We start from the raw sequence: 71,921 nt of genomic DNA on the forward strand, positions 1-71,921 counted from the left end.
AATGTGACTGGAACACTTTAGTAAGGGAAACAATGTAGGACTAGGAAGCACAGACTAGGCAATGGCGTTCTTCTGATTTCAGGACTTGAAGGGCGCCCAATATTCTATGTGCAAGATCTGCATTCTCTCTGCCAGACAATGATTTAGTAAGTAAACAACTTTGCTAGAAAGTAGAACATCAAAAATTGCATATCGGAATTCGGCCCTAACTAAGGAGGCCTTTTTATTTCTGTTTGTTGCTTGGTAGTATAACACTTTTGCTCGGCCAATCCTACCAATGGCTACGGTATCCATTTCTTGTTTTTAAATTTTCTATCAGGTGTGAGAGAAGAAGAATTCGCCTGTATTCCCCTACTCTCTAGTATTTTTAATCTTAACCAAAGGTACAGTAAGTTACTATAATGGATTCCTACTTATAAAAAATTAATTTAATATTAATTTAATATTAATTTATAATTAATTTAATATTATATTTAATCTTAGTAAAAAAATTTACATTTCAACATTGTCTATCTAAGATATTTATAGAAATTTTTAAATTTTTTTTATACTGTCAATTCTATCTTATAGAAATTTTTAAATTTTCTTTATACTGTCAATTCTATCTTATAAATTTTTAAAAATTTTTTTATACTGTCAATTCTAAAATATGAGATTAAAAAAGTAAATTTTTAATTGATTAATTTTATATTTCTAATTGATTAATAAAAATTTTTAAATTTTTTTTATATTGTCAATTTTAAAATGTGAGATTAAAAAAATAAATTTTTAATTGATTAATTTTAGATTTCTAATTGATTAATATGAAAATTTTTTAATAATACGTAGCATAATTGAGTCTTCAACTTTATATTTATTTATGAAAATTAAAATAATAATTGAGTCTTCACCTTTTTATTTATTTATGAAAATTAAAATAAGATTTATTTATGAAAATTATTAATAAAATTTAAAATTATTTTTGATATGAAATAAAAGATAATAATATAATTTTATTTTAGATTTTACAAAAATTAGTCAGTAAAGTACCGATTCTTAATAAAACTAATAAGATAGAGTTATTTTCATTAATTTTTATTTTTAAAATTTAAAAATACCAACATAATAAACTTTAATATTATCATTTTATAGATTTTAAACTTTTGATTTTGATAAAAGAAATCCTTTAATATAATCAACAAGACTTTTTTATCTCAGTCAACACGGTTCTTTGAGTAATCTCAAAGTCAGTATACATTTCTTGATGTTAAAGTTTATAGTTGGCTATAAATATATATGTCTCGAAGGATCAATGGCTCTTCCACTGGAAGCTAACAAAAGTTAAGAACTCTCTCTCTCTCTCACCATGGAAGGCGAATGCAGCAACACTTTCACCAAAGTTGCTCGATTGGCCAGCGCGATCTCGATGCGCCCTCTCGTTGCGGTCAGCCTCACGTTGAACGCCGCGGTGTCGGCGTACGTGGCGCGCAGCGATCCGCCGGCGATGGCCTTCGCACTGTTCTGCTACGTCGACCTGCTGCTCCTCTTCCTTCTGCTCGGGAAGTTTGAGCGGCTGATGGGCCAGGGCGCCGGCGGATCGCTGGAAGAAAAAGCGAGGGTGAGGGCGGCGGTTTGGGCGCTGTCCGCCTCGCTCGTGCTTGTGTTCGGCTGGAGAGCGTCTTCAGAGATCGGGCTGTGGCCGGTTAAGTTAACCATCCGGGCGGCGGCGGCGGTGGTCGCTGGCGGTGGCTTCTGTGGCCTCGTTCTGTTCAAGGAGGAAGCCGGGCATGTTGAAGAAAAATGAGCGAACGAACGAACGAACGCAGTAATTTACGTATGATATTGTTACATGATGATGAAATTTAGAAGAAACGTGTCGATGTCATTGATGGTTCATACAAATAAATAAGAATATAAATTAAAAAAATTATGTATTTCTTGTGTATTAGTTTTGAAGATTCAAGATTATGTTCCTTTTAATATTTTTAATTCGCGTTTAGATATATTACGTGTGAATCTTGTTACATGAATAATTTGCAGTGCAAATTATCAATTTTCACTATAAGAAAAAAGTTTAACAATAAAAGTTTTTCACGTTGTCGTAGTTCTTTTAGAATTTTTATTAAAGATCATGTTATTAAAAAAGTACTCAATGATAATAGTTTAAAACAGTTATCTTTGAAGGCAAAAATAATAATTTTACCACGGTAAAAATCGTTATCTTTTTTATAGATAAAAAATATAAAAAAATAATATAAAATTTTCTAGTATTATAAATTATTTAAAATATAAAATTTGAAAATAAAATTTAATATATAATTTTTCAACATTCAAAAATAATATTTACAATATTTTGAAGAAATTTTATAAACAACTAACACAATGACAAAGCTCGATTTTATAAACAACTAACCTTTGGGACACAACATGCCCTGGACCCTCTTACCATGGTCAAGGCTCGACTCAACAATTAGGGGAGAGGTAGTGCATTAATCCAGCACGAGTGGAAGCCAAAATCATTTTTCACAATCTCTGGGGAAGTTGATACAGTAGCCATGGAAAAGAATGCCAAGGAGGTGCGCTTGTCCTTGGTCCTTAGGCCCTAACGAATGTGACTGTGTGGAACACTTTAGTAAGGGAACAATGTAGGACTAGGAAGCACAGACTAGGCAATGCAATGGCGTCCTTTTGATTTCAGGACTTGGGACGGCGTTCAATATTATATGTGCAAGTTCTGCATTCTCTTTGCCAGACGATGATTTACTAAGTGAACAGCTTTGCAAATCGGAGTCTTGCCCTAAGGAGGCCTTTTGTTTGTTGTTTGGTATTATAACTCTGATATTGCGTGCTCAACTCCTATTAAAAGCCTTTTCTTTTTGAGGTCAATAAGCCTGCAAAATATAATTCCACATCTTAACAGCCTCGCGATCCAAGTGTATTACCAGAAGGTCTCAGTAGCTTACAAGGAAGATGGTCTGTATTCATACGTATACATTTTCATTTTTTATTTAGATATATTTTCGTTAAAAATTAAAAGACTATCTTTTATTATTATCATCATTAAAATGGTGCCTTTTTAAATATTATTAAAATGACATTTCACCTCGTTTTGTCTGACTCGAGTATTATGCGCCTATCCCTTTCTCTTTAAATTTTCTTTGTTTTTTCCCTTGTGTAAGTTTAAATTTAGAAAAAATTGAAGAAAATAATTATTATATATTGTATTCGAAGGTTGCACAGCCGAAGTGATAAAAATATATATTTTAAACTATTTTATTTTAATTTATTTATATAATTAAATATTAATCTTTATATATGTTATTAGAAATTACGTATAATTCATTAATTTTAATTAGTAAATCAACAATCATACACATATTCAAAATATCAATTAGGATCTTGAATTATTTAAAATTAATTTAGATTTCAAGAAATGAGCTTAAATTATTAATAAATTTAATATAATTTTTCTCTCTTAAGATTATTCAAAAATAAAGACATAATTATCTTTTTATAATTTTTTTTCACAATTGACTTTAGTCAAAGGGATTAAATATTATTTTTAAAATATAAGAGACAAAATGTTACTTGCTAGAGAATAAAAGAGGGTTAAAAGTATTTTTCCCGAATTTTAATTAAAATTGATTTTTTTTCATAAGATGTTCTTAATTTTTCTGTAACAACTAGATTATTGTTTTTTTCCCCATAAGAAAGAACATTCTATGTGCTAAGCAGATTTGCTCAGGTTGTCAGCGGTGACTACCCACATCATGGGTTTCGATTAATTCTCGATCGAATGCTTGTTTCCACGAACAACACCAGAGCTTTAAAAAATAAAATCATTTTTTATTTTTAAATTAAAAGTACCATGCACCATAATAAACTTTAGTACCATTTTATAGATTTAAGGGAAAATTTACATGCAGTCTCCATTAGTAAATATAACTTTGCAGGTACTTCTCATTGAAAAATCTTTCTTTTCACTCCCTAGTCTAATATACTTATCTAATTGTCCCTGATATTTTAAGTATAAAAAATCTAAAAATAAGTATAAATCCTCTTAAATATAGTACATTAAACTATAATCTAGTATATTTTCTATCAAATTGAGTACGATTCTTTTTTACTTCAATTGGATGGAAAATATACTAGATTTTCTTTAAATGATACTCAATTGGATGTAAAATATACTATATTTTCTTTAAATGATACTCAATTGGATGAAAAATATACTAGATTTTTTTCAAATGGTATTGAATTTAGGAGGAATTATATTAAATAGGAAAAAAGTTGTACTCAATTTAATAGAAAATATACTCGATTCTAGTTTAAAATACTGAATTTAATAGGAATTATACTCATTTTTAGACTATTTATATCTAAAAAAATATGAAGGGTAATTTTAATAGAAAATATACTCGAATATACTAGATTTTCTTTGAATGATACTCAATTGGATAGAAAATATACTAGATTTTCTTTAAATGATACTTAATTGGATAGAAAATATATTAGATTTTTTTTTACATGGTGCTGAATTTAGGAGGAATTATATTAAAATAGGAAAAAAAATATTCTCAATTTAATAGAAAATATACTCGATTTTAATGTAAAGTGTTGAATTTAAGAGGAATTATACTCATTTTTGAACTTTTGTACCTAAAAAATTTGAGGGGCAATTAGGTCACAATAGTTGCATGAGGGAGTTGAAGTAAATAAAATTTTACATACGAGGAATAGAAATAAAGTTTTTTATGAGTGGAGATTATATACAAAATTCAAGTTGTGATTGAAGATTTTTTTCTATTTTACCGTAGATTTAAACTTTTGATTTTGATAAAAAGAAATCCTCCTATCAAAACTTTTTGCTAGAAAATTTTAATATAATCAATTAGTCTTCTAAGTCAAATTGGGCTCATCATACGAAACCTGAATAAAATATTAAATGAAAAATAGAAATACTCGTTTACTTCCAAGAAAAATAATAAATGTCAAAAGTCGATTTCTTGGTCTGAAAGTTTGGTTGCCTATATATACTCCTTAGGATCCCTGCTTCTTCCTCTGGAAGCTAATAAAAACTACCAACTGTTTCTCTTCATGGAAGGCGAATGCGGCAACACTTTCACCAAAGTTGCTCGATTGGCCAGCTCGATCTCGATGCGCCCTCTCGTCGCGGTCAGCCTGATCACGTTGAACGCCGCGGTGTCGGCGTACGTGGCGCGCCGCGACCCGCCGGCGATGGCCTTCGCGCTGTTCTGCTACGTCGACCTGCTGCTCCTCTTCCTTCTGCTCGGGAAGTTTGAGCGGCTGATGGGCCAGGGCGCCGGCGGATCGCCGGAGGAAAAGGCGAGGGTGAGGGCGGCGGTTTGGGCGCTGTCCGCCTCGCTCGTGCTTGTGTTCGGCTGGAGAGCGTCGTCGGAGATCGGGCTGTGGCCGGTTAAGTTGGCCATCCGGGCGGCGGCGGCGGTGGTCGCTGGCGGTGGCTTCTGTGGCCTCGTTCTGTTCAAGGAGGAAGCCGGGCATGTTGAAGAAAAATGAACGAACGAACGAACGAACGAACGAACGCAGTAATTTACGGTTGATATTGTTGTATGGTGATGAAATTTAGAAGAAATGTGTCGATGTCACATACAAATAGATAAGAAATAAATAAATAAAAATATGTATTTCTTGTGGATTAGTTTGGAAGATCAAGATTATGTTCTAATTCGAAGAATAAAGACTTGATTTCGACTTCAATGGTTTAGACATATTATGTGTGAATCTTGTTACACAAGTAATTTGCATTGCTAATTATCAACTTTGGTGATGATCTTTTAACTAGAGTTGTCCAATTGGTTGTCCCGTGATTATGATGTCAGCTAAAATATTTAGATTGTCATCTACATATTCATATCCACGGTTTAATCTTTAATTATGAATTTTTTTCTTCAAACAGTACCCGAACTAAAGGATATTGGTTTCAGATCTGTCCATAGTGCGCACTTTTCAATTTACCTTGATGGTCAATGGAAAAATTCTATCATCTCATGACTAGTCAATGATGCTAACTAATTAAATTTATCATTTTTTTTTATAGAAAAATTCTATCATCTCATGACTAGTCAATGATGCTAACTAATTAAATTTATCATTTTTTTTTATAGAGTTGTCTAATTGATTAAGTGGTTATCAGTTAGGCTGGTTCATCAAAAATTATCATCTGACAAAATAAGATGAACTAGTTAGTTATCACGTTATCTTGATAAATTGAAAAATTCTCAACCAGTCAAACTAGATGCAGATCAACCTATTAAAAAATAAAAATTCGAGAAATCCTTATAATTTAATGAATATAATGATTTCATAAATAAATATTTATAAAATTTATAATTCTTGATTTCACGGTTATACATATTAGCCTGCTAAAATAATAGGAATAAAAAAAATTTATAACTTTCATATCTCGCCCATCACTATTGGATAGCTCATATCCACCTGAGTTTAGACATTGCATTCCGCAGACAGTCACTCCGCCAGACATGGACGTCCAACCCCACCTGGCTATGTTGCTTCCCAATTAAGGATCTGCTTAATTATTATTGAATTATTATTGATGCCCCACTAGGTTATCTGGAACGGTTAGTGCGTAGAAGTTTACCATTTGAGAGCGTGGGTTTAAACCGCAGGATAGTCAGGGCGTAATTCCCTGGTCCTTGTGCACCTCTTCCTACTGCACACTAACTTCTCCAGCTACCATGATTTACCTGTCTTCACGAGCACTGGGGACGAACGATATCACCTTTTACCACTTCCCAATTAAAGATCGAACAATGTACTCTAAAAATCGACCATGCACACTTACGGTGCTAAATATATTTATATATAATTAATAATATATAAACTTCTAGCAAATTTTAATATAATCAATGTATTTTCATTGTCTTAATGTAAACGCTTCTTGACTCATTTCAAAGTCAATTTCTGAATCTCAAAGTTTGGTTGAATATATATATATATATATATATATATATATATATATATATATATATATATATATATATATATATATATATAAAAGTGCTGGGTCATGAGAAAATTATGTTTTTAGTTATGTATTTTATATTTTTTTCAATTTTAGTCTTGTTATAAGTCAATTTATATTTTTAGTCCCGTAACTTATAATATTTTTCAATTTCAGTCATTTTTCCTCTAAAATTGAAAATTTTCAACTGAAAATGATGAGTTGTAAATGAATTTGGAAATTTTGATTTTTTATGACCCATGTGTTTTTTATATTCCAACCACAAACTAGATATTTTCGGTTAAAAAATTTTAATTTTGGAGGAAAAAGGATTGAAATTGAAAAATATTACAAGTTACAGGACTAAGAACGTAAATTAATTCATAACAGGACTAAAATTGAAAAAAATATAAATTACAGGACTGAAAATGGAATTTTCTCGCCGGGTCACTGTATAGACACGAGAGTTAATCCAGGCACCCGAGTTGGCATAAGGTTTATTCATTTATTTATTTAAAGTATATTATATGTATTTAACTTTTAAGATTTTAAAGTTTATGGGTTGAATTATAATATATTTGAGTTAATAAAATTTCTCTTCTAATAATTTCCGATTTTAAAATTTAAAAATTAGATTATAATTTGTTTAAGTTAATAATTTTTTTAATGTTTATAATATTTAAGATTAATAATTTGGATGGTGACGTGTAGTTTTTTTTGAGAAAATATTAATTTTAAAAAATTATTAATCCAGACACCCTACATTCAAGCCGCGTCTAATAGTGTAGCACATACAATCTCATATTTTTTCGGAATAATGAGACTATTCCAATTATAATATTCGCGAGAATGGACTACAATAAATGTAAAAAGAGAATATTTTAGATTCAAGATTGAATTATTTGGACCAAAATTTTTATATGGATGAGATAAGGTATTAGAATAAAAAATAATTAAAATAAAAATAATTGTTATTCTCGACAAATATATTACAAGACAGAGCACTTCTCTCCACATCAGACGAGATCCTGTAGTTTATAAATTACAGATCAAATGATGATGATTTACTAATCATTATAATAAATCTTATGTATTTAAATGATGAAATATATTAAAATAGACCCATTCAAATGATCCATCCGCTCCACACAAGTTTCTTGCTCTTCAAGCTAACAAAAACTAAGCGAAAGGACCTGAGGTTTTTCTTGGTCTTCAAGCTAACAAAAACTGAGAATTCTTTCTTTCTCATCATGGAAGGCGAATGCAGTAACACTTTCACCAAATTTGTTCGATTGGTCAATTTGATGTCAACGCGCCCTCTAGTCTCGCTTTCGGCGGTCAGCCTCGCGTTGAACGCCGCGGTGTCGGCCTACATGGCGCGCCGCGATCCGCCGGCGATGGCCTTCGCGCTATTCTGCTACGTCGACCTGCTGCTCCTCTTCCTTTTGGTGGGGAAGTTTGAGCGGCTGATGGGCGAGGGTGCCGGCGGATCGCCGGAGGAAAAGGCGAGGGTGAGGGCGGCGGTTTGGGCGCTGTCCGCCTCGCTCGTGCTTGTGTTCGGCTGGAGATCGTCGTCGGAGATCGCGATGTGGTCGGTTAAGTTGGCCATCCGGGTGGCGGCGGCGGCGCTCGCTGGCGGTGGACTGTGTGGCCTCGTTCTGTTCCAGAAGGAAGCTGTGCTTGTGCATGGAGAAGAAAACTAAACGAAGAAACGCAGTAATTTACATATGATGATAATTAATTTTAGAAGAAACGTGTCTTTGTTATGATTGTCCCCTCCCCGGGTTCATCATAAAATAAATATCACAATGATATTTGCCCTTCTATCCTTTTCCTTATTCCTCATTCACGTTTTTTTTTTTATTTTAATTTTTTTAAGTTTTGTTTTTTTAACTAATTTTATTTTTTATCAGTTTTATTTTTTTAATAATTTTTTTATTATTTATTTTAATCTTTCTTTATTTTTTATCTTAGGTTGTAAGAGTTATTATTTGTAAAATATTAAATAGTATAAAAATATGGATCAAAATAAAAATTTTTATTTTTTATAATATTTTCCTCATGCTAAATATCAATTTTGATAATGATTCTGGCGGCTGGGCAGTTCCTTAAGTGGTCGATTGGTCCTATGGCAGTAAAGGATTCGAGATGAGCAAAGTTTGAGTCAGTCTAGATTTGAATTCGATTCAACTCAAATTATATTAGTTCAATTCGAGCTCGAGCTTACTTGAGCATGTAAAGTTGAGCTCGAACTTGATATTTAATTATGGGCTCTATCGCGAACTCGAGTTTGATTTTTTTTTTTTATTTATTTTTATTTTTTAATAAATTAATTAATTTATTATATATTATAAAAATATATTAAAATATATATATTATTATTGGCTTGTTTGACTCGACGAGCCACTAAGTGAGTAATTAGACTCAAGCTCAATTTAATTTTTAATCAAGCCGACTCGAGCTCGGTCAACTTCAACCTTGAGTTGAGTCTTGATCGAGTCACTCGTGAGCGACTCACAAGTAAATTTACTCATTTGCACCCCTAATTGATCCGTCAAAAACCACGGGTCAATCCATAATATATAATTCAATTTATATTTTTTTTTCCTTTCTCAATCCCCGGATGTCAATTTTAGCCGCAATTGGTATAAATTGATTTAGGGATGTCAATTGATCGGATTTGAATAGAATTTCATATCATCAATACTCATACTCATCTATTATATTTATTCTTATACTGATCTCTATATTCATCGGGTATTTAATTAACTTTCATCTTCCTATCTCATCCCTATATCCTTTGAAGAATCAAATATTCATATCTTATCCATCACCCCATTAGTATTTACAATTTTTTTAAAAAAAATAAATTATTTCAATAAACTTATAAATATTTAATAAATTCTTAAAAAATATAACATTTGAGTGAGGATAACAAGAAAAAACAGAAGTCCCGAAGATGAGTTACTATATCTCTTATTTAACACAAAGTACATTCAGACAACGATTTACAAGGCAGTTCATTGAAAATAGAATTGATCTTGTGCTATCTGATTCTTCATTTCCTTGCGACTGTAATTCTATTGGGAATAGGCTTAGGGTGCGTTTGGTTCGGGGTTATTCTTGATAATCTTGATTATCCATCCAAAGTTATCAACAAAAACCTTGTTTAGTTTAGGTATTCGATGATTCCCGAGTAATGTTCCATGTCCGACACGTCAGCAAAATGGTCATGCAGTCCGGAATCGGAAAACCTCAGAAAATTAAGGTTTTTCTTGATTCCGGGGTTAACGAATTTTTTAAACAAAAAATACCCTCCGATAAGAAAAAATATGAAAAAAAAAAGAAAAAATGTAAAAAATATATTAAAAAATAAAAAAATGTTTAAAAAAATTTAAAACTTAAAAATTAATTTTTTTAAAAAATAAATAATTTAAAAAAATGTTAAAATAAAAATTTTAAAAATAAAAAATTAAAAAATTAATTTTTTTTAAAAAAATATTTTTTAAAAAAATTTTAAAAATAAAAAAAATTTAAAAATAAAATAAATAAATTAAAATTAAAATAAAAAAATGTAAAAAAATAAAAAAATATAAATATAAATAATATAAAAACATTAAAAAAATAAAAAACACATAAAAAAGTAAAAAAATATACAAGAAAAAGAAAAATAAAAAACATTAAAAAATAATAATAATAATAATAATTATTATTATTATTATGTATAGTTGATTTTGTAACTGAGGGTAATACGGTAAAATATTAAATTAGGGTATTCATTAAAACCTTCAAACAAACAAGTTTTTGTTGCATTACCTAGGCTGAACCAAACAACATTGGTTATGTTTTATTCCCCATAACCTTGATTATGTGATTATCTGATAATCACATAACCAAGATTATATATAATGACTTGAATCAAACGCACCCTTAAAACTGTACCACTTGCATGCAGTTTGATAGTATGACTTACAATTTTTCTATATATTTCTAAGTAACGTTGATGGATTCAGCTCCTTGATCGGGGGAAGATTTCCATTTAAATCCGTTTTTAAGTGGATTGATAAATTCCAAGTCAACCCATTCAAATTATTTAGCAAGACAGGCAACGCATATGTACCCAAGCTCTACTTTTAAGTGTAACTAGTGTGCTGAATATATATACGTGGATAAATTAAATTTAAATTAACTTCAATTTAAATATTTTAGCTAAATTTATGTATAAAATATATAAACTCTTTGCTAGCAAATTTTAATATAATCCATTAGTCTTCTTTTTCTCAGTCAAAATAATTCATTGATAAATTTCGAAGTCAATTTCCTGATCTGGAAGTTTGGTTAATTGGTTATATATAAAGGAGGATTAGTGGTTCTCCTCTTCAAGGAACGAAAATTAAGGTGACATTTAATTTAGAGATTTGGGAATAAGAGAATGGATTCATTTTCAAATTTTATATTTGATTGATTGGAATGAAATCAAGATTTTGGAATGAAACCAAAAAATTTGGATATGGATGAAACTCACCTCCTCCTTGGATCTTGATAGAATGAGAATGAGAATTAAATTTTAGACGAAAATACGTTTAATATATTTGTTCAATTTTTCTTTCATTCCACTCTCTCTCCTTGTTCTCTCTCATAATACTTTCTCTCTCCTCATTCTATCATCACACTTTTTCTCTCAACATATTTTCTCTCTCCTCATTATCTCTCATTGCACATTCTCTATCATTTTCTCTTTGTATTCTCTCTCATCACTCACACTCTCTCATTATTTTCTCTCTTTATTTTTTCATTATACTTTCTCTCTCGTCATACTTTCTGTCTCCTCAATCTCTCTTATCATACTTTCTTTCCATATTTTCTCTCATCACACTTTCTCTCTCTTGATTCTCTTCCATTACACTCTCTCTCCTCATTTTCTCTCATCACACTTTTCTTCTCTTCATTTTTTCCATCACACTTTCTCTCTCATCATACTTGTAGGACCGCGGCGGCCGGCTGGCTAGAAGGGGAGTTGAATAGCCTGAAAAATAAAACACAACCCTTCTCGAACTCTTAAACTAACACTTGTAAAATAATGAAAGCAGAAAGTAAATCAGAAAAGACGAGGCACACCGGATTTGACTTGGTTACAATTGAGGAGGTTGTTAATCCAAGGAAGATGATCGTACTACTATCTCCTTCAGGCGGAGAAGCCTCTTACAACAATGAAGTGCACAAAAAGAAGCTAAACTATAGACGAAGTACAAGTGATGAAAGAATTGCTTGAGTTCTGATTGATAAAAGCTTCTAGACCAAGGCTATATTTATAGCCTTGGTCGGGGCGCCTTGAGGGTTCTGGGCGCCCTGGGGGGATAAACTTTATCCCTTAACGTTCAGATCAAATCAAAACTCGATCTTGTGAAAAATTCAACTTCGAGCGCCTGGAAGAGTTCCGGGTGCCCCGACTGGAAAAGTCAACCCGTTGATTTTTTCCAACCCGGGTCTTCTGCTCCGGCTTCGTTTGCCTCAGACCGAGTCTTCCGCTCGCTTGGGTGATTTCTGCCATCCGAAATAGGGCTCACTCGAACTCAACTTCCGGTCTTTTCGAGCAGGCTTCTGCTCCGGCTTCTCGTCCCTCGGAATCGCCGCGTGCTTCCTTCTCGTCCGCCAGCGTACTCATCCGCAGTCTTTGTCCCTCGGTTGCACCCCATGCCGACCTTCTCGCTAGCTGCGTCTCTTGCTCCTCGAGCAGTCTTCCGCTCCGGCTTCTCGTCCCTCGGAACCACCGAACGCTTTCTTCTCGTCCACCGGCGTACTCTTTCGCAGCGCCTCGTCCCTCGGATGCACCGCGTGCCATCCTTCTCGCTAGCTGCGTCTTCTGCTCGACTACCTATATTCCTAAGTTCCTGCACACTTAGACACCAGGTTAAAAATACACAGGACCTAACTTAACTCGTTGATCACACCAAAATAACCTTGGGGTTCCAACAATCTCTCCCTTTTTGATGTGAGCAACCCAAGTTAAGCTAAGGTAAAATAGACATAAAAATAAACTAACTAAATTCTGCAATTAAGTGCAAAAAGATAGAAAATTGTCTACCTCCCCCTAGACTTATACTTTTCCTTCTCCCCTTTTGATCACAAAAAAATAGGGTTCCGAAAAAAATCTAAGGGTTTAAAAAATTTTCTAATTTTCTTTAAAAAAAATTCTAAGTTTGAATAAACTCTAAGTTAAAGAATTTGCAAAAAAATATTCTTTGAAAAAAAAATTCTAACTTAAAAAAAACTTTTTAAAAAATTTTGACTTTAAGAAATTTTGCAACAAAAATTTCTAAGCATAAATTTCTAATTTCAAATGACCTTTTAACTTAGGCAATTTTAGTTTTTAAAAAAAAATTCTAAGTAAAATAATTTAAAAAAAAAATATTTAAAAGACTTTTTAAAGCATTATTAAATTTTAATTTTGATGCTTTATCAGAAAGTTAATTAAACATTTAATTTCAGTATTTTGACTTCCAGGTCCTGGCGAGGCACTAGGCCTTCTTGGTTATTGGAGCAACAACCACTTCCTTAGACAAAGCCTCATAAAGAAATTTACTATTTAATTTTCTCACTGAAAGCGCTAATTTCGATTAAAATTTAGGCTAAGCAAGATTTAGGAACTCAATATAGGTTCCAGCCTACTAGATTAACCAAAAATTTCTTAGGGACATATTTCCTTGAAATATTTCTAATTTGTCCCTGATGACATCTATAATACCAATTTAAATTATTAAACTTTCTAAAATTTGTATTAGATAAGCATGCACGATTTTTCAATTTATCTACTTGAATTTTCAGATTTTCATTTTCTGATTTCAATTTCTCATTTTCTAATTTAATTTTATCTAATTCTTCTAAAGGGCAAGATTTAACTAATATTATTTTTAAATTCTTAATTTCTCTTTCTAACTTACAACAGTCTTTAGTTAGCAACTTAACAAACTTAAAAAGTTTATCGGGAGGAAGAGATCGTATCTCACTTACCTTGTCGATCTCGTTGTCCGTGTCTCCCCCTGAACTGCTGCTTTCTTCCTACGTAGCTCCCCCTTCATCGATGCTCTCGATGCTCATCTTAGAAAAGCTTGAATCATAGGCGTCGTCTTGATGACTCGCCATTAATGCGAGTCCGGAGAATGTCTCGACTTCCGATTCAGACGACATATCGTCCCACGTTGCCTTTAGGACCTTGCGCTTTTGGACAAGCTTTTTACCTTTATCCTTGTCCTTGTTCCTCAGCTTGGGGCAGTTGTCCTTGACGTGCCCTTCTTCGTCGCAGTGCATGGTAGCAGCGGATGGTCTTTTTTTTTGTCCTGCGAATGGTTAGTAGTTCTAGATTTACAAAGCTTTTTAAACCGTCTTACCATCATTACCATTTCCTCGTCGTCGAGAGAAGATTCTGACTCAGGTTCGTCTCTCGATGCTTTGAGGGCGACGTTGTTCTTGGGCTCCTTCGTACATTCACATCTTGATTCGTGCACTTCAAATGTCGAGAAAAATTCTTCTAGTGTAATTTTTTCTAAATCTTTCGAAATGTAAAAGGCATCTACTAGTGATGCCCATTTTGAATTTCTCGGAAAAGAATTTAAAGTATACCTTAGCGAATCTCAGTTACTTACCTTTTCTCTGAGATTCGACAGTCCGGTGATGATCTCTTTGATTCTCGAGTGCAGATGCGCAATTGTCTTGTCTTCCCCAAGTCGCAGGCTGGTGAGCTGATTGCGAAGTAGATCCCGTCTAGCGAGCTTGGCTTCAGACATTCCTTTGTGCAGCTCAAGGAACTTCTCCCAAAGTTCCTTTGTCGAGTCGTAGTTCCCGATCCGGTTGACTTCTTGTGGCGGAAGAACACTTAGCAGATGGTATTCTGCTTTGTCATTTGCCACGTAGTCGACCTGTTCTTTTTTCGTCCATTGATTTTTTTCTTTGCCCTCTGGAGCTACATAGCCAAATTCCATTATCAAGATTAATTCAAAATCAGTTGTAAAGAATACCTGTATTCACTTTTTCCAGGTAGCGAAATCCCCTTCGAATTTCAGCGGGTAGATGCTTGGTCCGACCATTATCTTTGCTTCGATTGGCAGTTAGTTCTCCTGAAATGTCTTGGCTCTGATACCACTTGTAGGACCGCGACGGCCGGCTAGAAGGGGGGTTGAATAACCTGAAAAATAAAACACAACACTTCTTGAACTCTTAAACTAACACTTGTAAAATAATGAAAGCAGAAAGTAAATCAGAAAAGACGAGACACACCGAATTTGACTTGGTTACAACTAAGGAGGTTGTTAATCTAAGGAAGATGATCGTACTACTATCTCCTTCAGACGAATAAGCCTCTTACAGTAATGAAGTGCACAAAAAGAAGCTAAACTATAGACGACGCACAAGTGTTGAAAGAATTGCTTGAGTTCTGATTGATGAAAAACTTCTGGACCAAGGTTATATTTATAGCCTTGGTCGGGGTACCCTGAGAGTTCCGAGCGCTCTGGGGGATAAACTTTATCCCCCCAACGTTCAGATCAAGTCAAAACTCGATCCTGTGAAAAAGTCAACTCCGGGCGCCCCGGACAGCTCCGGGCGCCCCGGTTGGGAAAGTCAACCCCGTTGACTTTTTCTAGACCCAGTCTTCCGCTTGCTTGGGTGATTTCTGCCATCCAGAATAGGGCTCACCCGAACCCAACTTCCAGTCTTCTCGAGCAGGCTTCCGCTCCGGCTTCTCGTCCTTCGGAATCGCCGCGTGCTTCCTTCTCGTCCGCTAGCGTACTCATCCGCAGTCTTCATCCCTCGGTCACACCCCGTGCCGACCTTCTCTCTAGCTGCGTCTCTTGCTCCTCGAGCAGTCTTCCGCTTCGACTTCTCGTCCCTCGGAACCACCGCACGCTTCCTTCTCGTCTGCCGGCGTACTCTTCCGCAGCGCCTCGTCCCTCGGACGCACTGCGTGTCATACTTCTCGCTAGGTGCGTCTTCCGCTCGACTACCTGTATTCCTAAGTTCCTATACACTTAGACACCAGGTTAAAAATACACAGGACCTAACTTAACTCCTTGATCACACCAAAACAACTTTGGGGTTCCAACAATACTTTCTCTCCTCAATCTCTCATTTTCTTTCATTACACTTTCTCTCTATTCATTTTTTCTCATCACTCTTTCTCTCTCAACACACTTTCTCTCTCATCATACTTTTTCTCTTCTCAATCTCTCCTATCACGCTCTCTTTCCTCATTATATCTCATCATACTTTCTCTCTCTTCATTTTTTCTATCACACTTTCTCTCTCATCATTCTCTCTTATCATATATTTCTCTCACATTCACTTTCTCTTCCATCTAATTTTTTCTCTTATTATCCTCTAAGGGTAAAAAAGAAAATTTAGGTTCATTCTGATTGAAAATATTCAACTAACCAAACATTATTTTTAAGAATGATACCCAAGCTCATACCCATTCCTATTGCATAATACTATGATACTCATTCTCATTCTGATTCCTAGGAGAGAACCAAACGCCACCTAAGAATTCTTTCTCTTCGTGGAAGGCAAATTGATTGCAGTAACACTTTCACCAAATTTGCTCGATTGGCCAGCTTGATCTCAATGCGCCTTCTCATCTCACTCTCGGCGGTCAGCCTCGCCCTGAACACCGTAGTGTCGACATACATGGCGTTATGCCATCCGTCGATGATGGCCTTCGTGCTGTTCTGCTACGTCAACCTGCTAATCCTCTTCGTTCTGCTTAGGAAGTTTGAGAGTATGATGGGCGAGGAAAAGATGAGCGTGAGGGTTGCAGTTTGGAGAGCGTCGTCGGAGATCGCGCTGTGGTAATAAAGTATAGAATAAGTCTTATATTAGTTTTTATTCTTTTGTTTTATTTATTTAAGTTGCCACGTGTATTGTTATATACCTATGGTATATATATATGTTGAGTTATGTACAACAAAACCTTATCTGAATAGTACTCCAGATTCTTTACAACGCCGCCTCTTCTTCTTCGTCTCTTTTCTTCTTCGAACTTCTCACAGAAAGTTCATCATGGTATCAGAGCTACCACCGGTAAACACGGTCATTTCTACAACATCATCAACCACACAAACAAATCTGAGTATGATATCATCAAACTGCATCTATTGACTATACTGAAACTTTTAGTCCTGTTGTCAAACCTCAAACAATTCGGGTGGCTCTTACCATTGATTTATCTCACAATTGGCCCATTCACCAACTTGATATTTAGAATACTTTTCTTCATGGTGATCTTACTGAGATAGTTTATATGGAGCAAGCTCATGGGTTCATTGATTCTTCTTGCTCGATATGGTATGTAAACTACATAAATCATTGGATGGGTTAAAACAATCGCCTCGTGCATGGTTTACAAAACTTAGTCAGGCACTTCTGAATTGGGATTTTACTGTTCTAAGGCTGATTCCTCATTATTTTTCTACTCTTCAAGCGTGGTACTCTTATTGTGCTTGTCAATGTCAATGATATCCTACAAATTCCAAGCCGGTGGCGGCTATGGGTCGTTGAAACGACATGTAGAAACGAAGCACCCGCCGGAATATGGACTCGACCGTTCTCAAACACAATTATCAAGATTTTCTTCAACTAGCGGTAGTACCGATTCCGGTTTATTTTATATTCGGATAATAAATTAAGAGAATCATTAGCTAAATTTGTTTCGTAGAACATCTTTCTTTTAGTTTTGGATCTAAATGCACATTTGAAGATTTTTGTAAAGAATCTCTTAATCCATGTGCTAAACGTGTTCCTAGGACTACACTTACTCGTACAATTAAAAATTAGTAAAACAAGGAAAAAAGAATTTAATTGATGAATTTAGTAAATTAGATAATAAAGTTTCTTTATGTTCCGATATTTGGAGTGATCATTGGCAAACACATTCGTATATGGGTGTGACTTGCCATTGGATCGATAACTCTTGGAATCTCCAAAAAATATTATTAGCTTATAGAGTTTTTGATGAATCACATAATGCTCATAATATCGCACAATTATTATGTTTAATTTTAGAAGAATATGGTTTAACTCATAAAATATTTTCAATATCATTAGATAATGCTAGTTCTAATACCGCTTGTATAGATGATCTAAAATTTGTTTGTCAACCTATTATTGGAGGTTTATTTTTTCATATTCGTTGTGTATGCCATGTTTTAAATTTATGTGTTCAAGATGGTTTAAAAATTTTAGAAAGTTATATTAAACCAATTAGAATTGCAATTTCTTATTTATGGTCTCATCCATCTATAATGAAACAATGGGGTAGGTTTTGTAAAATTAATGGAATGAGACCTAAAAAATTTCCACGTGATGTACCAACACGTTGGAATTCAACATACCAATTATTACAAGATTCATTTCAATATAAAGAATTATTATGTTCATTTTTGCACAAAACACTAATGCTAATATATATTTATTTTCACAACAATGGAATATTTGTAGTAGTATTTGTGAAATTTTAAAAGTATTTAATGATGCAACCGAACAACTTTCCGGTGTTTATTATCCCTTGCTCAATTAGTTTTAGAAAATTTTTCTAATATAGTATTAGTTTTAAATGAACATATTAATAATGAATCTTTATCTCCTTGCATCTTAGCTATGAAAACTAAATGGGAAAAATATTTTTATTTAATTCCTGAAATTTATTTAATTGCATTTGCTTTAGATCCTAGATTTAAATTAGAAGTTTTACAAGAAATGTTAACTTTATATTATGATGCTTTAATTCCAATTAAAGATTCTTCTTCCCAGATCCATTAATATTATATATAATGTTAGAATTTATTTATATGATATTTATAATCAATATTATGCAAAATATGGAACACAAATTAATATTTCTGAAATTCAACAAACTACTAGTAGTAATTTAAAACTTACAAAAGCACAACTCTTATTAAAAGAACGGACAAAACGTCCACGGGGATCCTCAAGTTCCACACAGGAACTTGAGAATTATTCTTCGACTTCTTTTGATTTTAATGAAGCAGATAGCGAAAACTTCGATATCTTAAAGTGGTGGTCACAGAAGGCTCAAAGCTTTCCGTTCTCTCGTGATCGCAAAAGAAATTTTAGCTTGTCCGGTGTCAATTGTTGCTATGGAGCGTTCAGTGCCGGCTGCAACATATTAGATGAGCGACGATCAACTTTGTCTCGACTCATTGGAAGCCCAAGCATTCTTGGACGATTGGACGGGCGAAGAAAAGAATCCAAGGAATGCAACTTTCGGATAACGAAGTTGAAGATTTTGATATTGAAGGAACAAATGACAGGAGCAGGAAATGGAAGTGAATGAAAATGTAAAAGGATAAAAATGTAAAAGAACTACGTGGGCTTTGATTCCCCTAAAGGGATACGTAGGCAACTTAAATAAGTGCAAGCCCTTTTTTTAATAAATTTTAATTTCTAATTTTTAATGTTTAATGTTTAATTTTTAATTTTTAATTTTTATTAACATATTAATCTTGAACCGTGACGAACCGTGAACCGGCGGTTCTGAACCGTGAACCGTAACCGTCTTGGGCGGTTAAGGTTAAGGGTCGACCTGCCTGGAACCGTCGAACCGGCGGTTCCGAACCGTCGAACCGTCGGTTCCGAACCGTGGTCAGGTCTAATCTGAGTATGATATCATCAAACTGCATCTATTGACTATACTGAAACTTTTAGTCCTGTTGTCAAACCTCAAACAATTCGGGTGGTTCTTACCATTGCTGTATCTCACAATTGGCCCATTCGCCAACTTGATATTCAGAATGCTTTTCTTCATGGTGATCTTGCTGAGACAGTTTATATGGAGCAACCTCCTGGGTTTATTGATTCTTCTTGCCCCGATATGGTGTGTAAACTACATAAATCATTGTATGGGTTAAAACAGTCGCCTCGTGCATGGTTTACGAAACTTAGTCAGACACTTCTAATTGGGGTTTTTCTGGTTCTATGGCTGATACCTCATTATTTTTCTTCTTTTCAAGCCGTGGTATTCTTATTGTGCTTGTCTATGTCGATGATATCATTATTACTGGTAGCACACAGAGTCTTATTACTTCCTTGATTGATTTTCTTAATAAACAGTTTACTGTGAAGGATCTTGGACAATTGCATTATTTTTTGGGTATTGAAGTACATCACTCTGAAATGGGTTTGCATCTTAGTCAAACAAAATATATTACAGATCTTTTGAAGAAAACTGTCATGTTTGACTCCAAACCATCTGATACTCCTATGTCTTCTAGTGCTTCCTTGTCTCTATATGATGGTGTTCCCTTAGAAGATGGCTCAGAATATCGCAGTGTTGTTGGTGCTCTTCAATATTGCACACTAACACGTCCTAATCTATCTTTTGCGGTAAATAAAGTATGTCAGTTCATGCATCCCCCTACTGTCTCTCATTGCAAGCTGTTAAGCGTATCTTGAGGTATTTGCGTGGATCTTTGTATCATGGTTTATCTATTTCCCCAATTTCCTCTCCATCTTTGGTGTGTTATACTGATGTTGACTGGGCTTCTTGTCCGGATAATCGTCGTAGTACAAGTGGCTATTGCATATTTTTTGGAGGTAATCTTGTTTCGTGGGCTTCTTCGAAGCAAAAGGTTGTGTCACGTTCTAGTACTGAATCAGAATATCGTGTTGTTGTTAATGGAGCTTCTGAAATTGCCTGGTTGGAATCTTTGCTTTGTGAGCTTCTTGTTCCTTTGGATTCTATACCGTGTATTCTTTGTGATAATATGAGCACTATCTCCCTCTTTGCGAATATGATCTTGCATGCCAGAACCAAGCACGTTGAAATTGATTATCATTTTGTTAGGGAACGTGTTGTAGCTCAAACTCTACTTATTCAATACACTCGCTCGTCTGATCAGCTTGTAGATACATTGACCAAAAGTCTGCCGACTTTCAGATTTCTCACCTTACGTTCCAAGCTTAATATTCTTCATAGACCCTTAAGTTTGAGGGGGGATGATAAAGTATAGAATAAGTCTTATATTGATAAAAGTATAGAATAAGTCTTATATTATTTTTTTTTCTTTTTTTATTTATTTAAGTTGCCACGTGTATTGTTATGTACCTATGGTATATATATATATGTTGAGGTATGTACAACAAAACCTAATCTGAATAATACTCCAGATTTTTTACAACGCCGCCTCTTCTTCGTCATCTCTTTTCTTCTTCGAACTTCTCACAAAAAGTTCATCATGTGGCATGTTAAGCTGGCGATCCGAGAGGCAGCGGCGACGACGGCGCTATCTGGCGGTGGATTTTGCGGCTGTGCAGGAAGAAGAATGAAGTCAATGAACGAACGTTGTAATTACGTGTGATATTGTTTAATGATGATGAAATTTACAAAGAAATAAGAATATAAATAAAAAAATGTATTTCTCGTGTATTAATTTAGTGAAATGAGAAAGACTTGTTATTGTTGTGTAATATTTGAATTCATATAGTCTTGAATTTTTAGCTATTTAATTTAGTTTGTTTTACTATGCCTTATCCTTTGGATATATTATGTGTGAATCCAGGGCCATTTGAAGGTTCCATAAGGCCCTAGGTCAAAAAATTTAAGTCCTTAATAATTTTTTTTTAAAAAATAAAATTTTCTTTCATCTTTTTTCATTCGGACTTGGGACCGACAATGGCGGGTTTATTTTTTTAAAATATTAATTTAAAAATAAAATTTAGTTTTCTAGCTTTTTGAAATGCAAAATTATTAATTAAATTTTTATATTCAAGTTTTGATAATAAATTTTTTCAATTAATAAAATTGCTAGATTATTTAATCTTTCTTGAGATATTATTGAACGTAAATAAGATTTTATTAATTTTAATTTTGAAAAACTTTTTTCGACTGAAGCTACACTGACAAGTATAGTTAATAATATTCTATAAGCTATCCATGCATTAGGAAAAGAATTTAATTTTTTTATAAGGTTCAATACCTTAAGTGCGGTTTTTAATTTTTAATTTATTATTTCTTTTAAAACTTTTAATTCTAAAAATAAATCTAAACCATCAATATCAACTAACATGTCATGTGTTAAATTTTTTTCAAGATTCAAACATTTTATTTTTAAAAAATTATCGTCAAGCAATTTTAACTTTTCTATGTCATATAAAAAATTAAAATTATCTTCATATATTTTAAATTCTTCAAATCTACTTTAAAGTGAAGAAATAACATGATCAATAATATAATTAAAGTAATTAATTTTAAAAGATTCTTCAGGTGAAAGCTTCACCTCATTAATTTATTTTCATCAAATCATTTATTTCTTCTAATTACACGTTTTTCATGAAATTTTGATTCTATATTCATTTCATTTGCAATCTCTTTAGCAGAAATCACAACAGATATGAATCCATTTTCTCTATAATTATTAAAAAAAGAAACAAGACCTTTTAACTGATCTAATCGATAGCAATGTTCATATCTTTATATTGTAAAGATTTACTAACAGTATTAACTGCAAATAATATATCATACCAAATAACCATAACCTAATAAAAATTTAAAATTTTCAAACTCATATGTTGTTAAAGAATTTATTTCACTTTTTGTTTTAGGATCATCACTAGTTTCTGCAAGTTTATATAAAGCTTCTCTTATCTGTAGAGCTTGATATTTTATTGTTTTAATACTTTCAAGATGACTTTCCCAATGTGTTTTGATAATGATTTAAGAGTTAAATTAGAAACATGATCTTGTAAAATTTTCCATCTTTTTGTAGAAGAAGAAAATAATGAGTAAATACGTTGTATCACACCAAAAAATGTTATAGCACTAGGACAAGAATTAGCCATATCACATAGTACTAAATTAAGACTATGACAACCACATGATGTATAAAAAGTTCTAGAATTTATATCTAACAATCTCTTTTGTACGCATTATTGTTTACCTTTCATATTAGCCCCATTATCATATCCTTGTCCTCTTATGTCATTTACATTTAGTTCAATTTTCTTTATTATATTAATAAGCGTATCAAAAAGATCTTTTCCTGATGTATCATCTACTTTTAAAAATTCTATAAAATATTTTTCTATTTTGATTGGACTTATTGAAATATCTATACATCTTAATATAAGAGACATTTGTTTTTGATGACTTACATCAGGAGTACAATCAAGTATAACTAAAAAGTATTTTGCTTCTTTTATTTTTTTAATTTTAATATTGTTTACTTCTTTTCCTAATATATTTATTAACTCATTTTGTATATTATGACTAAGATAATTGATCCGGTGATAAGGGCCCACCCCTCAGAGGGTCATGGCCTTCGTGGAAGTCAAGGTCTAGGCGGTCAACGTCCATGTGTCGCTGGCCGATCAGACAACTCACTCGCCCGACCAGGACAAAGAAGTACCGATCATATATCACCACAGCTCAGCCAGACACCGGACTTCCGACGCTCAAAACAAGACATACGCCGAGCGGCTAGCTCGCTCGGACTTACATTGAACCTTGGAACTGGCGAAAAGGGATCACAGTGCAACAACGAAACTCGGGCAGTGGAATGTTGGCTGAGCGACCATTCCGCTCGGCCAAAGGGCTAGACCACTCGAACGACTAAGGGCTGGCTGAGCGACTGCCCCACTCGGCCCACTAACAAACAAAAGGAGGATCAGTCGATATCCTCATAGGAATTCGTGAAGGCGCTGGAATTTCGTTCTGTTTAAATTTCCCTGTACAAAAATTGTACAAGTAAAGAACTTTTCCTAGCAATCCGCATGTTCGATCAGACATGTGTTTGATCAATCAAGCAAGTTCTTGACGGATCAAACACACCTTGATCAAAGTACAAGATTGCTGGCCTCTTGTGTTGGTATTCAAAATCGATACAAAGAAAACAAAACTAATTACGCAACAAAATTAAGAACTAGTTGTACCTTTCCTTTGTAGTTAAAGACCTCTTGATCTTCTGCCACATTCTTCTCCTCTTCTTGGACGTCATGTGGGCGACGATATACCAAGACAACACCACCCTCCTTCTCTTCTCGGTTTCCAAACCGCCGGTTACAAAAGGAGCTCTTAGGATGGGGCACCTTCTCTTCTTCTTCCTCTTCTCCAAGCCGCCGCCCACCAAGGAGTAGAAGAGGGGGATGCTGGCCTTAGCAAGGAGGGGGCCGCCAGCCCTAGCAAGGAGAGGGGCCGCCGGCTCTTAGCAAGGGAGAAGGGGAGGGGTGCCGACCCTAAGCAAAGAGGAGGGGAGGGGCGCCGACCCGGTGAGGAGGAAAGGGAGGGGCGCTGACCACAAGGAGGAGAAGAGAGAAAAAAAATTAGGTTTTAGGAGGCACCACCTACTTCTTTTTATAGGCTTGCCGTCGGTTACAAAGAAAGGAAAATAACAGAATTCTGTTAAGAAAAAAAATCTCCCTTTCTATAACCAAGTTAAACCCAACCAAGTTAAGCCAAACGAAGTTATGGATGGGTGGATGCGAGACTTTATATAGAGGCTACAACAGGGACCTAGAGGAGGAATTGATTTAGGCCTCCTAATGGGCTTGGGCTTCCTGTGTTCGGCTCGAACACCCAACCCAAGTCCATCAATAATAACTCATACCACTAAAGGGTTATTATTGAACTACCACACCAATCCCATATTACAATATGTGCTCCTTCTTATCATGAGTGTGTTAAACTCCCTGTGTTTAAGATATCGTATGTTTGTTAATTAATTGCGTTACTAACAACTCAATTAATTAACATTTAATTCCAAAAGTAGTACCACTCAACTTTATTATCATGCCGGACTAAGTCCAACTGCAGGGTTTACATGATAATCCTTATGAGCTCCTCAAGGGGACATCATCAACCTAAATAATTAGGACACAGATTCCTTCTATAATCAATAACACACCATATAAATAGTACTATTTCCCAACTCATCGGGTCTATTGATTTAACAAATAAATCTCACTCATTGATAAGTTAAAGAAATAAATACTAAGTATACATGCTTGTTATTATATAGGGATTAAGAGGACGCACATCCATAATAATAGATGTTCTGTTCTTTTATGTAGTTAGTACAAATCGAACAACCTCAAACGGTCCTGCTCAATACACACATAGTGTACTAGTGTAATTTTATAGTCAAAACAGACTAATACCAAATTACACTACAACCGTTCCAATGGTTTGTCCCAATCCATTTTGGTTGTGAGCTACTATTTATAATTTATAAGGAACTGATAACATGATCTTTTGTGTGACACCACACACCATGTTATCTATAATATAAATTAAATGAATAACTACATTGACATATATATAAATATAAAATGAAAACATTTGACCAAAGTGATTCTCATTTCAAAATATTTCAAAACAGATGTTTATACAAAAGTTAGACTTATAGTATGCATCCCAACAATTTGTGTCACTGATAGACGGCATGGTTGGCGGCATGGACAAACATAGGATCATACGACAGAAGTTTCCACTGTCATGTCAGAAATATGCTTGGGTCATTGAGGTATGGTGTTAGAAATGCTTTCTTGACACATCTTTTCAAGGGAAACTTTGAGAAGCGTGCACGTCTCGAGGAACATGCACATGCTCTCCCGGAGCCCTATATAAAGGGCCCCAACCTTCAACGGAGGTAGATATACTTTATTGTAGCTACTGTTACTCTGGTTCTCTACTTCCTCGCTTATACATCACCAGAGACTGACTTGAGCGTTGGAGGGTCATCGTCGGGGAACCCCTCCCTGATTCGGCACTAACCCCTCTTTGATTGCAGGTCTCTCTGACTCGGAGTCCACCAACAGTCAAAAGGAGTACCACGTCCAAGCACCTATCGCCTCGACTCTCGGACAGGATCAATAATGATTATGAATTTTACTATTTTTAATATGTTTAAGGTGTTCTTGCATTATAGGATCAAATCCTACAATCATTTTAATTAAACCTAAGAAATTTCCATTGTTATCTTGATAAATTTTCTCATTTGTACCATTAAATGCCAAATTATTTTTTGCAAGAGTTTTAACTATAGTAATAATTCTTATTAATACATTATTCCAATATTCTTTTTCCTTATTTATTTTTTCTTGTAAATTTTGATCAATGGTTTTATTTGTAACCAATCTCATTTCAATATCAAACCAAATATTCATATTTATAATATGTTCACTACTTGTTTCGTGACTTTTAAGTTTGGCACTAAGATTTTTCCAATCTCGACACCCTTCATTTGTTAATTGAATTGTAATTGATTTTTGACTAAATAATTTACAACAAAAATAAAATACTTTATCTAATTTTTTTTGAATATATTAACCATTTTCTATCGTGTTTTTCTCCATTTGGCAATTTTCCAAGGTAATGAATTATAGAAAAATGTTTAGAATTTGGAAAAGAAATATTGATTTCTCTAATTGAACCTTTTTCAACTAATAAATTTATTAAATTGGTATTTATATTTTCCATTGTGCTAGATCATATATATTTTGAATAATAGTTTCATTAATATTATTTAAAAAATTATCTTCATGATCTATTAAGTTTTTTTTTCTGAATTATAATTATTATTTTTTATTAATATTAATATTTGATGAATTATCATTAGAAAGCTTTTGATAGATTTCTTTTTGTCCTAAAGTCAATTAATTTTTCATTTAAATTTTCAATTGTATTATTTTTTGAATTTTGATTTTGATTATTAATAATAAATCTATCAAGTGCACCTTTTTTAGATTGGATAAATTATTCTATTTTTCTTTTTTCATACGTTTCATATATCCATAATTATATTTTTGTACAGACATATTTATATTAAAATAATAATAACAAAGAAAATATAAGTCCCTACTATTTTATCAAAATAAAATTACTTAGAATTAAATTAACAATAAAACCTGATTTACGCAATATAATTTTAATTTGATGATATTTCCAACTTTGACTATTACTTGCACAAATATAATAATAAAATAAAAAATATTAAATTTAATTTGCATTGATCAATTTAAATAGTATATACTAAACTGCATTTAACAAGTATATAATAAATCAAATTATTGCAGTTAAAAAGTATTAAAAATCTATGAATCATATTTTATGATTTTTTTAATTGCATAAATGGTTTGTAAATTGTAATGTTAGTAATTTCCTTGCATCGAAAGATAAAATATGGAGAAAAAAATTTCATTAAATTGCTTTTGATAATGATCTATTTTCCAATGATATTTAGATTCATTCCATCTATAATTTATTATTTATACAAGACAATAAAAAATATTTCGATAAAGAAGAAAAGATCAGAAAAAATATTACTGGATGATTGAGGAAGGCAAAAAAACGTCTTCTAAGATTGAGAGAATCATCGACGAGGCGACGAGGGAGAAAAAAAATACAAAGAATGAAATTTGAGAGAATCAGTGAAAATATGAGAAGAAGAATGGGAAGAAAAGAAAATGAAATTCGGATGTGGAAGGCTGATAGCTTTAGATAGATAAGTATATGGATATAATAATTATAATTAATATATCATTAATTAAAGTTTCATTGGAATTGATAAATGATTCCATTGGAATTGATAACTGAGTTTGACGCGTGAAAATCAAAGAGGCACATTTGAAATTGAACGATTTTTTCATTTGTGCAGAATAAAATTTTAATTATTAAGTATATTTATTTTTTTTAATACTAATGGGCCCCAATTTATTGGGGTCCTAAGCATAGGCCTTAAAGGCCTATGCCTTAAGTCGGGTCTGTGTAAATTTCGTTACAAGTAATTTGCTAAATATCAATTTTGACTTTTTAGCTTTTAATTAACTTATTAAGTTCACATTAATTAATCTTAATCATTTGAACTTTCAATTAGCTAGTGTGATTTATTACACCAATAATAATAATCAAATCGTATCCCACTAGTTAAGATAGATTATATGAATCCTTTTACGTCTTCTACTATATTATCATCTATATTTAAATCAATTTTATCTTATTTTATTATTACTAACTAAATCTTTTAATCTTCTTCTTCCTTGTTTGATGTGCGTGTTAGTCATAATTCCACATCACCTAACTGAAATATTTATTGGTTGTATAAGCACATGCTCATACCATCTTAAACATGTCTGTCGAAATTTTGACTTAATAGATGCAACTCCGACTTTCTCTCTAATGTTGTCATTTCTTATTCTTCCCATCATCATATGTCTACACATCCACCTTAATATTCTCATTTTTGCAACTCGTATCTTTTGTTCATGTGGTCGAGTCATAGTTCAACATTCAGCTTCATACAATATATCAAGTCTAACTGTGATTTTGTAGAACGTTCATTTAAATTTTAGAGGTACTTTACGGTCACATAAAACACCTAACGTTCTACTTCATTTCAACCATCTTGTTTGTATTCTATATATAACTCATCTCTCAATCCCTCCATCATTTTATAAAAATGTTCCTAAATATTTAAACCTCTTGGTTCCGGTAACTCGTCATCTCCTATCTTAACAATTGTTCATTACACTTAATATTACTAAACTTAAATTTCATATATTCTATTTTTATTCTATTAACCCTAAAATATTTCTCTTCTATTGTTTCCCGCTAAGATTCTAGTTTAGCATTTACTCCTTCACGTGTTTCAGCTACTAAAATAATATCATCTGCAAATAACATGCACCATGGTACTATGTTTTAAATGTGTGCAGTGAGTTCATCTATAATTAGTGTAAAAAGATAGAGATTTAGAGCTGATCCATGATATAATTCTATCTTTATTGGAAATGCTTCAGTTACTCTACTGGAAGTCTTTACTCTAGTTATTACATCTTCGTACATATCCTTAATTAGTTTAATATATGTTACGCTAACCCTTTTTTTTTCTAGAATTCTTCTTATAATTTCTCTTGGGTCTTTATCATAAGTTTTTTCTAAGTCAATGAATATATCATGCGTAGATCTTGTTTTTGCCCCTGATATTTTTCAATTAGTTATCTAAGAAGATGTATAACTTCTATCGTAGTTAACCTTCTATGCATGAATCCAAATTGATATTCGGTTACCGTGGTCTCCTTCCTTAATTTTCTATTACTTTTTCTTAAAGTTTCATGGTATGACTCATTAGTTTAATACCCCTATAGTTTACACAATTTTGTACATCTTCTTTGTTTTTATATAAGGGAACTAGAGTACTTACCTTCAATTGATCAGCTATTTTTAAAATTTTTAATATTATGTTAAATAATTTTGTAAGTCATTCAATACCTTGTTTCCCTAAACACTTCCATATCTCTATTAGAATATCATCTGGTCCAACGACTTTTCCATTATGCATCCTATTTAAAGATTGTTCTACTTCTTAAGTTTAAATTATGTGATAAAAATTTAAATTTCTATACTCATTTGATCTACTTAAATTACCTAGGTTAAGTTGGTTATCTAAATCTTCATTAAAAAGTTGACAAAAATACCTCTTCCACCATTCTTTTATTTCTCCACTGTTTATTAGTACCCTATTATATTCATCTTTAATATATTTTGTTTGGATAAGATCTCTTATATTTCTCTCTCTCTCACTTTAGTTATTCTATAAGTGTATTTTTCTGCTTTTTTTGTATTCGATTTTTTATATAATCGTTCAAAAGTTTTATTCTTTGCTTCAATCACTATTTTCTTAGCATCTTTATTGGAAATTGTGCATTTTTAAAAGTTTTCTCATTCTTACAGATATATATAATTCCTTAAAAGCTGTTAGTTTTTCTCCACTTTCTTTTGTACTTTATTATTTTACCACCGAGATTCTTTACTTAGTGGTGTTGTCCTTCCTTTGACTCACCGAATATACTCTTGGTTACTATTTTCAACTTTGATATTGTTTTATCCCATGTTGTATTAGAGTCACCATATATTTCACCTAATGTTTATACTCCTACTTTCTCCTTAAATATATTTTTGCTTCTCATCCTTTAACTTCCACCACTTATTTCTATGAGTCGTATATTTTTTCTTTTTATTGATACTATGCTTCAGACGTATATCTAACACTTAACTTATGTTGGGTTGTTAAGCTTTCTCTAGGGATGACCTTGTAATCTTTGCAAATCTTTCTATTATTTTTCTAACTATTAGAAATTCGATTTACAATTTATTATTCTCACTTTTGAACACGACTAAGTATTGTTCTCTTTTCTTAAAAAACGTATTAGCTAATATAAGGTCATATGCTATCGCAAAATCTAATATAGTTTTCTTTTCTTCATTTCTCGTTCCAAACCATAACCCCCATATATCCTCTCATATTACTCATTTTTGACTTTGACATGCCTATTTAGATTATATCCAATTAAAATCATTTCATTTGGTGGAATGTTTTGTAATACTTCATCTAAGTCGTTCGAAAACCTTAATTTAGTAGCTTTATCTAATCCTACTTTGCAGTGCATATATGCTAATTATGTTCAGAGTTTTTTTGCCACTATTATATTAAGGGCAAACTATTTCTACAACTTCATCCTTTAATGAACTATTTATAACAATACTCACTACATTTCTTGCTTTATTTTTTTTTTCTGTGTTATAATTTAAAACCTGAGTTTTTATCATCTTTGCCTTCTCACGTACCTTTTTTTATCTCTTATACATACAAAATACTAATTTTTATCATAATTATCGTATCTACTACCTCCATTTATTTATCAATGAATGTTCCTGTTGGTACCCCAAGGTAGTTTTGATGTGATCAAATAAATTAGGTTAGGTCATATTGTGTTTAACTAGTGTCTAAGTATACAAGAGCTTAGGAGCATAGAATGTCGAGTACGAGACGTAGCTGTCTGAGGAACGAAAAGCTATGGAAGAGTACGCTGGTGGACAAGAAGGAAGCACGCGACGATTCAGAGGGATGAGAAGCCGGAGCGAAAGTTTGCTCGAGAAGCCCGGAAGTTGGGTTCAGGTGAACTCTATTCCGAATGGCCTAAATCACTCAAGCGAGCGGAAGACCCAGACCGAGGCGAGCGAAATTGGAGCGGAAGGCCCAAACTGGAAAAAATCAACTTGGTTAACTTTCCTGGTCCGGGCGCTTGGACTGGCAGACTCCGGGCGCCCGGAATCCTTTCGGGCACCTGGACCAGGACTTTATCCGAATCGAGGTCAAACACGATCCGTTGCGGAGGGGATACAATTTTATCCCCCTCCAGGCGCCTGGAATGCTTCCAGGCACCCCGAGCAGGGCTATATAAGCAGCCCTGCTCCCAGAAGCTAATAACAACAAGAAATTTCTAAGCAACAATTGTACGCACTTCCTTTTCTGTTTAGATTCGTCTTTCTGTGTGTTCATTGCTGTAAAGATGTTTCTCCGTCTGAATGAGAAATTAGTGCGACTTCATTTGCCTTGGATTAACAATCTCCTTGTTTGTAGCCAAGTAAACTTAGGTGCCTCTGTCTCTTAGTCTTTTTAGTGTTTCTTATATGCAAGTGCTATTTTAATTGAGTTATTTGTTTGAGAAAGGTTTTCATTTGCTTGATTTGTGCAGGGGCTATTCACCCCCTCTAGTCGGTCGCCAAATGTCCTAACAATTCATATATTCCATGTTCTAAATCTTAGACTATTAGTTTTCCTATTATATTTATTTTTATCCAACCTACAGTGTGAGAAATCTTGCCTATTTAACACTACACTCAAATTCTCATAAAGATGTAGCAGTCCTTGCTGATACGTTACAGTCAAACCCTGCAACACGAACTCTTGCATATTTAGCATTACACTCAAGTTCTGAAGATGTAGCGATCCTTGCCGAGATGTTATAGTCGAGCCCTGCAACACATTTCTTTCGGGGAATAACCTAGCATTAAGACAATAGTTTAATGAATTCATTCATTAAACATTTGTCATAGTTTTAACATTGATTGACAACCTAACGTAATCTTCCTCCTTTATCCGGACTTAGGGCCGACCATGATTAGTTTATGGATGAATTTTATTATGATTTATAGGCATATTACTATAGGCTATATGTTTTTTTTTATAATTTAAATATCTAGCTCTTCGAACTGACCCAGCGCCCCCGTCAACCCGTCTCTATGCCAACACGGAGGAGGTAAATCAAGGATGACTACTAGTCATTAGTACAAATGATCAAGACATGGGGGAGGTTATGCTCGATCACATCGAATTTTGATCCTAAGACCTCATATAACAACATCCCATATCTTAACTATAGAAATTTATCTAAACGATCAATATTCTTAGACTCGTTTTACTGGAGAAAATTTTTTCTGAAGTGTGCCAACCTTAGATCTATCCGTTTGAGGGCATAACATTACAGTATGGTCCCGGGATAATATATTTAACAGATGATTATCGAATTAAACATAGAACCATCTACAAATCCGCTACTTTATTATCAGTTGGCTGGAGGTTACAGCTTTACTACTGCTGCAGCAGGATACGATTACGAAACGAATAAAGTAGTTTCATTGGCAGGCCAAAGCCGATTGAAGCACGAAATAAACGGCTCTCTGTCCTTGAGGGTTTTAGGTTTATGCTTTTCTACCAAAAAGCGAGTGAGGGAGAGAGCGAGAGAGGGGGTGGGCTTTGGCGATCTCTGTCGATTCTCTTCGCTGCTACTCCTCCGACGGGCGGAATCGATGAAATGCTCAAAGAGACCCGGAGATCCTTCGGAGGAGGAAGGGCTGTCGGCGCCGCCTAAGAAGCAGCGGTTGGAGTGCCAAGAATTTGAGCCCAGAAGGTAGCTTCATCTTAGATCTTCTCATTTTCTGTTTTTTTTTAAAAAAAAATCTTCTTTCTTAGTTTCTTGTTCTAAATTTCTTCCAAGAAGAAGCAAGGAAAAATATTCCTTTATTTATTTATTTATTTTTTTGTTTTCATTTGGGCGTGGCGTATGTTTTGTATTCATTCTCCGAAGAAGTGCGGGGTTTGATTTCTCGAATTTGGTTGATTCTGTATCAGTTACCAACTTGCGGTGTACGAAGTGGCGCTGCAGCGGAACACGATCGCAGTGCTGGACACGGGATCGGGGAAGACCATGATCGCTGTCATGTTAATACAACACTTTGGCAAAAAAATAAAGAACGGAGGAGACCGGCGGCCCATTGTCTTTCTTGCCCCAACTGTACACCTTGTCATGCAGGTACTGCTTCATTGTTTTGCATACTGAACAATTTTACATTGTGGAAACAGTCTGATCTTTGTGGATTTTTGGTTAATTTTACTTTTTTTTTGTATAAGGAGCTTGTTTTTTGTGTACTCATTTACAGCAATACGAAGAAATAGAGACTCACACTGATCTTGACGTACAATACTACTGTGGAGCTAGAGGAGTTGATGAGTGGAACATTGATTGTTGGCAGAAGGAAGTTTCCACTTACCAAGTAAACCTTATTTCTCTCATCATGCATTTATGAGGAACTTGGCTGCTTTTTCATACTTCTTTCCTTTCCTCCCCGAATTTCATGCCTTTTATACTTGTCCTTTGACTTGTCTTATTGCAATAAGTTCCAAAAATTCAAGCTTAGGATGTAGGCGGCATTATCTATTTAAAACTTTCGTTGATTTTGATCATTTGCTATCATCACTACTTGGACTTTTTTTTATCAAGCTTCAAAATTCATTAGAACTTTTTTGTGTTACCATGTCATATATGGTCCCTATAAAGTTGGTTTATCATTAGCACAGGTTTCTAGTTTCTGCACAAGTGACATGAAAAATGCAGGAGATTGCAAAATTATCTATCATTTAGTTTGGTTAATTTGTGCCCCCTCTAAAATATTTTGAGTATGATTATTAATTGACCTGCAGAGAAGATTTTGCTTTTCTATTAGTATTTTCTCTTATTTTGTATTTTTTTTATGTGTCTTTTATCCTACACTTGCTTTTCATGAGAAGAAAATGGTTAAAGTTTGTTTGGATCAATATACCTTTGTGTTTTAAATGGTTTTTATAACCAACAAACTCAAGACATATGAGCCTAATGTATTACTTTATTTTGCACCACTTTCTATTAGGATGTTCAACACTCATTATTGTAAATGCATTCATGTCAATAAAATTGCTATTCCTTTGGGTGTTTCATACACTTTAGTTGTATTTCGCTGGCATATTTTCCACTTGGCTAGGTTTTGCTTTGGTTCTTGCTTTTCAGCAATTCATGAAATAACAGAGTGATGTGATTTTCAGGTAATGGTCATGACCCCACAGGTCTTATTAGATGCCCTGAGGAAAGCTTTTCTGACTTTTGATATTGTGTGCCTAATCATAATTGACGAGTGTCATCATGCATGGGGGAACCATCCTTACAGTAGGCTAATGAAGGTATTGCTAAATAATAATAAAAAGAGAGGAAAATGATTAGATATTTAAATTTCAAATTTCAAGCGGCTCGATGCAGGACTTTTGGGCATTTCATATTGTAATTACTTCTGGCTCTTGATACAGGAATTTTATCACAAGTCTGTAGTTAAACCACATATTTTTGGGATGACTGCATCACCAGTTATCAGAAAAGGTTGGTCTGTTTGCACTCAAGAGGGAATTTTGTCTTTGATTAGTTATTTTTATATGGTTTCTGTGGTATTTTCTTTCCATATTAGACTGGCATGTAATAGATTAATTCCACAAGCTATATTTGGATAGTGCATCTCTTTGCTTAAGATTAATGCAATATTTTCATTGTAATGTTTCAAATAGAAATCGCTTCTAATGGTTGGATACTGCTTTGAATCTGCTAATGATATTTGTGTTAATGCCAGGTGTAGCATCAGCTGCAGATTGTGAAGACCAATTATCGGAGCTGGAACTCACTCTTGATTCTAAGGTCAAAATGTTCAGAATTTAGTCCTTTTCTTTCTTTTAATATCTTAAGATGTTTTTATGCATCAATTAGGCCAGTTGTATTCTCACTACTATATCATTCTTTACAGATTTATACAGTGGCAGATAGAAGTGAGATGGAACTGTTTGTTCCTTCAGCTATACAAGTGACTAGATACTTCGACTCCAAGCTCTTTGTCCATGATGATGTGAAAGCAGAGCTTGGGCTATTGTTGAATAAGGTATGGCACACATTCATCTCCTTTATTTTTATGTGTATTGTGCCTATTTTACATTTTTTTATATTAAACTTTGCTTATCAAGATAGTTATATATTCCTTTTATGTTTATTCAGTATGATGCCTCAGTTGCTCAGTTGCAGAACTCAACAGTATGCAAGTTCAAGGACACTGATGACATTATTGAAGCTTCAAAAAAGAATCTCTCTAGTTACTGTGCCAAAATTTGCCATTGCTTGGATGAGCTTGGTCTGATCTGTGCTATTGAGGTAACCTAGTTACATCTTCACTATTGCACATGCATCTTTTTACTTCTATGGATTTAACATGGATCATGCCTTCTTTTAGTCTTTTTAGTGATCTATTTTTTTTAATTGATTTAATTGCGATAGGCGACTAAGCTCTGTAGAGATGCTCTAGATTCTCCAAATTCTACTGAGAGATGCAACTCTGTCACAGAGAATGTAGCTCATTGCAAATCTTTTCTCGAGGAAGTTATACAGAACCTTCAAGTAATATTTTCAGAAGGTAATATCAGACTTGTACTTTCTTATATCAACATATTCTGAAACCACTGTGATCTTTACTTTCAATTGAACATTAGTTTATTTGGTTGTTAATAAAGATTCTGCTGTTTGGTGTTTCCTTAACTTTTAACAGTGCATTAGTTTAATGTAGAAAAGAGATGAAAAGTTTATAATGACCAATTTTCCTATTGGTTTTAATGTCACAATTTCACTTAGCTAGTACCCTATTGCTGAATTTTTTTGACTAATCCTTGTATGTGCTTGTGCATTTTAGACATTTTCTTATCCTTTCAGATTGTCTGATTTATCTTCCCATGTAACCTCAATTTCTTCAGTGACTCCAAGAATCTACTTTAGTGTTGCTTTTTTCAGTATATTAATTCATTTTGGCTGGTATTCACTTTTCAAAATATTAAATATCTAAATATATGACATGTCATCCAATTTGGAACCTTTTGCAGTGAAGTAGACCCCTAGAGTCTGCTATCATGCGCCATACTGGGGCCGCTATCATGGATATACTATTACTGTTTAGCTCATGCTTGTGGTGTACGCATGTCAGCAGCCAATATTGTTCCAAGCCTTTTTTACCTATTGATATCTGTTAAACCTATTACTTCAAAAGAAGGAAAACTAAAGATAGTTATTCTTAATTGGTGAATTGTCAGTCCAAATTAAATTCCTAGAAAAATTGTATACACAACTGAATAAAAAAAAGGTAACCGGTGCATGAAACTACTACTAATGCATGTCTCGGGGAACAGTTGGACCACATTGGATCTATTGTATGGATTGACATCTCCATCTGGGGGTGGGGGTGCGATGCCCCTCCTGAGATTCTAAAAATTCCGAGAGTAGTGGCTATGATTGCCGGGGATAGGGCTGTTCGCGGCGGCTGCTCGGAGGCCGGAATTGGTGGCGACGACGGTCGTGCACTTGGTGCAGTGGTGATAATGAGCGCGTGAGTATGAGACAAGCATGACGGGATGGTGGTGGAGATGCACGGGTGAGGCTACAACTTTTAATTAAAAACATAGTTCTTAATCATCTAAACTTAGGGTTATGATTTAATCAACTCATTTAAATAGGATATCCTAAACATGCTTTCCTAAATCCTAACCGATTTATCCCATTAAAGTATTTAAAATTTTATTTTAAATTCTGAAAAATTCCAATAAAATTCTATGTATTCTTATATATTTATTTCTTTACATATTGTTAATTATTTTAATATTTTCTTTCGTGATAAATTAAATTATGTCTTAAATTTATTAATTTGATCTCTCTTCTCCTATATATATATGTGCCCCCGCGCGCGCATGTGTGTTTAAAATGTTGTATATTACATTCTCCTCTACTAATAAAAATTTGGTACACAAATTTCTTTCTTAAGGTGTAACACTAGGGTATCATCTGAAACACACGTTGAACTAAGCACAAACTTCTGTATTAAAAATATGGAAGTTGTTATATGCTTTTGCTAAACTAAAGGGTAACACTAGACAGTATGTTACTATGCTAATCCATTATAGTATCTTGAAAAGTTCCAAAATTTCTATACTTTAAGTGAATAGTTGGGGTATTGAGCTCATATGTCATCTTCTTACTCCCAAGTGGTTCCTTATCAGTATGGTGTTGTCGTCTGACCTTTACAAGTCAGACTGACGTTCTTTGTGATCCAAGAATCTCCTTGCAGTTTGTATTTTATTGAAGTGGGACTAATATGCCCTTTACAAATGAGCACCAACTTGATAACTTTATTTTTGACACACGAAGTAAGCTTCCTAAAATGATGGTTTAATTGAAGAAATATCGTATGTATTCTGTGGTGTATTTACTTTTGAAGTTAGTATTGCTATTACCCATTGCAACTATAGTTAGTGTTTTTAGCAATGAAAATAATCAAAACCTCACTTTGTAATTGGTTGGGAGATGATACAGTAAATGATTGTTTGGTACCATATATTGAGCAAGATATGTTTGATACATTTGATAATGAAGCTATTATTTGGTATTTTCAAAACCTGAAATCTCAGAAAGTGTTATTTAAAAAACATATGAAATAATATATGACTTTTATTATAGATTTTGTTGTATTCATTTTTTTTAAATTTATTGAATTCGCTCCCTCTTGTTGAAAATCCTAGCTACGCCACTATTGTACGCGGTTTTACCTTGCATACATAACCATTTAAGATACCTCTGTATTCTTGCTAAAGCTGCTTCCTAGCTTTCTTATGGTGTGCTTCATAAGTATGTGATAATATTTCAACTGTAGTGAAGTAACATTGAGGGTCCTTTTGACTTTTGAGAGTTTATCAAATATTAAAGCTGTCAATCCATTGATGGAAATTGATTACTTCTTCAGCTTATCAATTTTTTATGATAGGCTTTGCATTTTTCCAAAACAATATTCTGCAGCCTTGGTGATGCAATTGGATAATGGTTATCAATAAAGAAATCTCAATGATCAAAACTAAATCTTAAGTGATTTGATGGAAGTGTTTTCTTGGTTATTTCAATATGAATTATTACAGATTCAATGCTTCTCTTCAAGACTGAAAGTGAATCATTAGAAGCTGTACAAAAAGGCTACATCTCTCCAAAGCTATACGAATTACTACAAATCTTTGAGTCATTTAGGTACTTGAAGAAGTTTTTATTCCTCTAATCTTCTTGTAAAACCTTCACTTCAGCTTACTAATTTATTCTGCAGGATCAATCAAGTTCCCTGCCTAATTTTTGTTGAAAGGATTATCACTGCTAAAGTAATGGAAAAATTTATGAAGAAAATTGGTTATTTGTCACATTTTACTGTGTCTTATTTGGCTGGTGGTGGTTCCTCAATTGATGCACTAACTCCAAAAATGCAAAAGGAGACTTTAAACTTGTTTCGTTCTGGAAAGGTATCTAAACTGCAAATAATGACCTTTCTTGAAAATCTTTATGACTATTCTTGGATCTATAAAGAAACAAGTCCAATCTTTTTTGTAGATACAATTGTTATTTACTACTGATGTGGCCGAAGAGGGTATCCATGTACCTGATTGTTCATCTGTAATCCGTTTTGATTTACCAAGAACAGTGCGTAGTTATGTTCAGTCTTGTGGTCGAGCTCGACAAGCTGATTCACATTATTTTATCATGCTTGAACGGTACTGCTTCTTTGAACAATGAATATTGTATTGTGCGAATCCTGTTCATTATAGTCTCTAGAAAGTTTATATTTGAACTCCATTACTGTGATTTTTGATCCTTTGCCTTTGCCTTTTGTACTCAGAATATTTCTTAGATTTTCTTCGTTGTGGATTCAGAGTGATTCCCCAACAATGTTGGTTATGTGGTTGTTGGGAAGGATTTGCTGATCTGGAGCAGCCATAGAGATTTCATGGAAAATGGAACAGCAGAATACCAAATGGGCATAAATCAGCACCCCTGTCTATTTTTTTTTATTTGCTTAAACACACCCTTACACATTAATAAACTGTACTGACTCCATCACTCTCATGACTCATGATGGTTCAGTGCTTGTTAGTTACTTCTACCCACCACCAATAGCCAAGATACATGACCCATATCTCTACTAAGTCCGAACAGAACGCACATGCATAGTACCATCTACATGAATGCGATTAAGAATTTAAGACCATAACATTATCATGCTACACACATTTATTTTTCAATTTTACTTTCTGATATACTAAAATCAGTAATTTTAAGTGTTTAACAAACTTTTGATATTTGTTCTCCAGCGGCAACATGCAGCAGAGAGATATGTTATTTGATATCATCAGGAGCAATCACTCCATGATTGATACTTCGATAAGAAGGGAGCAAGAACCCTTTGTTCCCAAAGTGCAGAATAAAGAAGAAGTATATGCTTATTATGTTGATTCAACTGGAGCAAGCGTTACTGCTGACTCTAGTGTCAATCTCATAAACTTGTATTGTCAAAGTCTTCCAAGAGACAAGTATGACTTTCTCATAACCAGCCATATTTATTCTGTTATTGCTTATTTTACATAGTTCTGAATTCATGGCAATCCTCTTAATTGCTGCCTATTCTTGATAATTTATCCAGGTATTACACTCCCAAACCAACGTTCACATTCAATTTCTACGGTGGGTGCCATGAATGCACATTAACTTTGCCTCTGGCTGCTGCAATTCAGACAGTTGTTGGTCCAGTGAATCAAAAGTCACATGTAGCAAAAAAGCTTGCATGCCTGGAGGCTTGCAAAAAGTTGCATCAATTGGGAGCACTTGATGATCATCTTCTTCCTTGTGTTGAAGAGAACTTGGATGGTGTGAGCACTGATATAATTGAAGAATCAGCTGAAGGTGCAGGTATGTGCTATGCAGTTCACATTGCTTTGTTTAGTTATGTACGTATGCTGTCACTGAACCTGCTAGTTTCATATAATTATATTGCTTTGTGTAAATGTTAAAAAGTTCAATTTTAATGGTGATTTCTTTATGCCCAAGAAATCGTTGAATTTTTATGTGATAGTTTCAGCTTGGTGAATCTTTTACTACCAACTTAAGTTATTTAATTGTATATAAATAATACCTCCAAAGTTTAAAGAGAAGTTTTACAAAACAACGATTATACCTACTATGTTATATGAAGTTGAATGTTGAGCTATGAAGCTAACATACGAGTAAAATATGAGAGCGTAGAGATGAAGATGTTAAGGTGGATGTATGGACATATGAAGGTGGACATTATAAGAAACAAAAATATTAGAGAAAAAGTTGAGGTTGTGCCTATTGAGGAAAAATTCCAAGAGACACATTTAAAATGGTATGGACACACACTTAGGCCTCCAATAAATGTCCCAGTTAGGCGATGCGAGACCATGATATATACACACATTAATAGAGGAAGAGGGAGACCAAAGAAGATTAGCAACGATAAAATGATTAACATTTATTTGAATATAAATGAGGATATATTAGGAATTTAGCCTAATGGTGTATGGAGATTCATATAGCCGTCCTCCCACCTAGTGGGGATAAAAACTTTGGTTGTTGGTGTTGTCTATCTTAGAGAATACTTATCCAAAATTATTTTTTATAATCTTACCATATATTGAAAAGACAACATAATGATTTTCCAGTTCTCATTAGCATTTGTGCAACTGTAAGTCTATTATCCAAAGAAGTACTAATTTTGTGGTCAAGAATAATTCTAAAAATATAGAGCATAAATAACTAATTATTGTAATGGAAATGAAATTGCTTATTGCCATTTCGTTTACACCAATAAACAGATCACATAGCCATTGAAATGAATGAAGAATGTCTTGGTTTCAATATCCAGCCTCACTTAGACCGCCAGTTCTGGCATATATAGGAATGATGAATTACAAACATGAATGTTATAAAATTTATATCGATGAATGCATATTTAACGTAGCTAGAGCAACCATAAATGGAGGTAAACATAGTTTATCTCTGTGTAAATTATATTGATGTTTATGGGAAGTTCTCAGGTGAGGCATATGGTATATTGAGAGTTGAAATCCATACGTTGTTGGCATAAGTAATTTGTGTTATGTATGTTGATATATTATTTCATAATTTAGATGTTTTGTTTATGAAATTGTACTCGATTCATTTATTCTTCATGAATTTCATACTGCATATAGTCAATAACTATAAATCAACATCATCAATAATTTTCTTATCAAATTTTGTGAAGTAACGTGTTGTCATTTCTCTAAAGGAACAACAAAAAGAAAAGAATTGCATGGAACAACTGTAGTCACTGCTATGTCAGGAAGATGGGCTCTCCAAAATGCTGGAATTACTCTGCAGGGTTATAAGTTTATCTTTCTGTGCAACCAGCCCGGACAGAATTATTCCCCCTTTGTCCTATTAATTGATGCTAGTTTAGATCAAGATGTTGCCTGTATGGAAATGGATCTGTATTTACGTAACAAAATGGTTAAAGCCTATATTTCTCCATGTGGACTTGTTTCATTGGACAAGGAGCAGGTGTGTCTGACAGAAATTCTGTTCATTTTTTTTTTATCAAGCAATTCTCATCTCTTTTTTTTTTTGATAGAAATGTAAGATAATATACACTTTAAGGGCGCTTATACAAATTCACTCACTTCACAATCTCCATATGATATAATATGATGGTTTTTTCTAATATTCTCTTTTTCTACCAGGTAGTGCAAGGAAAACTTTTCCAGGAATTCTTTTTCAATGGTTTGTTTGGGAAATTATTTACAAGATCTTCGCCTGGTGCCCGAAGAGAATTCTTACTCAAAGATGGTAGATCATTGTGGAATACATCAAATATGTATATGCTTTTACCGCTAGAACCTTCTGCTGATAAGCATGATGCAATAAGCATTAATTGGAATGCGATAAGTGCAACTGCTTCAATTGTAAACTTCATGAGAGATATTTACTCATCCGGAGCAAACATTCCAGTTGTCAATTATAGGTGTGGTTGCTCTGAGACAATGTTCTCTATGCAAAACGTGATCCACCTAGCTAATGAATGTGCAGATCCTCAGAACTTAAAAAATGTGGTAGTCTTGGCAATTCATACAGGAAGAATTTATTCTGTTTTGAAGGTGGTGGTTGGTTCATCTGCTGATAGTGCATTTGAAGGGTTATCTGAGAAATCATCAGAATTTCGTACCTACTCGGAATACTTTAATAAGAAGTAGGTGATTTATTGCTTGATGTTCATTGTTTCCCATATATTTTTCATGACCTTGTTGGCTATAAGGAATTTTTGGTCAATAGGTACGGAATTGTGCTTCAATATTCATGCCAGCCTTTATTATTGTTGAAGAACAGCCACAATCCCCACAATCTTTTAGCTTCAAAGTCAACTGAAGGTTTGTTCTTCTCATTATAATTGTGTATGAGTGCTAGAGGCAACCCTCTTTTGAGTTTCTAATATCTATGGACCATTTAGATTCTAATTCATTGTTGTAGTGCCATTTGTTGGACTAAGCTTGTGAGGATGGAGTTTTACAACTCCTTGTGACTTCTTTCTCTTTATTAATTTTCATAATGCTCAACAAGAGGAAGATGTTTGTCTTTGTTTATATTTCTTCAGTGTAGGAACTAGGAAACCTTGCATGTCTTTAATTTACAGTATTGTCACTGTACTAACTATTCCATATTGTTCTATTTTGTTATCAATACTGATGCACTACTTATTTCTTTGAAGATATATTAGTTCATCACAAACTAGTTGCTTTTCCCTACACTAATCTCTCTCTCTTTTTACCTGTTCTCTTCAAAAATGTCTGTACGAGAATGTAACTATTGTGGTTGTAGAGGTTTCAGATTCACATGAGTATGTCTGCTGATGCTTTATTCTCAGCTGGCCCTAAATATTATGAATAGATGAGAGTCGAGGCATGTGGTTTTTGTATTATTATTATTATTTTTATTACAAATCATCCTATTCATATAATTAATGGCTGCATATTTTTTTGACTTAGGAGCTTTTTTTTTGTTATTTAGTTAATATTTCTCTCCTGTTCCACAAGCTAAGAAGATTGGTTCAGCTTATGGTATCTACAAGCCTTTTCAATTGTGTTGTCTAATTAGGTTATAATCAATTTTGGTTGAATTAAGTAATCTGTTTTCCAATGTCATGTAACCAGATTATTTGTTATTACCTGTATGTGTATAGATGATTGTGATTCAACAAGATTTAGTGGCATAAAGATGACTATAAGTAAACCACAAAATCATGTCCACATGCCCCCAGAGCTTCTAGTTCGAGTTGATGTACCATTGGAGGTTCTGAAGTCCTTCTATTTGCTACCTTCTTTGATGTACCGAATAGAATCCTTGATGCTAGCCTGCCAACTAAGGAAGGAAATTGCTTACTCTCCTAATGATTCTGTATCAAGCATCCTGGTAAGGTATTAATTGATATTCATAACTCATACAATATTTCAATAGTTCTGGACACTTTCAGGGATCCCTGAAAAATGTCATTGCAATGATCTTGCATAGATTTTGGAAGCAATTACAACACAGCGATGCTGCGAAGATTTCTCACTAGAGCGATTGGAACTATTAGGGGACTCTGTTTTGAAATATGCAGTGAGTTGTCATCTGTTTCTGAAATTTCTAGAGAAACATGAGGGGCAACTTTCCTCACACAGGATAAAAATAATCAGGAATTCTACTCTGCATAGCTTAGGCACTAGTCGTGGCATACAGGTAGAGATGTCTTTCTTAGTCTTATGACTCTCTTTTTAGCCCTTGAACAATTTTCTTTGCATTATGGCTTTCTTGTTCTTGTTTGCTATAATACTCATCCATCATTATATTTGCTATGCTAGTCTAGTCGATAACTTCTGTGAAGTTTTTTTTTACACTTCCTTTTAATTGATCACTCATCGGCACTTGGTCACCCATCAATCTTAATTGCACATAAACGAATAATATCACTTTGAGCTTGTTATATATGCTGAAATTGAGTAGTACAAATTTCCAAATGCATTGCAGCTTTCTTATGTGATTTTATAATTTTTCACTCGACAGGGATACATTAGGGATGCTGCATTTGATCCTCGCCGATGGGTTGCCCCTGGGCAGCTTTCTTTGCATCCTGTTCCTTGTACATGTGGAGTGGATGATCATGATGTGCCAAATAAAATGATGTATACAGATAATGATAAGTCTAAGGTGATAGGAAAGGCATGTGATAAGGGGCACAGGTGGATTTGTTCAAAAACGATATCAGATTGCGTTGAGGGTCTAATTGGTGCATATTATGTTTGTGGTGGATTACCAGCTGCTTTTGTAGTTTTGAAGTGGCTAGGAATTGAAACTGAAATTGATCCTCAAATGGTTGAGGAAGCTCTAAGGAGTGCATCAGTGTGGACACACCACCCAAAAATTGACGACCTATATACTTTGGAATCTAAGATTGGATATGAATTTTCCAATAAAGGTCTTCTTCTTGAAGCTGTTACTCATGCATCTCAGCAAGAATTGGAAGCCTGCTTTTGCTATCAGGTAATTTATTCTTTTCTCTTGCAAATATTTTACTCTATTTTTGAACATTTCATCAACCCATTCTTTTTTGAATTGCTTCAATATTTCAGAGACTTGAATTTTTGGGTGACTCCGTTTTAGACGTACTCATTACATGGCATCTCTTTCAATGCTATAGAGATATTGATCCTGGAGAGCTAACTGATTTACGGTCAGCATCAGTGAATAACGAAAATTTTGCTCAAGTAGCCATCAAGCATAAGCTTCACCAACATCTCCAGCACAATTCTGGATTTCTGTTAGAGCAAATTACAGAATATGCCAACAGACTCGAGGATTCATCCACTAAAACACACATGCTTTTGTTGAATGGTTCATCTAAGTCACCTAAGGTTTGCTTTTAGGTTGCTTAACTTTTTTAAACAAAAGATTATATATTCTTCATGGATAAATTTTTAGTATTTTGTTGTGTTTTTGTCGTAGGTCCTTGGAGATATAGTTGAAAGTATTGCTGGTGCCATATTAATAGATACAAAGCTTGATCTGAGTAGAGTATGGGAAATTTTCCAACCGTTACTCTCTCCTATTGTAACTCCAAATAACCTTGAGTTGCCGCCTTTACGAGAACTTACTGAACTTTGTAGCCATCATGGTTACTTTTTGTACACAACAATCACAACTGAAGGTGACACGGTGGTTGCTATTCTCAAGGTCCAGCTCAAGGATGTCCTCTTGGTGAGGAGAGGTTGCGAGAAGACAAAAAAACTTGCTAAAGGACAAGCAGCATTTTTGCTCTTGAAGGACCTGGAAGTATGCTCCTTTCTTCATAGCTTTTGCTTCTTAAGCTCTGTCTACTGTTTTCTTCCATATTGCTTTTGACAAAGAAAAAAAAAAAGATTTTAAGGAAGAAAAGTTTTCTTAACAAATGACAGGAAAGAGGACTTTTACACTCCAGATATCCCTCCAAACGGAAGCAAGCTGAAGAGAACATTATAAACCAGAGCGAATATGTGGAAAAGGAGGCCTCTAATTTTACCATGCCAGAGGTGATTTCTACACCGTCAAAACATAAAGAAGTGATTGAATCCCAAGATAGTTGTTATCCAGATTCAATTAAATCAGGTATTACCAAACTTAATTTCTTCATTCGTTGTGAGGTTACCCTACCTTCCGAGCATTATCATTCCATTAGTGATTGTTGGAGTTTAACAATTTTTGTTCTTTACAGTGGGTGTTCTGACGGTTAAAATGACGAAGGGAGGGCCTCGGATGGTCCTCTATGAACTTTGCAAAAAATGCAAGTGGCCGATGCCTACCTTTGATTCAAAAGAGTGGAAGCCAAGGTTAGCTCGAAATTTCTACTAATAATGAATTGATGATTATATGTTGATGTATGAAAAGCATAATTGGACCGAACATTGGTTTGCACATGCTATAGCCAATTATAATGGCCATCTGTTTAGAAATAATTTATCAGAATGATTAATATTCTATCTCAAAAAATTTTATCCCTACATCTTTTATGCTGCAGTGAGTTGGATACATGTGCTCAGAGCAAAAGCCATCAAATCTTTGTGTCAAGCATAACACTGCACATACCGAATGTGAACGTTTTTGAACTCACAGGAGAACGGCGTGCTGATAAGAAAAGTTCACAAGACTCTGCTGCATTGGCAGCACTGTACGAGCTCGAGAAAGATGGTTGGTGTAGTATTGTGCTAGAATAAAGAGCCATATGATGGGAAGTATGTGTTCTAAGTTCCAAGTATCATTGTTTATGACAGTAGTCTCGTCTGTAGACCAACCCACAGAAGAAGGGTCGGTGTGAATTTTGATGCAGAAATCATTCTTGTTTATAGATATGTATTTTAGGTTGTTAGATTAAAGTAGGAGGTTAGGGCCCTCAGTAGGCCAGTTAGTTTATGATGCAATTTGCCACTTTCACAATGTAAGTTTGTGTGGCCTCTTTGTTAAATTTATGATATACTGCATTTTGATCTAATAGTCACTTTGCACTTATGAGCTATTACTGAAATATTTTGGTCAAGGAAGGAACAAAAGGATTCCATGTTCTCATATGCTACCAGGAATTAGTATTTATTTTGCGGGATTGCGGGTGAGGATAAATAAAAACAGGCGAAATAATAGAAATAAGGAGGTGAGAACTTTTAGATAATATTATTTCAAATAGGATCTTACAAGCTTTTGCAATTTTCCTAAGTAAAGCTCAAAGTGCGCTTGAATGCTTTGCAAGGGTAGTGAGCATCCTTATTTATAGAGAAGATGCCAGGTGCACAAGGGGTCTCATCGTCACATCTTGTCTGGATAAGAATGCATCATATGCCTCTTTACAGCTAAGGGCATCTTACTTTAGATACCTTACAACACACATATGCCTCTTTACAGATTACGGGCATCTTACTTTAGATATTTTGCAACACACAGATGTCTCTTTATAGATCACGAGCATCTTACTTTAGGTAGTAGGGTCCAACACTTCTGCGAATGTTACACTTGGAAGAAATTCATTCTGTTAACAACGTCTTGAAGCATATAGGAGGTTTGTGCCAGTTGTTCATCAATTTGTTTGGTGACAGGGTACCAGTCATATCACCGATTATCTTTGGAACATAGTTGTTGGCATTCCTATTTTTTCAGGGAGTGGAGTAAACGGAGCTGTTGGAGGGTGTTAGTGGCTTGGATAGCTGCTCTTTGTTGTAGATTGTGCAGGTTTTGTCGTATCTGTTCGTCTCTTTTGAATGTGATTGGATAGACACGTAGCTTGTTGAGTTGTTGTTGATATTGCTCAGCGAAGTGGATAGGGCTTGGAGGGCCATCATCAGGTGGGCTTGGGCCTCTGGGTTGGCCCGTTCTTCTAGCTCCTGTAGGGTTGGTGCTACCAGTCCCAGTCGGCCCATTTCCTGGATCAACCATTCTGCCAAAATAAGTAAATTGATTAGTCGTGAGAGGACATCAGCTACTTGATTGTCTTCGCCCTTAATATGCTCGAACTGAACTTAAATGCATATTCCAGTAATATAATCAGCAAAGGTCATCCAGCGGACACACAAAGGCTTGTTATTGGAAGTTTTTCCGAAAAAGCTTATTATTGCTTGACAATATCTTCTAATGAGCAACTCGGGCTTGTCTAAGAAATAAATCTTTAGAGCTTCCAGAGAATTTATGATTGCGTGGATTTCTGCATCGATTGTGGATTTAGGAGGGTTGAATTTTCCGCTTGCACATGCGCATATTTTTTCAGTATTCTTTGAGTCGTATTTGGCCTTTTTCCATTTACATATCCCTCCCCAACCATCCATACATTCATCAACCTCGAGAATGATGAAGCAGTTCTTGGGTGGAATTTCCAACTCTAGTAACTTTTGAATTTTCTCCTTAATTTGCCTGATTAAATCCCAATCTTGCTTGTTAAGTCTTTTATCTCCATTAGGGTTCGTCTTGGCGTAGAGGGGGCTCAGTAACTTTCCTAGGTTTGGGATATAATTTTGGGCATAATCTAATAGTCTAAGCCAAGATCTCATACCTTTTGTGGTTTTTAAATCCTCATCTCTAAAATCAGCAACCTTTGTAATAATATGTGGTTGTAGCTTAATTCTGCAATTGCCTATTACTGCTCCCAAAAATTCAATTTTAGAGACGATGATCTTCATCTTAGTTGGGCTTAGCACAAGTCCATGCTCTTTGCATATACTTAGCATACTTCTAAGGTGTTGTGCATGACTTTGTTTATCAGGAGAGAATACCAATATATACAACAATATATTCTCCCGTACCTTTGAAGCAATTATCCATTTTTCTTTGAAAAATAGTAGGGACATTTTTAAGTCCGAATGACATCACCAGCCATTCATAAAGGTCATCTGGAACCCAGAATGTTGTCCATTCAAATGAGTCGGGGTGCATAGCTACCTGATGGAAGCCATTCTTCAAATAAAATTTAGAGAAAATACAACTATTACTGACCTTCTTTAGGATAGTGTTTATGCTTGGGAGACTATATTGGTCTTTGTGTGTAATGTCATTAAGGCGTTTAAAGTTGAGCACCATCCTTTCTTTGCCTTTTACCTCTTTGCCTGTCTTTGGGTCAACTGTTGTTCTTGAGTTGACAATGATTGTTGTAGTTCGATGGTTGCTTTTACTTAGCCGAATTACGCCAAGTTTTAGTAATGCCTTTACATGCTTACTGAAAGTCTCCTTTTGTTGGGGCGTCATATGTTTAAGAGGCCTATCTTCAATAATAAAGTCTGGATTTTTGATATCCAGTTGACAAAGTATTTTATTCTTCTCCCAATGTTGTAGGGGATTTTCCCCAATATATCTTTGATCAGTTAGCTCCTTTAATAATGAGCTAAATTTTTGCTGAAAGTCAAAGTTGGTCTTCCCGACTGAAAAATTGACCATTTCTTTGATTTGTATGTATTCTTCTTCTTCCAGTTCCAGTTCTTCTATTGCTGCTGCATTAATGGAGGGTAAAGTATTTATAGTTGTCAAATTTTTGTAGAATGTTACCGTATTTCCTTCTATTCGTAGTCCTCCATGCATAGCTCGTATAAAGTTGCAGCCAATTATGAGCTGAATATTATCGCCCAGTACTATGGGAAAGCTATAAGTGTATGGTATTCTGAAGAAATTGTCTCCTATAGTCATCCTCCCTTACTTCAGCTTCATATTAGTCTTTTGCTGAGAATTAATCCCACTAAAGCTGACTTTAAAGGTATTTCGTTCTAGTGCTTCCTTTGGCACTGACTTTTGGTCAACGCAGCAGGTTGTAGCTCCAGTGTCTAATATCGCCTTTAAAGAAAATTTTGAAATTTCTGGAATTTCGGTTTCCACTGTGAGGTTATATAGCATATTTTTTACTAACCTTGGGCTTGGAGCTGCTGCTATAGTCTTGCTGGTTGTTGTTTTGAGGAGCATATTCGCAGCTTCCTCTTCTACTTCTTCTAAGGCCTGGAATTCTTCCCTTAGGTCCTTTTCTAATAATAATTCTTCGAGCTGCTTTTTATAATAGGTCATTTCCTTTTGTAAGCGTTCTATCTCTCCTTCGCACTAGGTGATATAATACCTTTGTTCTTGTATAAGGTTTTGTGGAAAGAAGGGGGTTGGAGGGGATGGTGCTATTGGTACCTCGTTGAAATAGTATGATCCACATAAGTTGCACGCTGTGATAGAACACATGGGGCAATGCATTCTCGCTCTTTGAAGAGTAGACCTTTTACAACAAGTACATGTTGTAGATTGTGGGGGTAGTATCTTTTCATTCAACCTCCAATTATGTAGGCAGCTTGATTGTTGATCAGAGACCTTTACCTGTGGCTTGTAACCACCATCTATCTGTCCCAACATATAAATGGAATTAAGGTGAAGGGTTTGAATAGACCTGTTTAAGTCGTCCATATCATTCTCTCCTTCAGATATACTATAGATAGCGTCACTTTGGTCCTCTCCTTCTTGGATAGATAGAATATCACAATCTTCTGGTATATCCAGTTGTTCGAATATTGCCACTCTTTTGATATTTATTTTCTCGTTGGGGCATTCTTGAGCAAAATGTCCTTCCTGTCCACATAGGTAGCACTTACATTTTTTTTGTTTTTGATTAAGTGCTTTCTCTTCTCGATCCTTGCATGTGTATCATGTGTCTTTCCTTTGTATATTTTTGATTGTCGTAGCCCCAACCTTTTCTGTCCCTGATTTTTATAATAGCTAGGTATAGAAATTTGACTGTAAAAAGAAAGATTTTTGAGTAACCTTTTGAAGGCTACATCTTTGCACTCCTGCTCTAGGAATTTATGCGCGAAAATAATTCTAGAGAATACTCCCACTGTCAAACCGGGATATTTTTCATCAAATACCTTTTTAATTCGATTGCCTAGATCTCTTGGCATTTTGAACCAAAATTTCTCCGAGAGTTCTGGTCCTACATAGAGCCTTCCTGTTTTAGCAGTTAGTCTCATGTAATCATTGATATATTGAATAATATTTTTCACATTATCGCATGAAAGCTTCTCAAGATCTTTGTATGTGGTATCTTGGATAATGGTGGATCCTTGAGCGGGATCTTCTGCAAAAAATACTCTTCTCATTTGGGATATGATATTTTGTGTTCCTTCCCTTCCTTCTCTAGTCTGGGTGAGAGCTTCATACTCTGTTGGGTAACTCATTCTCCATTGTACCCATGTTATCTTTTCAATTTCTCCCAAAAACTTTTCTATAAATTCCACTTTATCCTTGTATCTGTGAAGACTTGATTTGAGACATAGTTCTTGGTTATAGACTCCCAGCGAGAAAATGCATCATCGAACAATCCCAACTATTCTGAAATAACAAATAGAGCTCCACTTTGTTGTTGGGCTGATGGTAGTGTCGATAGCTCATTATTCATTCCTCCTCGAAATTTTACCTTTGGGGGTTGTTGTTCGTAGATGGGCTGAAATATAGATGGATCCTCTTGAGCTCTTGCAGGAGGGTATCTTGGTGGTCCCATTGCCGCATCTTGAGGAGGTTGATATGATGATATAACAATGCTTGTTGAATAAATTTGTTGAGATTCATTAGGGGTTTCTTCTAGTAATCACCGCAAACTGAGGTATTCCATCTCACAGCCTGCCGCAAGTAGATGAGATGTCTCCCCATCACCTTCTGCTGCGAATGGGTTGGTCCATAATTCTGAATCAGAATCATAAGAATCTCATATTGGCGTTGTCCACAGTGTTGTTATGGAGGCCATGTATTGAATATGGTCATCTTCCAGATCAAGATACCTTGGAGTAGTTTCCATGGATCGGAGAACAGTGGCCCCTGGGTTTGTTTCTCCTGCATGGGCTTGCTCTAAGGTAGTCTGAGGAAGTTCACTTTCCTCAACAAGAACTGCTGCAGCTTCCTTGGGCAAATTTGGTGTCTGAAATTTTGTTGGTTCATCATCGTATGATGGTGCTGATAATTCTAAATCTGGAAGAGGGGCAGGAATGTCATAATTAACATAGTAATCAAACTTACCACTTGGTTCTCCCAGGGTATCCCATCTTCCTTTTGATGTTTTAGATGAAAAGGTTGATTTTCACCATTGTAAGGTTAGGCCAAAACCTTCAGTGCTTCTATCAGTCGGGGTCAGGCTTTGTTGTACTTCATAGATATTTGCCATAACACTATCTTCCAGAATAAGTTGAGCAACACAGTCTCCTCTATGAATATAGATATTCCAAGCAGAGTGATTGAAGGTGAGGATTTTGACTTCGCCTCTGTAGTCACTGTCAATGACTCCAACTCCAATATCAAGACCAAGCTTCAATGCTACGCTTGATCTTGTGGCTATCATTCTATAGGTTCCCCATGGTATTTCCATACTGAGGCCGGGGGCGGGGGTCACACATTCTTCACTTGTAGTTAAGTCAAGTCCTGCAACACCAGAAGTTTTTCGAAACGGAATAATTGTAGAGGGAGAGAGTTTGTGTACCAGTAAGTAGGGATGACTGGTTTCTTTAGTGTCAGGATTAGTAGCGATGTTTACTTCCTCAAAAACATCATCTGCCTTTTTAATTAATACTGCTATTAACTCTTGGTTCTGTATTTCTTCATCTCGTTCGTTGTAAATAGGTTGTTAAGATGTTTGAGCAGCAAAGCTGGTCTTCCTGGTTGAAAAATTGACCATTTCTTTGATTTGTATGTATTCTTCTTTTTCCAATTCCAGTTCTTCTATTGCTGCTGCATTAATGGAGGGTAAGGTATTTATAGTTGTCAAATTTTTGTAGAATGTTACCGTATTTCCTTCTATTCATAGTCCTCCATGCATAGCTCATACAAAGTTGCAGCCAATTATGAGCTGAATATTATCGCCCAGTACCATGGGAAAACTATAAGTGTATGGTATTCTGAAGAAATTGTCTCCTATAGTCATCCTCCCTTGCTTCAGTTTCATATTAGCCTTTTGCTAAGAATTAATCCCGCTAAAGCTGACTTCAAAGGTATTTCGTTCTAGTGCTTCCTTTGGCATTGACTTTTTGTCAACGCAGCAGGTTGTAGCTCTAGTATCTAATATCGCCTTTAAAGAAATTTTTGGAATTCCTGGAATATCGATTTCCACTGTGAGATTATATAGCATATTTTTTTATTAATCTTGGGCTTGGAGCTGTTGCTATAGTCTTGCTGGTTGCTGTTTCGAGGAGCATATTTGCAGCTTCCTCTTCTTCTTCTAAGGCCTGAAATTCTTCCCTTAGGTCCTTTTCTAATAATAATTCTTCGAGCTGCTTTTTATAATAGGTCATTTCCTTTTGTAAGCATTCTATCTCTCCTTCGCACCAGGTGATATAATACATTTGTTCTTGTATAAGGTTTTGTGGAAAGAAGGGGGTTGGAGGGGATGGTGCTATTGGTACCTCCTTGTTGAAATAGTATAGTCCACATAAGTTGCACACTGTGATAGAACACTCGGGGCAATGTATTCTCGCTCTTTGAAGAGTAGACCTTTTACAATAAGTACATATTGTAGATTGTGGGGTAGTATCTTTTCATTCAACCTCCAATTATGTAGGCAGCTTGATTGTTGATCAGAGACCTTTACTTGTGGCCTGTAACCATCATCTATCTGTCCCAACATATAAATGGAATTAAGGTGAAGGGTTTGAATAGACCTGTTTAAGTCGTCCATATCATCCTCTCCTTTAGATATGCTATAGATAGCGTCACTTTGGTTCTCTCCTTCTTGGACAGATAGAATATCACAATCTTCTGGTATATCCAATTGTTCAAATATTGCCACTCTTTTGATATTTCTTTTCTCATTGGGACATTCTCGAGCAAAATGTTCTTCCTGTCCACATAGGTAGCACTTATATTTTTTATTTCTGATTAAGTGCTTTCTCTTCTCGATTCTTGCATGTGTGTCATGTGGCTTTTCGTTGTATGTTTTTGATTGTCGTAGCCCCAACCTTTTCTGTCCCTGATTTTTATAATAGTCAGGTATAGGAATTTGATCTTAAAAAGAAAGATTTTTTAGTGACCTTTTGAAAGATGCAGGTTACTTGTGGGAACTTTGAAGGGAGGATGTTCTTGCAATCTAACTTGGTATAATTCCTTGACACCTGAAAAATTGATAAACGCCACTTGATTATTGAGTATTAAGTCAAACATTTTATAAATTAGAACGGAATAAATATATAAATAATATTAACCGGAAAACTTATTTAAATTGGATTACTTTGATAACAAAGTCAATTATATAAATTTAAACTAACAAACTTCATATCATTAAATATTGGATATAACAAAAGGATTGTTACCGAATTATTTTATGGTGCTTAGCATCACGTATAATATTTTTTTTTAAATTTCTTTACCTTAAATACTATAACTTAAATCTTAAATTTTAAATTATAAACTCTAATCAAGTGGCTGCGAAATACTTGACTTCATTTACTAGTTGCTGCAGGCAGACTCAATGAGAAGGCACTCAGAGCCAAATGAGCTTGTAATTCTCATTCACAAGATGGGTAAAATGTCCATCTGGAGATTACTATAATACATGTATGTTACAGCAAATAAAAAACAGCATAAACGCTAAATTTATCCAAGTTATAGTTTACATATACAACTGCAGCTTTGAGACTGGTTTATCTCGAATGATAACAGTGAAGAATGGATACATCATAACATTCTTTTTATCCTAAAATTCATCAAAACAGCCATTGAACTAGCTGGAGGATCCTTACCCAAAACCGGGAGGAACATCAGGGTCCTCATCGGCGACAACAATTGGACGGATGGGAGACTTAGCTACTGGACCGAAGCCAGGTGGTAGACTATCAACTTGTTCTGCCTGATTGGGATCTTTATTTGATGGTTGGGGTTGCTTGCCTTGGAGCACTGGTTCAGATTTTACTTTACTGATCGGCCAATCGGTAGAATCAAAACCTGGCGGTGCTTCCATCTGTTCATTTGTATCAGATACATTAATCTCACTTGTTGAGGGTGTTACAAGGGAATCATGACCCTTTTTTCCATCACTTTGTGGTGCTTTATGGGGAGAAGAGGTATCCTGTTTCTTTTCTTTTGGGTTGACAATTCTATCATATACAGCCTCCACCGTCCCCCTGATATCATTCTCAGATGATCTGATGATCTTCCAAACCTCATCTGAAATTTGCCCCATAATTTTGCTTCTGCATAAATGGCATTAGTTTCAGATAACCTCTAGATGAAAATTCAAACCAAGTATCACACATTTGTATAATAGTGAGATGAACAATAAACCAGAATTACTGTCATCTATATGTTTACCCAAGCTCTTGATAAATAGCATCAGAAAGTTCTCTTAACTTCATTTTCTCAGAGTCATCTTCATTAAGTACAACGGATTGTTTAACCTCGGATACAATTCTGTTTCGTAGTTCCTCCTGTCAAAAGGTTCCACATCAAGCCATGGAAAGAAAAAACAATGGAACAAGAAGCCCACCTTTCGAACCTACATGAATTCTCTCAATGGTGTTGCATGCATCAGTAGTAAGAGATGTCATTTTGCAAATATTTGAGCATTATGTTATACATAATAGTCTATGCATATATTTATTATTTATCTCCTTTTAAAAAAAGATGGAAAGAAAAGAAAAGTCAAACAAACAAATTTTTTCCTAAATCTAGTGGGTAAACAACACAAATCAAGTCTAACCATAATGACTGGACATGTAACTAAATTTATTCATGGAACCCATGCATGTGCAAGTAGAATACAAAGTCTATGCGTTATAAAGATTGTACAAGATCATATATGCTATTCACTGATTTATTTTTCTTTCAAATGCACAAAACAGTGAACTAATGTTAATGATTTATCAGCAAAATCAAAGGTGAAAAATCAAATACCCTACTCATCCATCACACACAATAAGAAATTCATTTTTCTGGGACTAAAGTGACAAAATAGATATGAGCTCATAAAATACCAGAAAGTTTGTTTTCCTCTGAGACCGTCATAATAAAAGTCAACTTTTTATGTTGTTTTGAGTAATTTTTTTTATTTTTTGGTTAATTCACAGCTACGAACCTTTTCAGATTGTCCCATGAAGTTTGCTCAGATTTGTAATTTTTCCCTTGATTAGAAGGTTATGGGCAGTCATTTTCACCTAGAATATGACATTGTTTTTTATCAAGAGACAAAGTCAGTTCAAGGATTCCGACAAAATTTTGAAATCTACTATTTAAATTAACAACTTGTCCACTTTGTAGATTAGAGTCCTCACAGAGGAAAAGCATACAGAATTTCTACAGATTAATTGTTTATGCTAGAACAATGTTACATGAGAATCTGATAGAAAGAACTGCCTTTTTCAAAGGAAAGTAGATCATCTAGTATAACAAGAAAGTTTTCTTTGATGAAAACAATCTTGTGATTGTCCAGTTGTCGAGACTAGAAAATGAAGAACATAAAGGGGCTGCAGAATTTTACCTATGGAGGAAGATTTCTAGTGAAGTAATAATTACCTGCATGTCTCTCTTCTCAAAGAATTCAATATTATCATGTGACAGATCACTTTAAAAAGATCTCCAAATACATTGTTTCCTGACTGGAAAGGTATCATTTTACAATAAAGGATATTCACAAGTTTATAATGTTCGGTGAATGATGAATATGGTTAGATACATGAAAGATAAACAGCATAAGTGAAATTCATGCTTGGTATCACTGATATCAGAAGTGGCTCTTAATCACTGATACCTCTCTGGGTTGGGTAGCTGGGATTAAAGTTTGATATTTTCTTCACTTTCCATGGTAGGTTACTTCCCTAAATCACAGTTGGTTCCTTGTGTGGAAAAGTAATTGGAAGGTTCGAGACCTTTACTCCATCAGAGTGACACCTAGTGTCAGCTCAATGTCCAAATTCCAATGTCTTTTTAGCATGAATTATTGCGTGGTGAACTTTGCTTCACAAGCAGTTTGATCCCTTATTTGCCACCTGTTTTAATTACTGGTTCAGATTTGTGATTTAAATTTAAATATCGTCTTTCCTTAGGGTTGTCGCTCAACCAATTGGTGGCTCCACCAGATACTCCCATTAAAAATTCCACCGACACAAATCTATAATTGACTTGGAGTAGCTGACTCCTATGAAATTATAGAGACAACAAACTAAGACTCAATTCCAACAATATCCATAGTTTTAGACCAAAAAGATAATCCCCCGTGAAAAAGATCCTTAGACAATAGGGATCATAGTTACTAGATTGCAAAAGGCAAATACTCAGCACATAGACATGCAGTTGAAAGCAACCACAAGAAACTTAAAACTTCAATCTAGTGCATGGAATAAAGTGACATGATTCAACAATATCCTCATGCAGTGTGACATGTTCTTCTTGCAGTATGTCCTAAATAGCTAGATAGGTTACTCATCTGGTAACTCGGTGGTACACTATTAAAAATGCAGAGTGTTCTCCATCTTCCATCGAAGTAAGATATGTTATTAACAGGAATCAAAACAATCATTTTCTAGATTAATATGCTATTTTTAGGGAACACTGGAATGCAAAAGTAACTATTCAGAAAGCCTAGCTCATAACCATAATAAATTGCAAGAGATGGCAAGGATTACAATGACTCTGTCACAGTTATATCTCATCAATGTGAGGCTCCGATCATCTGTCGTTACATTTATACTGACGTGGTTTAATGGGAATACAAAATTACTAAGGTGGATCACGAAACATAAATTGAAGGGTCAGGCTCCGATATATGAAATGGTCAGAGAACAATGAATGAACAAGAGAATATCTGTATCTTTCCTCACAGAAACTATAGAGTTGTGTGCAAAGACTAGCTCACTGAATTTTCCCACTCCACCGACATAGTGACAACATAATATTAAAGTGGGAAAAAATCCCTAATTTTTTTGGGATGATTCTTCATCCTTGCACCCTAATGCGGGGAGCTAACGAAATTTCAAGCCATCCCATATCAGATACCAACAACCTCCTAACAGCCGAAAAAAGTCAAGGTTCCAAGTAATCGACAAAAAGGCACTTTCGGGAATCCAAAACGAAAGTTCGTAGGGAGTTAAATTCGCAACCAAACACCCCAGGATCGTGAAGAAAGGACCCAACACACTCACATTTTCTTTAACTTTGCGGATGATCTTGAGGCGGAGGGAATCAAAGTCGCCGTCGTCCTTCAGCCGGGAGATTACTTCCTCCGCCGTCGGGCGCCGGCAGCCGTGGTCCATGTCGCTTCCGCCGTGTGGGACGCGAAGCAGTTCGCACCCTAATTGGATCGATTTTCAGGTCCTCTTTTTTAATTCATTTGCAGTGAAGCCCAGTCCGAAGGCATTTGGGCCTCTTAATTACCACTCTTATTTAAATTGGGCTGCAAAATCAAATAATAAACTTCGGCTTTGGCCCAATTACTGATAAAACCTATTTATATTGCAGGAAGCCCGTTTTTTGAGATTCTAGGTATCAAATTGATAATTACATTTTTTTTTTCACCCATTTATAGGATTTTTTTTTCTTCTACCAATTGAGCCTGTGCAACGGTAGGGCATCTAGATTGTTACCTAGGCACACGCGATTTAAACCCCAACTATGATAAATTTGCAAGAATTTTTCTTCCAAATGAGGCACGCAACTAAAGGATGCTACTCTTGGGCTGCCCGCTGCGAGCGCTTCCCGATTTATCCTGGTGACCGGTAAAAAATTTTCGTAGAGCCAGATCGATCACCCCAGGCTCGATGTTATCCAGCCTGATTAATCATTTTTTTTCTTTAGAAAGATAATGTAATTAACTTCTCATTTATTTTTAACAATATTATCCAAAATAACTTTCTTGCATATTTACATTATGTAGGTAGAAACTCTGGAGGCGTTGGGTGAGCGAATTACTTTTTGCCACAATTATATAGGTAGAAACTCAACACACTTATTGATTATTTGATTAGTATGATATGAAAAGATGATCCTCATTTAGAAGAAACCAAATGCAAACAATTATAGAAGCTTAAAGTGAGTTCTATATAGATTGATCTGGGGTTTTGAACCGATAATTTGACAGTTCGAGGGTTTAACAATTTAGAATAGATGATTCAATGGTTTTGACAGATTAATCCTTAATTTTAACCCTCTAAGATAATTACCATTCATGATTAAAAACTATCTGTTCATAATTTGATTTACAGTTTGTCATTATTTAATATAATTCAAAATTATTTTATTAAAAAAAAATTCATAAATTCATAAATCGTTAGGTCATCATAATTATTAAGCATAATCATATAGTAAAAAATAAACTATTAATTAATTATTAAATAGTTAACTAATATTATGATTTATCTCTTTATTTAGCCATGGGACGATGATGAGATATTCGGGATGACATTATTTACTCATCATCTGGCGCACAACCATGGCTATCAGTGTCTCCTTGGGGGCAATGCGATAATTAAGACATGAAATATTACCTCATAAAATTTTGAGGTCGAAATTTGACATGTTGATAAAGCATACCTTCTTTCATATCAAATCATCTGTACTAATGACCAGTAATTATTCGTAATTTACATCCTTCATGACTAGCGATAACTTCATCTCATCTCATGGCATCACTTGAAAAAATAATAATAATTATTTTTTTAATAATAGACCATAACTATTTTTTAAAATAACAACGTATAAAAGCACTCTTAAATCTTATAACTCAGAAATACAATAATATACTTTTGACATTACATCCAACCTAACATAATACGACAAAATGAAACAGGGATTTTTAGTTTCATATTACGAGTTTCTTAATTTTATTAGTTTAAATTATGATACATATATTGGTGTTGTAAATATATATATGGAAAAAGACTCTCTCTCGTACTTGTATGACAAAAGACAATTTACATATCCCCAGCGCCACCATCAATCCATCCCTAGACTAACATGGAAACTTTCTCTCATGCTTAGATGCATAAGGGGTGCAAATCCAAAGTCTGGATTTGTATTGAACCAAGTTGACTTTTATATAAACATAATATGCGCTCGTCGAATGCGGGATTGGTTGAAGTAAAAAATTTAACCAAATGAATGAACTAATATTTTACTATACGAATAATCTTTTGCTCAAATGTATAACGGATGCATTAATTAAGTTTAATTCAGATCGATATTTGTTGACTAAAACTGTCGACAAGTAAATAACAAGCGAGGGTGAGCACTCCTATATAAGGATGTTGGTTCTAGAGTATGAAAAAAAAACACAGAAAATGAAATATGTAAACTATAAAAACTTACAGTGCTCGGAGAAGAAGACGGAGAATGACGTTGCGTTGAAGAACTTGCCGTCGGCGAGAAGTGATCACGAAAAATCGAATCATCTCTAAAAATTTACAAACCAAATCCTTCTTTAGTAAATGGACAAACCAACCTTGAATATTCTTCGCAACAATCCCTTCTCTCTCTTTTGTGCACACAGACAAAGCTTGTATAGAGACCTTTCACACACAGGACAAATCCTTTCTCTTTGACCTTGCACAGACTTCGAACACAACTAGTCTCTTTTGCTTCTTGGACCTTGGATGCAATTTTATAAAGGGAAGATGACTCTTCCTCTTCCTTTATTAATGGAGGAATTTGAACGGTCTAGAAGATGAAAGGGAAGGGCGTCCTTTCATCTTCTTAACTCTAACATCTTTCGCTCGTCCAAGTCAATCCAGAAAGGACCTATAGTCACAAAGACTATGTAAGAACATTTATTTCATGCTTCAGGGAAAATGGTTCATACGATAGTAAGCACACTGAGCAATTACTGTTAAGAAAGTTGTTGCACTTAACTTTTCTTCTCTATAAAACAAATTTGAGATATCAATATCTTGTCTTTACCATAGATTAATCATTTACATCATTATGAATATCTCAATCCCTCATAATGATTATTATGTCAAGAGTGTTGGATCGAAAAGAACGCTAGAAGGGGAGGGGGTGAATAGTGATCGTTGAAAAATTGTTATCGAGTCAAAGTACGCAATGGAAAATAATAATGAAAACAACGCTAACACACCAAGTTTTACTTGGGTCTAAGCCTCCGTCGACTCCTACTTCAAGGTCTGCACGTGAGAGTCCTTCCGTTGAGCAATCCACTAATAGTTTATAAAAGAGTTACACAATAAGTACAAGAACTATAAAATAAAGTTACCAACAACAAAGAAAATAAAAACGGAGTCGCAGGTTATCGGAGAAGCTTCACAGCGTCGCAGGTTATCGGAGAAGCTTCACAGTGTCGCAGGTTATCGGAGAAGCTTCACAGCGTCGCAGGTTATCGGAGAAGCTTCACAGCGTCGCAGGAGCGTCTTTGGAGTAGTGCGCAAGAAAACAGTTGCAGAGAGAAGTTGTGTTTTGTGCTCCTGGTGGAAGACTGCTTATATAGGCAGTTCTGGGCACCTAGATCCCTTCCGGGCGCTTGGACCGTGATGTCAGCCATTCAATCAACGCGCTCCAAGCTGGCGACAAGATTGATTTTGGGCACTCCGGGCGCTCGGACCACTTCGAGCGCCCGGATCCCTTCCGGGCGCTCGGACCAACTTTTCCAGCAGTCTTTATTTCCTGCAAAATGAAGTTAGTCCGAGACAATAAAACTTATATTACCTTGCAAAACAAGTGTTAACACAATTATAGTTAAGAGTAGTTATTAGAGTATATCTTCTCGAGACCAGAATCTAGTCAAGATCTCAACTTAGATGTCCCAAATAGAATTAAGTTGGATTGACACATACTGTCCCTCAAACGGAGAACGCATCCTCACCAAGTCACTCTCCTCTAGTGACTTACCTTAACTTTCCATTTTGTCAGACATCTAGTTGTTAAAGTGTATACTAAAAGCCTAGCTTTTGTAAACATTTATTTATGAAATAAAATAATCACATTGGTCAAATGTCTATATTTTATTTGTTAAGTGTAGTTGTTCAATTAATTTATAATGTAGATAATATGGTGAGTGGTGTCACACATAGAAGATCATGTTATCAGTTCTTTATAAATTATAAACAGTTGCTCACGACTAAGATGGAAAGGAACAAACCATTGGAATAGTCGTAGTGTAATTAGGTATTAGTTTATCTTGAATAATAAATTACACTAGTACACTCTAAGTGTATTGAGTAGGACCATTTTAGGTAAGTTCTTTTTATACTAACTTAATAAAAGAACTAGACCTTAGTTATTATGGAAGTGTGTGCTCTTAATCCTAATATAATAACAAGCATATATATTTAGTATTTATTTCATTAACTTATCAAAGGGTGAGATTTAGCTTGATAAATCAATAGGTCCGATAAGTTGGGAAATGATATTACTTATAGTGTGTGTTGTTGATTATAGAAGGAAACTGTGTCATAGTAATCTAGGTTGAGAATGTCCCCAAGAGGAGCTCATAAGGATTGTCATGTTAAACCCTGCAGGTGGACTTAGTCCGACATGACAATTGTTGGATCGAGATGCGCTAGAGGGGGGGTGAATAGCGCTTGCGGCTAATTCATTCGTTTCGGAATCGTAAAACGTTTGAAGAGTTAACAGAGTAATAAACGCAGCGGAAATTAAAATCACACAGAAAGACGCAAGAGATTTACTTCGTTTAGAGCCTAGATCGACTCCTACTCGAAGGCCCGCGATCCTTGATCGCTTTCTGTGGGCAACAACTATAAGCTCGTAAAAACTATTACAAACTAATTACAATTCAAAGCAGTAAAAAAAGATTATACCGACAACAAAGGACTAAATTTGAAGCTCCGGGTTGTCGGGGTATCGTTGCAGCACTTCGAGATTGTCTCGTAGGCAGCTTGTAGCAGAAAGTTCGCTTGAAAGAAGATTTTTTGGCTGCTGCTTCGAGACACCCTTATAAAGGGTGTTCAAGGCGCCTTCATTAAGCTCCAAGGCGCCTCCAACCCAAGGTTTTATCCCGATTAATCTGCTATCGATCAAGCTTTGACTGCTGCTCATTATCCACCTCAAGGTGCCTCCAACGCCACTCCAAGGCGCCTCCAAGCCACGGTCCAAGGCGCCTTCAGTCCCCATGAAGGCGCCTCCAGCTCCTCTAGACAGCTGGCTTCGGCTTGCACTCGAGGCGCCTCCAAGCTCCATGGAGGCGCCTCGGACACTGTTCATCCAAGGTTAACTTGTGCTCCTTTGGTCCTGCAAAAGTTTTAGTCCCAAACACTTACCCTACAAAACAAAGTTAACACTAAACAACAGTAAATAAGATAACAGAATATAATGACAGTCTCCGGACTGTCCGGGTCTGACTTCGGATTTTCGACCGGAAACCCTAGGTCGACCCGACGTCTACTATTCCCTCTATGGGGAATGCATCCTCACCTACTCCACTCAGGAGATTTACCTGATGCTAGTGCGATCCTCCAGATCGACTGGACTTTTGCTCGGTGCTCGATGTTTCCGGACTTTCTGCTGGACTTCCGCTTCCCGGCTAGTCCAGTCTTTCACCTGGTTCGTGACACCAGGACTTTCCACCTAGGGTTACCCCCTAGGACTTTTGCCTGAAGTACTCGACCCACCAAGACTTTCCGCATAGGGTTACCACCTCCTATAACCTAGGGTTACCACCCCCTAGGATTTTCACCTGCCTAACCACAGTTAGAACTTTCCTGAAACACTTAGTCAAGCACGTTAGATCACAACACACCTTAACTTTGAATCCTTTGCCATTATCAAAACTCAGGTTCGATCATCGGATGCTTCCCGCACCAACAATCTCCCCCTTTTTGATTATGACAACCCAAATTCAAAGTTAAGTAAAACAAATGCATGAATATATTAAAAGATTTTAAGTGAGCAAGCTTAAGTATATAAGTTCAAATACAAGCATAACTTAAGCTAACACTTAAACTTTGTGAAGCTCCCCCTTAACACAGGGATTGCTTTTTGAAGTAGAATTTTACTTTTGAATTTCTCACTCTCCCCCTTTGTCATTTATCAAAAAATAAGCCAGTTGTAGTCATTTACCAAAAAATAAGCCAGTTTAAGGAATTTTTTATTTTTTTCTTATTGAAAAATAGATTAGGCTTATAAATGGTAAATTGACTTTTGAATTTCCTACTTTCCCCCTTTGTCATTTACCAAAAAATAAGCCATTTTAAGGAATTTTTTAATTTTTTCTTATTGAAAAATAGATTAGTCTTATAAATGGTAAATTGACTTTGGGAAAAAATTCTCACCAAAGTTTAAAAGGCTAATATTTAGTAGACTGTTAAGAACGATTTTAGCCACTTTTGAAACTTAGTTGTTTTTGAAATATACTTAGTTAAATTTTGAAAATCTTAAAGAAATTTAAAGTCTCTTTTTACTAAGCAAAAAATATTTTGAAAGCAATGATTTTTAATACTTTTAGGTAAGTAAAAATAGCTTAGCAAGAATTTATAAAAAGTTAGATTTGAGGGTTGGCTAAGTTTGAAAAAGTTTGAAGGTTTCTATATGAACTACTTAGCTTAGTCTTTTGCAAACAATGAATTTTGAAAATAGAGCTTAAGTTAAAAAGTCACTTAGCTTAATTTGAATAAAACAATACTTAATGTTGAAAACATAGGAGTAAGAACTTTTTAATTTTTAGGACGAAGAGGGAGAAACTAAAATTTAATTTAATTAAATTGGTTGGTCCTTAAGTCCAAGCATGAGTCAAGTAAAATAATTGTTAATTTATTAATTTGTTTTGATCAGGTATCAGAGCCCTAAAGTACAAGCATGCTTAAACTTAATATTTCCTTCACCAACTGTCTAACCTTTAGCTACTTGCTAATTGCCTAGAGGGCAGTAGCTTTCACTTGGTTAGTCGAGTTAAGTCATTTAGTCCAGTTAGATTTGACTAGAGCTGGAAGACTTGACTTGATTACTGTTAATAAAGTATTTAACGCCCAGACTCATATTGATGCACAGAAATAAGCATTCTTGAGTCCAGGCTGTACCCTATGTATCTCACACCATTCTATGTTTTTCAAACACAAGCAAGGTATACCTAGGTATTTGTGAAATGCTCTGACTTAAATCTAGGGGAACAGGATCTCTAAGGTAGAAGCCTAGGCTAAATTTAAATTTTGAAAATTCTAAGAAAAGGGGATTTTGAAATCATTATTTTTCCTATATTTTTAAAATCAATTTAAAAGTGATTTTGAAATTTTACTCATAATTTTGAAAAAGTGACACATAAGTACCGAATTAAATATAAGTCAACTAAACATCAGATAACCAAATCCAAGATACAATCAAAAGGTGAGTAAAATATCCAGATCCAAGAAGTGAGTGACATGTCCAGATAGTCTAAAAAGATAGAGTCAAGCAGGTGGATCATCAGCTGGAGGATCGGCTAGAGGCTGCTCGGGTGCCGGCTGAGGCTGCCCCTGCCGCTGTATCTCGCCTCGGAGGGACTCGAAACCTGCAGCTATCTCGGATCGGAGAGATCGGAGGGAGTGTCGAGTCTCAATGGAGTGAACCTCAAGTCGTGCGAGCCTATCCTCGACGGAGAGTGATGTCGAAGATGAAGGCCCGGCTGATGTGGAGGGTCTGGCAGAGGTGGAAGGATTTGCGAAAAAATCCTCTGCCGGGAAATCAGGCCACTCCTCACCCTCACCAGGTAAGTCCTCGGCCTCTGGAGCACCAGGAGCAGCAACTGGTGGTGGTCGGCCCTTCCAGGCCAGAATCCCCTCGGCAGTGACCTCTGCACCCGCTAATCTAAGACTACGCTGGCCTAACTCATCATAAATGGTAAGTGGGATGAGTACCCCTCTAGTAATGTCTATCCTAGAATCGGAGAATATCTGGGTCAGGATATGACAGTAAGGCATATGAATCACTCCAGATGTAACTGTACTAGATGCAAGAATGATGTCATGAAACATATGGAGAGCTATGTCTATATCTAGGCGCTGGCTGAGGGCATACAGAAAGAACGAGTGGGACGGTCGCATCTTCGAGACTCCTCGAGATGAGATGGGTAGAATGCATGCTGTCAGAACTCTGCACATAGCATAGTCCTGAACGTGAAGAAGAGTGGATCTGAACTTGGTCAGGCCCAAGGGTCTCTCCTCCCCAAAAAAATACATGTAGATGTCATCTAAGGTAATGTGGGAATAGGGATCACCAAAAGGTAGCTCCCTACTCGGGTAACATAAGAATGTACATTGGGACTCCCTAAGCTCTAAGCTGGTGCGAAGTAGGGAGGGAGTAAATTGAAGGTCAGTCCTACCAACTCTGGTGGAATAGGTACTATCATCAACCTTTTTAAGGCTGTGATAGAACTGGGCACACAGCACTTGGTTGACTGTAGTGGTACAGTCAACCAGTTTATCTAGATGATAGTAGTTTATCATCTGGATTATGGGTTGACAGTATTGGGATAAAAATTCCCGACCAATATATCCAGATTTAATAGACTCAAAGGTGAACCTAGCGAAATCTATCCTATGCTGTTCCGAGGGGAATCTAGGGTCCGTGGAAGGGGTCCTAGCCGATGTGGGATCCACAATATGACGCTTCCTATTGTTGACATTATACAAGAAAAATAGTAAAACTAGCAAGAAATTTAGGTAATAAATGATTGAGAAGAGTTTAGATTATACCTCGGAGGCATAGCTAGGATTAAAGGAGGAAGAGATGGGTTGAAGGCGCCTTGGTTGAGAAAAATCGCACTTGAGATGTGTTTCGGCAGAAAACGAATAGAAGGAGGAGCTTCTGTTCGTGGCAAAAACGATGAGTGGAGGCGCCTTAAAGGTTCCTTAAGGCGCATTAAACAGGCGGCGGGAAATTTCCCGCCGCTGTTGAGGGCGCCTCCCTCGTGTGGGAGGCGCCTTCATTCAGGCGCCACGTGTCCTTTTTTTTTAAAAAAAAAAAATTATGATATGAGTTTAATTAATTTTAAGTTAACACATATTTTAGGTTAATTAAATTTTGACAAAAATAAATTGAAGTTAATTTTTGAAAAATAATTTTAATTAAATTAATTTTGAAAAATAAGTTAATTAATTTTGAAAAATAAGTTAATTAATTTTGAAATAATTTTTAAATAATTTTGAAGTTGATTTTAATTAAATTTTTAAAAGATTTTTAAAATGATTTTGAAATTAAGTTTTAAAAGAGTTTTAAAATAATTTTGAAATTAAGTTAAAAAATAATTTTGAAATGTTTTTCAAATAATTTGAAATTAAGTTTTTAAAGATATTTAAGATAATTTTGAAATATTTTGAAAATATTTTTAAAGGAGTTTTGAAATTAGGTTTAAAAGATTTTTAAAATGATTTTTGAAAAATTTTGAAATGATTTTGAAATTAAGTTTAAAAGATTTTTAAAATGATTTTTGAAAAATTTTGAAAAGATTTTGAAATTAAGTTTAAAAGATTTTTAAAATGATTTTTGAAATATTTTGAAAAGATTTTGAGATTAATTTCATTTAAAATTATATTAATTTGAATTAATTATAGTTACGAATTTAATTTGAATTTGAATTTTAAATTCCTTAGTCATCTCACCCGATCTAAATTTTCAAGCAGGTACTCCTATAATTGTTGTGAGATGGATTGAGGTTCAATTTAAGGGTTTGATTTAACTTTGTGTTAGATTCAGGTTTAGCTTTGGGTTCAGCAAGTCAGCGTTCTTTGGATAAACTTCTGGGCTATGGTGAGTCACAAGGAACTCATTAAAGTAACCATGTCTTCGAGGTTTCCCAAATAGTCCTACCCATTGAACTTAATATTAAACCTTGGTCTAACTAGTTAGGATTCATTTAAGGGTAGCTTCGGTCAATTCCACTTGGCCAAATGTACCAGGTCGAAGCCATATCTTCCTAGAGATGCGATGCCCAAGCTTCCCTAACGTACTATCATCCAAAAACTTCACCAGTACCATGGGTCAAGTTAAACCTAGCCCATTTTTTTCTAACCTTAATTACCCTGCCGGGTAGTCTACTCTTGTTTACCCATTTCGGGTAGATTAAGTTCGGTTACCCAGTCGGGTAGTTTAGTTAGGGGTGCCAGCTATTCTGGATCCTCCTTCTATATTTTTATTTGGTTTAAATTAAATTTTAAATTTTAATTTAATTTCGAATTGTTAATTTAATTTCGAAATTTTAATTTAATTTTAAAATTTTAATTTAATTTTAATTTAATTTAGAATTTTGAATTTAATTTCGAATTTTTTATTTAATTTTGAATTTTGAATTTAATTTGGTTTTGAATTTTTAATTTAATTTCAAATTTTTAATTTAATTTCAAATTTTTTTTATTTTGAATTAAGTTCGTTTTATTAGTATCATTTTTCTTTTTGCTCCCCCTGGATCATAGTCTCGATATGGTCTATTGAGGTAGTGTATTTGATCATTCGGGATCCAATATTGACCAAGTCCAACTTGATTGATCAATTTGGACTTGGGGACTCATGCTTGGACTGTTTTTCTATTTGTTCTTTCTACAAGCGATAAGTAGGATTATATTTTCTTTTTGGTTTAAATCCTAGGCCAGTTCTTTTGTAAACGGCTCTTTGTGTCCCAAGAATTAGGTCAAGATTCTTGGAACCTAATGAAAACCGTTCTAGTGTTTTCTCCAGATCCTTGACTTGAGTTTTCAGACTGGAGTTCTCTTTTTCAGTTTTTGGACTTGAATTGAGTTTCCAGTCTGAACTGGTTCAGTCAGAGATTTGGAGTTAGTCGCTTCTTTAAGGACTTCTACTTCCTTTAGAAGGGACTTAACTCTAAGGTTCGACTTAGCTAATTTTCGCAATAAGTAATTAACTAAGTTATTGAGTCGAGGGATACTTACAGAGGGATCGGGCCCTTCGGAATTTAATTTGAATTTGAATTTTAAATTTGAGTTACGGATCCGTGGCTTCGCTCGGACTCGGCCTCCGACTCGATCTCTCTTTCGGATTCGTCGATCTGGTCCTGGGCCATCAGCGCAAGTAAACTCGTCTGATCGAGTTCGTCGTCGTCATCTTCTGAGGAAGATTCGTCCCATGTTGCCTTTAAGGCCTTCTTCCTTCTCTGCTTCTTTGCATCATTTTGATTCGGACAGTTGGCCTTGATGTGCCCCTTCTGGTTGCGACCGTAGCAGATCACTTCAAACTTTACCTTAGAACTTGGTTGGGCCTCCTTAGATTGGACTGCCTTCTTTAGGTCCTTCTTGTTGAAGCCTTTCTTCTTCTTGTAGAGTCTCTTCACAAGGTTCATGAGCTCCATTGTTAGTTCTTCATCTTCATCATCTGAGTCGGGTTCTTCTTCTGACTTTGGTTCAGTTCTTCGTCATGATCTCAGTTCGCGCATTCGACTCGTACCTGCAACCAAAGTAACCCCCTTCTCGGTTGGCTGTGCATTAGTCTGCTCATGTAATTTAAACTCATAGAATAATTCATCTAATTTTATTGAAGATAAATCCTTGGAGACTTTGTAGGCATCTACCATTAATGCCCATAATGTGCTCCTCGGAAACGAATTTAGTGCGTACCTTATGACGTCCCAATTCTCTATCTTTTGACCTATTCCGTGGAGAGAGTTGAGGATGTCTTGAATTCTTGCGTGTAGAGAACTCGCCGTCTCACCTTCCTGCATTTTCAGATTATATAGTTTATTAAGTAAAAGATCTCTTTTACTTACCTTGGTGTCGGAGGTGCCCTCGTAGAGTTCTATCAGTTTCTCCCACAGCTCCTTTGTAGTTGAAAAGGGATCGACTCTGTTGAGTTCCTCCTTGGTAAGACCACACTGGAGGGTGCAGGTAGCTTTGGCGTCGGCTTCCACCTTCTTGATTAGGGATGGCTCCCAGTCCTCGCAGGGTGTAGGCTTGCCATCTTTATCAGTTGACAGATCCAAACCAGTCTTGATTATCATCTAGGTTTCGAACTGGATTTTCAGGTAGGTTTCCATTCGTCCCTTCCAGTACTCGAAATCTTCTCCGGAGAAGAGGGTGGACAAACGGTGCTGAAACCCTCTTGTTGGGCCATTGAGAGAATATGCAAAAGAAAACAAAAATATGTCCCAAGATTAAGTCTTGGATTAGTAGTGCGGGAGTAAAGAATTGAAAAAGAACTAACTCGAGTGGTGTTGCACCAACTTCGAGCGAGATCGATACGAACGAAAAAAACTGGAATATAGTAATGATACTAATTTCAGTTGACTTTGAAAAATTTAAAACACCGCGAAAAAAATTTGCGTGATTGGTGGTTGCACCAAATCAACGCGACCCCGCTCTGATACCAATTGTTGGATTGAGACGCGCTAGAGGGGGGGGGTGAATAGCGCTCACAGCTAATTCGTTCGTTTCGGAATCGTAAAACGTTCGAAGAGTTAACAGAGTAATAAACGCAGTGGAAATTAAAAGCTCACAGAAAGACGCAAGAGATTTACTTCGTTCGGAGCCTAGATCGACTCCTACTTGAAGGCTCGCGATCCTTGATCGCTTTCCGTGGGCAACAACTATAAGCTCGTAAAAACTATTACAAACTAATTACAATTCAAGGCAGTAAAAAAAGATTATACCGACAACAAAGGACTAAATCTGAAGCTCCGGGTTGTCGGGGTGTCGTTGCAGCACTTCGGGATTGTCTCATAGGCAGCTTGTAGCAGAAAGTTCGCTTAGAAGAAGATTTTTTGGCTGCTGCTTCGAGACACCCTTATAAAGGGTGTTCAAGGCGCCTTCATTAAGTTCCAAGGCACCTCCAACCCAAGGTTTTATCCCGATTAATCTGCTATCGATCAAGCTTTGACCGTTGCTCATTATCCACCTCAAGGCGCCTCTAACGCCACTCCAAGGCGCCTCCAAGCCACGGTCCAAGGCGCCTTCAGTCCCCATGAAGGCGCCTCCAGCTCCTCTAGATAGCTGGCTTCGGCTTGCACCCGAGGCGCCTCCAAGCTCCATGGAGGCGCCTCGGACACTGTTCATCCAAAGTTAACTTGTGCTCCTTTGGTCCTGCAAAAGTTTTAGTCCCAAACACTTACCTTGCAAAACAAAGTTAGCACTAAACAACAGTAAATAAAATAACAGAATATAATGATAGTCTCCGGACTGTCCGAGTCTGACTTCGGATTTTCGACCGGAAACCCTAAGCCGACCTGACGCCTACTGTTCCCTCTACGGGGAACGCATCCTCACCTACTCCACTCAGGAGATTTACCTGATGCTAGTGCGATCCTCCAGATCGACTGGACTTTTGCTCAGTGCTCGATGTTTCCGGACTTTCTGCTGGACTTCCGCTTCCCGGCTGGTCCAGTCTTTCACCTGGTTCGCGACACCAGGACTTTCCACCTAGGGTTACCCCCCTAGGACTTTTTCCTGAAGCACTCGACCCACCAAGACTTTCCGCATAGGGTTACCACCCCCTACGACCTAGGGTTACCACCCCCTAGGGTTTTCACCTGCCTAACCACAGTTAGGACTTTCCTGAAACACTTAGTCAAGCACGTTAGATCACAACACATCTTAACTTTGAATCCTTTGCCATTATCAAAACTCAGGTTCGATCGTCGGATGCTTCCCGCACCAACAACAATAAGGTTGAGTGATACTACTCTTGGACTAAGACATTAATTATAGTGAGTTGTCAGTAACTCAGTTAAATTAATGGACATTCGTTATCTTAAACATAGGGAGACTAAAACACTCATGATAAGAAGGAGCCCATAATGTAATTTGGGATTGGTGCGGTAGTGCAATAATAACTCTCTAGTGGAATGAGTTATTGTTAATGAACTTGAGTTGTGTGTTCGGGGCGAACACAGGATACTCAAGCTCATTAGAAGGCCAAATCCAATTTCTCCTCTAGGTCCCTGTCGTAGCCTCATTAAAGCCTCAAGTCCATTCAAATAAAAGCCCTTCTTAGTGTCCAAGAGAGGGCCGACCCAAGACTTGGTGACCAAGCCAAGGGCCGGCCACCATCTTCTCTTAAGGGGTCGACCCCTTGCTTGGTTCCCAAGCAAGAAGGGGCCGACCATATTAATTCAAAAGTGAATGGGTGTTTTGAATTTTTAAAATCTTCTCTTTGTAAAAAACTATAAGTTTTAAAAAAGAAATTTTAAAATGAAAAACTTTCCTTATTTGAATTAGGCCACATGGTTTAATAGAGAGTTTTAAAAAGTTTTAAAACTTTCTTTTTTAACCATCCTCATGGTTTTAGAAAAAAAGGAAGAGAAGTTTTAAAATTAAAATTTTCTATTTTTGTAACCATGTTAAAAAAGGAAATTTTTAGAAGAGAAGTTTTAAATTTTAAAACATTGTTTTAATTTTTAAAACTTTCCTTTTTTAACATCCACTTTAAGAAAGAAAACTTGTAAAATTTTATAAGAGGATTTCTTATTTTATAAAATTTTATAAAAATTATTTTT

At 35.2% G+C, this 71,921-nt stretch overlaps 3 protein-coding genes across 9 annotated transcripts in view; 2 read left to right on the forward strand and 1 right to left on the reverse strand.

Annotated features, from left to right (window-relative positions):
• Positions 1-289, forward strand: part of LOC121991826 (mitochondrial outer membrane protein porin 1-like) — a 7,962-nt gene extending 7,673 nt beyond the window's left edge. For all 7 annotated transcript variants that reach the window (XM_042545878.1, XM_042545879.1, XM_042545875.1 and 4 more), the window contains one exon: positions 1-289. This exon is cut by the window's left edge and continues 309 nt beyond it. The gene's annotated coding sequence lies outside the window, so the exon portion shown is untranslated.
• A 32,086-nt stretch (positions 290-32,375) lies between these two features.
• On the forward strand, positions 32,376-46,598 carry LOC121991828 (endoribonuclease Dicer homolog 3a-like). The gene is made up of 25 exons (XM_042545883.1): positions 32,376-32,734; positions 32,956-33,136; positions 33,264-33,377; positions 34,183-34,317; positions 34,441-34,510; positions 34,755-34,819; positions 34,926-35,057; positions 35,171-35,323; positions 35,447-35,582; positions 38,119-38,224; positions 38,298-38,487; positions 38,576-38,736; positions 39,334-39,552; positions 39,663-39,928; positions 41,310-41,581; positions 41,761-42,266; positions 42,350-42,444; positions 43,254-43,483; positions 43,583-43,792; positions 44,117-44,593; positions 44,683-44,964; positions 45,056-45,382; positions 45,505-45,694; positions 45,801-45,915; positions 46,104-46,598. The coding sequence occupies exons 1-25, from the start codon at positions 32,634-32,636 to the stop codon at positions 46,297-46,299; spliced, it is 4,929 nt and encodes a 1,642-aa protein (XP_042401817.1). The 5' UTR covers positions 32,376-32,633; the 3' UTR covers positions 46,300-46,598.
• Positions 46,599-54,130: 7,532 nt separating this feature from the next.
• Positions 54,131-57,872, reverse strand: LOC121991829. Its single transcript, XM_042545884.1, has 3 exons — positions 57,694-57,872; positions 54,869-54,984; positions 54,131-54,750 (listed from the first exon to the last, which is right to left on the reverse strand). Exons 1-3 carry the CDS (start codon positions 57,802-57,804, stop codon positions 54,297-54,299), a joined length of 681 nt encoding a protein of 226 aa, XP_042401818.1. The 5' UTR covers positions 57,805-57,872; the 3' UTR covers positions 54,131-54,296.
• Positions 57,873-71,921: the final 14,049 nt, after the last annotated feature.

Source organism: Zingiber officinale, chromosome 6B, assembly GCF_018446385.1.
Source record: "Zingiber officinale cultivar Zhangliang chromosome 6B, Zo_v1.1, whole genome shotgun sequence".
NCBI classification, from domain to species: Eukaryota; Viridiplantae; Streptophyta; class Magnoliopsida; order Zingiberales; family Zingiberaceae; genus Zingiber; species Zingiber officinale.

Bases quoted from the DNA above. Each gene is read 5' to 3' on its own strand.
- LOC121991828 (XM_042545883.1), top strand. From the start codon at position 32,634: ATGAAATGCTCAAAGAGACCCGGAGATCCTTCGGAGGAGGAAGGGCTG. The intron at 35,324-35,446 runs GTAACCTAGTTA...TAATTGCGATAG, and splicing joins GTCTGATCTGTGCTATTGAG to GCGACTAAGCTCTGTAGAGA. The intron at 38,225-38,297 runs GTACTTGAAGAA...TTTATTCTGCAG, and splicing joins CAAATCTTTGAGTCATTTAG to GATCAATCAAGTTCCCTGCC.
- LOC121991829 (XM_042545884.1), bottom strand. From the start codon at position 57,804: ATGGACCACGGCTGCCGGCGCCCGACGGCGGAGGAAGTAATCTCCCGG. The intron at 54,985-57,693 runs GTGAGTGTGTTG...ACCTTTTGACAG, and splicing joins TCCGCAAAGTTAAAGAAAAT to GAGGAACTACGAAACAGAAT. The intron at 54,751-54,868 runs GTAAACATATAG...CCATTTATGCAG, and splicing joins GCTATTTATCAAGAGCTTGG to AAGCAAAATTATGGGGCAAA.